We start from the raw sequence: 60,948 nt of genomic DNA, 5'->3' as shown, positions 1-60,948 counted from the left end.
GTTTATGTGCTTTACCAGCTGGCGGTAACCCTCGCTGTGGCTGAAATCACTCAATATCAACTGAATTCTGAGTGTGTAAATCCACTTTGACACCGTGTTCCAATAATAATTTCACAGAGCAATTCCCTGTACTGTATGAAGCCTCCTATGAATAAAAGGGGCTCATTCTACATAAAGAAAAATTAGTAAAACATCATGTTGACAGAAACACATCTATAAGTAAATGCTAATGAGATTATATTTTTATCTGTATTTCTAGCTTATAATACAATAAATCTTCATTATATGTCAGATCCCACAGTGGAATAATGTTTGTCTGTATCTTACTTTACTAGGAAGTGTCGATGTATATATGTGGCCTGTCAAGAAAACACATTCCCCTGGCAGTACACTCTTTTTGATGCATGTCATTTTATCAGTGCATATATGTTTATGGCTTTAGAAAGCATCTCCAGAAAGGTCTAGAAGTATTTTCATAGCAGCAGTTTGGAGGACTGCAGCTGATTTGAAACAGAGAAGGTCAGAGAAGCAAAAGGGATTCAAAAGCTACAAAAAGTGCTTTTACCTGTGTGTGATCAGTGATGACCCATCCATCAAATAACGAAAAATCCATTTAAAGAAACGTATGGATGCGTGGTAGGCTACATGCACAATTATAGATCAGTAAAATAAAAATATAAGCCGATGTCTTAACCCAGCCATAAAGGGAGAAAATTAACAAAAAGGGAAGCTTAGACGTATGATTTAAATGTTCCCGTGTTTAAAATGATCCCTTTCATTGTTTCTGCAGGCCTGGATCGAAAAGATCACTCACAATGCACAAAACAGTTTCCCCGGTGAAGTGCCCGTGAGCAAAAACACTCTTTGATAACACAAACTGTGTATACAAGCCTGCATTAGCGTGTAGGAGTGAAAGGGGCACATCATCCTGCACTGTGCCGAGCTCGCCACAGATCGCAGGTCCTCAGCTGTAGCCTACAGTGTGATGTAACAGGAAGTAGTGGGTTGCCTTCCAACGTCAACCTGACAGCCGTCTGAGCTGCGCTCATTGAGCGCCGGAGGTCTGCCGTGTCCAGTTCTCTGCGCTGAAGCCGAGGAGGAAAAGACGCTTTGGGGGACTGCTCTGAGAGTTTATTGCGGTTCCTGCCCCTGCGCTCCGGCTGGATTTTACTCTGTGGTAGGACGCGCTACAGTGGAGTGTGAATTGCGGTCTACGCACTGTGTCTCTTCCATGTTTTGTAGGCAATTTGAGCCGCAGTCACGTCGAATGCAATTAGCGCAGAGGTGACAGGGCATTCTGTTGCTTTATCTAGGGCATTTCAGTTGTATGTGCACTGAGGGAGCCGGGGAACATGCACTTATAGAATGGCTGAGCCCACTCTGAACGATGAGCATCCGTTTGAGCCGCATTGTCCCTCTGTCAGGAGCTGAATGTGAGAAATGTCGAGGTGTAGGAAGAAAATAAAGAAACGGCTTTGTTTGTGCGCTTTGGACACCGTTAGATCACCAAAGCGCGTTGTGCGTGATTATTTCTATCACATTTATATATTAGTTCCGTCTAATGAGACATTCGCGCTCATCCCTGTCCCGTTTTCAGGTGGTTTTAGGATCTTTTCACACGCACAGAAATGATAACACTGTTGGTAAATGAATTCAGAGGTCACATTTTAAGATGCATGCATGGACGATTTAGATTTGACATCTAATCAATACATCTACTAATGACTGATACCTCATAGGAAGGGATAAGACGCAGTCAGGCGTTTGTTTTGTTTTTTACATTAATTAAACGGAATAAGAAAAAGACTCAGCTCCATTCAGCACCGAGGCTTTGATGTAAGCGATGGCCACTGGTTGCTAAATCATCTGCATGGTTACATAAGGGGCAGATTTGGACATGTTGGAAGTTTGTGGGTTGGCCAGTGAAAGGGATCATGATGATGATGAATGATGGTTGTGATGATGGTGGTGTGTAGGAGGAGGATGTGATGACGATGGCCACAATTGGCGGACTATATTCTGCTGAGGAAAGATGCATTCGAGTGATTACAAGGGAGGTGACAGAGCAGAGGTAACTCCCAATCTGAAGCTGATTGGGTTTTTAACAGCAGAGTTTCTGGATATGTTTGAACTCCGTGGGTTTTGCAATGGCGAGGTGGAGTATTCTCAGATGACTTCTTGTGTTTATTAAATATTGTTTAGCCTAATTTAGCACTTTTGTTATGGTGATTGGGAAATAACAGCAGTTGAATTTATTCAAAAAGTTGAGCCAAAAGATTTTATGTGCCGATTTTATTTGCTGCTCTGCTTTTAAACGTGCAATTTCGTGTTTTGAACTCAAGTCTTAAGTATTTGAAATCTCCCCTACCAAAGAAAGAGGATGTTTGGAAAACTAAAAGAATTCAGTTAAATATTAAGTAAGTTGCTTTGGTCACTTCTGATCATTTAAAATGTGTTAAGTTTAAGATGCAGAAAAATTCATTTCAAAGCACATGTTTGGACCAAAGTTAACGTCTTCTTCTTCTTGGAATAAACACATTTTTAGATCTCATTTCAAGATGAACAGTGATTAATATTTCATAAAAGGGCTAACATAAACAACAGAAACAGACATTTCTAATTAAAAATGACTAAAAAGTGCTTTAACTTTGGATTATTTTGTACAAACCCAGCAAAAAGTGGATTTTTTTCAGGGCTTTTACTTTGAAGGAACCTCTTTTACTAGTTGCATGCCAGAAATCACTTTAACTAAAGTGTATTAACATTATATAACAGTTTTCAAGAAAAATCAGAGAAATATTTAGCAGAAATATAGCCGCACTAGTTATTTTCTGCTTTGCTGTCTCTGTGATGATCTCACAGATGTTCAGATTTGTCACGCACACCTCAAAAATAAAAACAGCCCATAACTCCAGTGCTCCACCCTGAATGTCACACCTAGTTAAATGTTCAAGTTTACATTATATGCACATGATTATTCTTAAGTATAGGAAAGGTAAAATAACATTGAGAAAGTGAGCCTAGTAAAACAGTGGATCTGCTTTCCTGTCCATGCATGTCGGCCGTCAAGACACTTTGGACAGTGAACGTATCGAAGCTGCCAGTTGGCAGGGCTGTCTGATGAGTCTTTGAGGCCATTTCGCTCTGACATCTTCCAGCGGCTCGGGCCTACACCAAATTCATGAGCTGATTGTGCAATGGGAGTGTCGTGCAGCTCATCACATTTAACCCATGCTGAGTGTTTACTGCCCACGTCTAGAAAGTAACTATTAAATGTGGGTGAGACAAAGATCTTGGCAGCAAAGCTCCCCAAACCTTTGCAGTCTTCATGATATAGCAGAGCTTCTCCTACAGCCATGGCATTTAGAAAGCTGTGCCAGTGGCAGCTCATTCGCAGTGTAGCCGATTTATATGGAGAACCGTGAAAAAGAGATTTCTTCAGGCCTTAGAAGAAGCTCTCATGTGGCCTTTTTGCAGTGATTATACGTGTGTTGAAATTGGAGCTTTTTGTGAAGAATTCATCCTGTAAACCCCAGGTGACCTTCTCCGGTGAGTGCAAAGGCCATCCGATTCACAGTCACAAGCGTAATGATGATTCTCGTAAAACGTCACCCCTCATAAATCACCAGGACACAGCTCCTGATCGATTCCTCTGTTATCTTCCTCATCCTGTTGGGCACACTGCAGACCTCTATAAAAACCTTCATGACCACAGGTTTCTTGCAGCACTTTTCACTGTCTGTCAGATGTATTCAAATTGATTCCCTATCATGTTTCAAACTGAGTCACCACCTTTATATATTATATATTTTCTTCCCTGCTCACTCAAGACTGAAGCTATCGTATTACACAAAAGCAAAGTGATGTACATATGCAGCACTCCCCTCAGCTTCTGGATTCAGTTTCAGGGATATGAAACGTTTTGAGGTAATTTTTCCACTCATACATTATGAAGGGTAAATGTATTTCTCGTCTCCAATTTAAATTAAGGTGCCTGATGGGACGTGTCGCAGCCTAATGTCGTCGGGAGCAGCTTCAGGATGGCTTTGTTGCTGTGTAGTGATTGGCATTTTGAACTGCAGCGCTTTGCAAAGGATAGAAGGAAAAGGCTGCACGGTTTCTAAGGGTCTTCCATGTTTGTGTGAGCTAAACCAACTGTAAGTGATACAAGCTTCTTGATTTAGTGTGTGAGAGGGGGCTTCTGGCATACACAGTAGAGGAAATGGTCCCTGGGAAGAGCTGCATGTTTGTCTTCCAAAGGTGAACCTGGAGTACTATCAGATGAGTATAGAGCGATTTTTTTTCTTTCGACATATAAACTCATAATAAATTCTTGGGGCTTTGATGGAAGATCATTAATAAATAATCTGTTACATTAAGTGCAGAGATTTCTTGTTTGAGAGAGCTTGTTTCCAACCATTTTACACTGCTTCACATTCCTCTTCCACCCTGCGTTTTCTGCAGCTCTGAGCAAATGTCTGCAGCAGCCATTTCTGTTGGATTTCCAATTAGCTAACTTACTCTAGCGTGAAAATACGACTATTATTGCTGTCAAGCCCAGGCTGCCGTAAGCTGTGCCAAAAATCTCTCCATATTATTGTAGTTAATTGGTTTTCAAGGTTAATAAAATGCTCAAATTGCTTGTTTCCCCATTGAAAAACACAATATGTTATTGTCTGTAGTCTGTGTAATGGTCATTATCACAATGTTGCTTTGGTTAAACATATAGGGAACTATAGCCACTGGGAAAAAAGCTCTGTTTGCTGTAAGGGATTGTTTGTGGATTGCAATACCATGAGTGGCCAGTAGGAAAGATTAGCAGGAAGGATGACTAGAAACCACTAAGGGTAATATTTAAGAATTCATTACATTACAAGATTACGGATATTAAAATGGTCAGCGATACTATTCTCTACAAAAGTCTTGAGCCACCTCTCATTTTTAAAATATTTTTTTTTCCAAAGAGTCAGACTTTTGTATTTTTTTTAAGTGATCTGGAGCAATGGTTGGCTCAAGACTTTTGCAGCCTATGGTCTAAATATACTAACTAGCCAATCTCAAAGCTAGATTTGGAGGTGTAGTACTGACATGATTCTCCTCCTTGTTATGGAACTAGGATTCAGAATGTATTATAGAGCCTCTTAGCAGCTCACATGCAATTATTAACACCTCAGGACAGCAAAATACCTTATAAAAGATTTAGCATGTGCACTGACAACCATAAAACTGCCCCAAATATTGCAAATGTGTCTGAGCTTTCTTTTTTGTGGCAATGAAAGGAAGTGCTGTAACATTTTAACTGTATTTTTTTGTCATTAACATTAGAAAAAAAAGGTAATCTGAGTACTCTAACATTTTATTTCGTAAAAAGTTACACCCAATACTACTAGTGACACAGTATCCATGTAACCATCAGACATGCATGACACTGATGCTCTGCGTAGCGTTGAAGCCAGACAGAGCCACAGACCGTATAATGCACTAGATTTCCTGCTAATGCTGCTTTACTGTCCAGCTTACAGACAGGATCTTGTCTTGCTCTGGATCCTTATCTTGCTGACCTCTCTAGTGACTAAGCAGACATCTACTGGGGAGGTCTGCATGCTAGTTACTCCTCAGCCTTACCAAACAAACACTGTCTGCCTTCAACCTCTTGTAGCGTGCAGTAATTCTTTTACTTTTTGATTATCTGTGGTTTGGATAGTTTGTCTTATTTTCTCTGATTAACACCTATTTTTTTCAACCCCTTTACAGGTAAAAGCTTTTTTACTGATCAAACAAGCGGTCCGTTATACATTTAAAATAACTTTGCACCATTTGTGACAGCAATAAGGGACAATGTCATGTAAAACTAACTGTAAATGACCATTAGTGATGACTTTCAACAGATTCAGATATTCTCCACAAAAACAAATATATTTATTGAAGCTCTCATGTGTGGGCTAAGCTCTTAAAATGTTTTTGTTACACAAACCCAAGCCACACGGAGAAACTTGAACCGCTTAGTAGTGACGTGAATAGCACTTTCAGAGGTCAAGTCTAGGGCCCACAGCAAGCATACAGAGGATATTCCTTGGCTTCCTTTGGGCTGTTAATTTTGAGCTCCAGTGTTATTTTTGTCGTGGCACTACCCACAGGGAACCACTCATACAGGTCCCTGAGCAGCCTGTGCTCACTGTTGACTGTTGTTAAATGCTAAAAGAGGTTTTCAGCCAGAGATTAAATAATGCATCACAGAACAACCTTACTGCTTTTCTGCATTCAGTGTGAGTGTGTGTGTGTGTGTGCGCGTGTGTGCGTGCGTGTGTGTGGAGTCTTATGTCCTACCTCTGGAATTCAAGAATTCATTTTCTTAATGGAGAATAAGAGTGTGATATGAAGCTTTGGAAATGGTTGGATGTATGTAATGAAATTGAACACAGGGGGGATTAAAGAATGGTGCTTGACTCGCTTGGAGAGAGATCCCAAAGGACATTTTTCTGGGTTTATAATATTTCAACAGCACGAAGAAAAACAGCCAGTAAGTGAGTGGAGGCTTCATTGATAAAATCCACAGAAATGAAGAAAGAAAGAAAGAAAGAAAGAAAGAAAAAGAAACTGGGAGAACACGTAAACACTGATTTAAAACTTAAAGGCAGTGTTTGGCCTGAAAATCCTCTGCTGGCTGCCATTTTAATGACCAAGAATCCCCACAACAGACAGTTATGGAAATAAATTTGGTGAAAAGCAGCAGCTTGTTAGGATGCAGAAATGTCACCCAGAAATGCGGGAACAATTCTGCTGAGGAAGCTTAAGCTATTGTATAAATCTGTCAAGCTGTCAGTGCATTTAAAGCACTTTACAAAGAAAGTCGAGTGACCTGTAAAAATGTGGCTCTATGCAGTGGAAAGAACGGGTGAAATTAACCACACATTCCCACCAGCCTGTGCTGTATGCACCAGGTTACACACTGGGCATGCTCAGGAGGTTATCCATGTGGTTGTATAGCTACTTCAAAACATTTACATTGCCACTGCAAGAGCAGCTATATGGATGCAGTGCAAGACGGAGCCTGGTTTATTTTTAACCAGAGTATTTTTACCTAGGTATTTGTACTATTTTTTCCTTTGCGCAGACCAGTGGCCTCTGGAACAGGATCCTTTTCCTATGCTAAGACCTTTAGTATGCAAAGGTAACTGAAGACAGCCTTGGTGTTTGTTATTTTTTGTTGTTGTCAAGATTAATGAGGACACGCTAATGAAACGAATTCACTTTCACATTCTGAGTAAAATCCAGTATTATCTCTTCAGCAATTCAACGCTTGTCTGTTGGCATGCTGCATCGTGTTCATCATTTTTTTTTTAAATCTCAGAGTTTTGGAAAGAAATGTGATTGTTTTTGTAGGCAGAACTGGATTAGAAGGATCAGTAGAACTGTAAGAAATATATGTAGATGGTTAGATTAGCTTAGTGAAGACAGGTTAAAACCGCTACAATGTAACATGGCTAAAAGATACTGCTATTTGAACAAATAAAGAAAACTGTGTTGCCAGAATAGATTGGGCAGTCCTTGGATTTGAGTCTTTAGGTTTCTGGAACTCTGTTGAAGTGATGGGACATCATTGTTTTCAGAAAGAAACATTTCATTTGATGTATTAATACTGCTGATTCTATGGATGGGGCAAACGTCATCCTCAATGAGACCACATATGTCATCTAAAGATGATACACAGTGATGCTGACCTCAAAAGGACAAGCAGATCCAAACCACACTAGCAAAAGGTCCTCCAGAGCAAGACGGTCACCATTTTTTTCCCCTTTTCTTTCATCACCTATCAGTAACCTCCCTAGAGCGTAACTCCAAAGATCACTAGCGGGTTACGCCATGTCTCATCTGTGTTTAAAAAAAAAAAAAAAAAAAAAATCCAGTATTTTATGTTGTCCACACAGAAAACATTTAATAGTTCTAAGTAGTAGTTGTAGTACAGTACTCAGCTGTATTTTTAAAGGGTTCAAAGAAGGCTACTGTGTTAAAGTACTGCAGAGTAGTACATGAGTTGCGACCCGGCTCAACACCCACAACATGATGTGGAGACTGATATCAGAGTTTTAAGAAACATTCCTTTTTGTTTCAAATTACTTGATAGGCTTGTCTAAAACACTAACAGCCCAGTGAGCATAAAGCCTCAGCCCTCCATACACCACACCTCATCAGATGTAGCCAATCAGCAATTAAACCCAGGAAACACCTGAGGATCTCACACAGGGGTCACAGTGGTGTGCTGTGACATTAACCTGGTTCTTCAATGCTTTGGTTTAATATTTTAGGTCTGTAACTAATGATAAAATGTCCTTGAGGTGGCAGTTGTGAATTGAATTGAGTCCTCTTGTGTTGACTCCTGCTTTCTCAGTCTTTAAGCCACTTTGTGATTTAAAAGGTTTGAAAATACAATGAATCAATTTTCAGTAAACCTTCACCTGTGTTTGAAATAATTAATTCATACTGAATCATTGACACACAAACAGCATTTTACTGATGTAATTTGCCCACAGTTGTTTTTTTTCTTTTAAGTCTTACAACAATAAATTTGGGGTGACAGGAGCTGATTACGGGGTAGGAACAAAGGGGAAAAGCTCAGCTGCTGCACACAGGCACTGAATACTTGGCATAATTAGAACTATGCCTCAAAACTCTGCTGGCAGGACTCTTTTAAAGCCAACACATACTTGACATTCAGAACAAAAAATGTCACACTTAACCTTTTGCTTTTCTTTTTGTTTGAGCGTAAAAGTGCATTTTTTGTGATGTACGTGTGTGTGCATTCTTTGTGTGACTATTAACATTTCTAAAATTAACTTTATCATCACCACAAAAGTTTATGTCACATGCCAACAATGTATTTTCAACTTGTTTCACTTCCCCTAACAGACAAAGAAACACCGACACTAAACAATACTTCATAATGATTCACCTATGCTCATCCAAATGTGGTCACGTACACTGAAAAACTGCAAACATCCAAGTCTGACAGAAAAATCCTGTAATCCTCTGGACTTTGCCAAGGGCATCCCTATTGCTCTGCAAAACTGCAGAAGTACTGGGTGTATCTATATGTGGCCATAACAAAATGATTGGGATGCATAACACATGGGCCCAGATGCACTGAGCAGCATGTCCACGGTTTAATCCCTGACCTCGGACCATTTGCTCTACGACATTCCCATAAATGCTTCCCTACATTTCCTGGCTCAGCTGTTGCTGTCAAAAGCATAACAATGCCACAATCTCCCCCAAAGTGATAGTGGTATAACAGAAGGACACATACTTTCAAATTCCTTGAACAGTCATAATTCCCCAAGATGCTTAGCTGCACATGCATTTCCCTATGCAGGCTCAGAGTCTTCACACTTCCCTAACTTGCTGTATAACATCTGGCATCATCCAACCGTATTTACCACCATAAGCCTGTCCTTTCTTAGTTGTGGAGATGAGTTTTAGAATCCACTCTTTTCAGCACCGCCGTCATAAATAGATCCACGTGCTTGCCTTAAGGACACTGGCATGCTTGTGAGGGTGTGAATGTAATGACATGAATGTTTTGGTATCTGAGTTGCTGTCTATTTCAAAACCACAAGATCCTGCCCTGTTAATGCAAAGAATATTGCATTGCTTTAGTCAGGGTGGGTGGAAGGAGATTTGCAGCGGTCTTTTCATGCAACAAAGAGGACTCCTCCTTCACATTAGTGTGGGAATGCTGTTGTTTTTCCAGACATCTGGTGATGCCCCTGGCAACTGGGAAGTCTGCTCTCATGTCCCAGGCTTGGTAAGATCAGTTGCTGTGAGGTTAAACTCCTATTCAGGCATGTTCACTCACATGGATAAAAGCTACACGTACAGCTGATCCTGTGGAAAACATCCAATAGCTAAATTTGGCCCTGTTGATCAGAAGGGAAGCTCTCAGAGGAACCGTGTTCTCACATCCTCGTGTTTTTGGGGTTTGTCACTCTTGTTTCCCGTATATGCGCGGTCAGCATCATTTAAAGGCATGCAGATTTTTCCTTCCTTAGAATTTCCTCTTTCACAGACCCTCCTCTGTCCTCTAAAATAATTATCAGTCTGCAATAATGCAGTAAAATGGTGTAAAACCAAGCAGGTAGGAACGCTTCCATTACACCTTGAACACATTAAGTCTTCCTTGTCAGAACGGCTCTGTTTAAATAATCCATTTTGTGTCGGAGGAAATGAAGATTGTGTACACTTTGCAGCCACAAACATAATAAAAGAGGGGTTATAAGTAATTGTCAGTCATAATGAGTAATTCTTATTGTATGTAATTGTATGCTAGTTGTTCGTTTGGAATGATGTACTGCACTTGAAATACTCATTTTCTCAACAAATGTGTACGCTGGCTTATGAAGGCACAGACCAAGGACATGTGCTGCTGTAATACAGACTATGATAATGAGTGTCTAGAGAGAGAGTGGATTGCTCTCACCAAAAGAATCATTTTTATTTCTGTACTTGCTACAACCTGTTTTCAGGTCATAAATAGAGAGTCCTTCATGTTTTTAAACAAAAGCCGTGCACTGAATTTCAAATCTAACTGCTAAAAAACACATATTGTACTGAACATCACAGTGGGAGCACATGGTGAGACTAAACGTGGTCTGTGTATAGGCACATTTTATACATTTTATGAAATGTTTCTTTTCAGTTCACGACACCATTTGTATACACTGTAGGTCCATGTTTTAAAGATTGTGGTCAGGCTTGAGCACCCTCTGAAAGTCACCTTCATCCCGAGCATTCAAGCCCCTCATGCAGACATCATCCACTGCAGCGGTCACCAACCTTTTTTGCGCCATGGACCGGTTTATGTCCGACAATATTTTCGTGGACCTGCCTTTAAGGTGTCGCGGATAAATACAACAAAATAAAACCAGTACTGGTACCAAAATAAGAAGATTTATTCATAACACATGGGAAAAGACCCAGGGAAACCGAGTTAATGATAAAAACGATAAAAAAATAATGATAAAAACCCTGAAAACCATACATTTCACACCCGAGCTTCAACTCTCGCGGCCTGGTACCAAACGACCGGTACTGGTCCGTGGCCCGGGGGGTTGGGGACTGCTGATCTACTGGACAGTTAACCTGCACCTAATGATCTAGTCCTACAATTAGCAATATGTTTCTATAGGCTATTGACTATTGAATCTATGCTTGAAACGTGTGTCCACACACCAAATCTTCCCTGTCTCTCAGTGTGTACTGACATGGTAAATGATGGCATGACTGATATGAAATTAGTTCCAGAAGGCACAACTCTGCTGTTTATCTTGTCTCATCTCTTGTTTACAGAGCAAGCATAGGACACTCAAGACCACTATACCCCAGTGACCAGATTTGTGTGTAGCTCTCAAAGGCCGATAACAGTGTTTTGCAAACATTGCAGTGTAACAGCACAGCATCATTATTATCATTATCATCATTTGTCTTTTCATTTTGCACTCTTTTGCTTATCTTTCAGCAGAGAGTAAAGCTGATCACTTTACATAATATTTTTGTGATGGATTATTCTTTTCTCTGATTCACTTACTATTGTTTAAAATATGGTCAGCTACTACTGCAAATATTGTTTGAAGAAGAATTGTTTCATAATTGCGTCTTTTTTAATCAAATTTGCCGTAGACAGAACAGGAATAAATCTTGGCGGCATCTTCTGCAAGCAGAGGTTTAATCGGCTCCCAGTACCTGCTTCCCGCTCCATTTAATCCCATATCCATGCTATAGATCGAGACAGTAATGCAGTTATTGGCCTTTACCAGCCTAAAGGTTCTCTGAATGCCAGTGAGTGGAACTTGATGGAACTTGATGGAACTTGGTGTGCAGGGCGCCAAACATCCTGTGAGTACAAAAGGATGTTTACAGTGCAGCATAACATCTCTGCAGGGACAGTGGGAGTTGATAAGTGCAGGCTGGGCTCTGGCACTGGGTGAGAAGACGGCAGATGTTATACATAGGCTGTTTTTTCTGGGTAACTTTCTGCTCGCAGATGTAGTAGGTGATGTCATCTCTTGTGTAAAGTGTACATGACTAACCACTTCAGTGAAACACTGAGGTACTACAGATAATAGTGGACCACCTACAGTTTGCACTGGTCTGTTGTTGGATAAAGTTGACCCAAACAGATCAATAATCAAGTGCTGTGCCTCTGTGGAGGCTGCTCTCCTGGTTTTGAGCTGCAATTAGCAGAAACATGTTTATGAAATAGTTGCAAAATCAAATGTCCAAAATTTTCCATTTTGTTTCTATCTACACGAATATGGAAAACAAAAAAGTATTCAGTCTTAGGATGAAGTAAAAGAGAGAAGTTTTCATTTTCTTAAGAACTCTAAAAACATTTTTTTCTTTAAAAAGACTTGTGGGAAGTCTGAGTGCTGTCCTGGACTGTGTCACGATAACGCCAGCCCGCTGCTACAGCTGTTGAGCTCTCATTACCTCCATAATAGCAGCATTAATAGGACATAGAGACATAGTAAAAGTTAAGTGCATGAATGTAAACACAGACAAACCACAAGGATTATGTAACAGAGAGTCATCAAGGGGATTATGTGACAGACGTGGCAGATAATCAGAGGGATCCTTTTTTCTCTGTAGCTAACAGCAGGGACACTACTGGTATTATTATACTAGTAGTATAATAACAGTTTTAGCTGCAAGGCTCTGTAGTTAAGTACACAGTTAAATGGATCGGGTTGTTTAATTAACCAAGAGTTCATTTTGTGTCTGTGTAAAACTGTGTGTGTATAAGCACAGAATTAGGGATGGGAATTAATAAGAAAATAGTGATTCCAATTCCATTATCAATATCACTTCATGGATTCAACTCAATTCCTTATGAATTCTCATTGGGTTCCAAAATATATATTTTGGCTCTGCTTTAAGAATCACCACCATTGCTAAACAGCATATCAAAGACATCACATTCACTCTAATTAATTGCACGCTGTTTGCATAATGTATTACATATGTTACACAGAACACTGTGTAACACACACAAAGTTGTGTTAGCAGCATAATGCAGTTGTTTTTGTCCTAGTCATGAATTTATTAATTTTATTTGGAAATGCAATAAAAAAAAATTTCCGCTGTCCAAAGTTGTTCCAGAAACCCCCACACAGGATTGAACCAGCTGAATGTGAAATAATGTCCACAAAGCAGGCTGTGATGGGAGCACAGTGAGAGCTGCACGTAGGCCTACACAGAACAGCTGTTCTGATCACACAGTATGTGGCACTGCTGGTGGATCATGCTCTGTTTTCTGTTTACTGCAGAAGTTCAGTAGCAGTGTTGCATTTTTCTCACAATTACTTATTAATGTGTTGGAGCACACATAATTAACATTTTCTCTCTCAGAATCATTTCAACAAGGAATGTCTATTTAAAGCATAATTTCTGACATCACTGAAATTTTTATGAAGTTTTGTCATAGCTTGGGATGACCACTTATTTAAAAAATTGTTAGAATTTATGGTTCACTGTTTAAGACTACTTTTAATAAAAAGGTATTTGTTATGTGTTATAGATTGAGAGTGAATATTAAATGTAAAATTTCCACCATGACATGCAGGAAAGTCACCACATGTACTGTTAGTTAAATGGTACAGTATTATCAGTTAAAATCAATAACGTGCATGTGTGCACACATGCGTGCACACATCCACACACACACACACGCACAGCCTGATGTCTATTCTGTGTTGTCTGAAATGATGCATCCTCGGTATCACTGCTAATGTATTTATAAAAAAAAAAAAAACTTGCCAAGAAACAGCTGGGGTTCTTGACAGAGTAGAGCTGTGTGTCTGTGTGTGTTTGTGCATTTTTGTGTGTTTGACTGTGTGCGTGTGTGACAGAGCAGCTGATCTTTTCCTGGCTGTTTCTAATTTGCACATCACCATAATGTTTTACAATCCCACTTTCAGTAAGTCCCTCCTCTGTCTCAGCTTAATGCTGTTTTAACTCTGAGCAGACTTGAGGAGCACTGAGCCAGCCAGTCCCTTTGGTGACTGAGCAGCGTGGGGACCTGTGTGGGAATAAAAGCTACTTTCACCTGCTCCTTATTCAGAAGGGTATCGCCACTGCGGGCTGCTCTGCATGTTTGATTTGGCAGTGTTTTTGCACTGGGATGCCCTTTCTGAGCCAACCCCAAAGGGATTTGTGTCTACCTCAAGCACTGAAGTAAGGCTCTTTTGCTTGTTAGGCAAATGTGAAAACCACTATGAGAATAAACAAGGTCAGTTTTCTCTTTGGAATACTGATTGATGGGTGTAGTGTACTGGCCAGTGAAATATCAATATGAAAGCAGGGGGGTCCCAGGGGGATTGTTCTATTCACACATCATCACAGCTGAGAATTTGTATCTTTTTTATTGTATTGATAAGCCATTGTATCGTACGGATCTTAATGATCTTCTAGAACCATATCACCCCATTAGAGCTCTTTGCTCTCACACTGCAGGCTTACTTGTTGTTCCTAGAGTATTTAAAAGTAGAATGGGAGGCAGAGCCTTCGGTTTTCAGGTCCTACTTCTGTGGAACCAGTTTCTAGTTTGGATTCAGGAGACTGACACTATCTCTACTTTTAAGATTAGGCTTAAAACTTTCTTTTTGGTAAAGCATATGGTTAAGGCTGGATCAGGTGACCATGAGTCCTCCCTTAGTTACGCTGCAATAGGTGTAGGCTGCTGGGGAATTCCCATGATGCATTGAGTATTTCTGCTTCAGTCACCTCCCTGAGCCTGGTTCTGCTAGAGGTTTCCTCCTGTTAAAAGGGAGTTTTTCCTTCCCACTGTCGCCAAAGCACTTACTCATATGGAGTTGTCTGATTGTTGGGGTTTTCTCTGTATTATTGTAGGGTCTTTACCTTACAATGCAAAGTGCCTTGAAGCCACTGTTGTTGTGATTTCATGCTATGTAAATAAAACTGAATTGAATTGAAACTAGTTTGGCATTCTTCTAAAGACTCAGTAACACAGGCCCAGAGACTGATTAGCAACCACCTGGTACCATAATTACCAGTTACAAGAGAAAAATAAATATTACTTGACCAAATGGCAAGTTGTTGCTGGCAGTCGCCGTGGAATCAATTGCTAAAGCCTTATTCACACAGGTCTAAAGACCAGTCAAAGACCCTGTAAACTGCTGCCCACTAGTGACTATTCCACAATTGGTTGGTGAGAGGTTGCTGGAGGTTGGACTGTCACTAGAGTGAAATTGGTTGCAAAGAGTTAAACAGTTTCAGTAAACCCCTCTTCTGCCTCCTTTTAACTGTGAGCAGACTTGAGGAGACGCTGCATCAGCATCTTCTGTGACTGAGCTGCAGATAGAGCTGTGAGAATGAAATGAGTCAAATCTCTCTCTAATGTACTGACTGATGTCTGTGCTGCTCCCCCCACTTTTCTTTAGTCTGTTCTGTGACTGTAAGGTTCAAGTAACTAAGCAGTGAATATTTCAGCTCTTCATCCAGATGCGATGCTCACAGGAGAGGCAGCTGATTGTATTGCTGAGTGTATAATTGGTAATTAAAATGTTTCCAAAAGAGAAACTTATAAATGGAATTAGTCTACAACTCATTATAGGTGTGTCCCACAAACGGAATGTGAGTCTGTGGGAAACACTGCTCTGGTTCACATAAAGCGACCCTGCACACCTGTTTCTGATACGTTTGAGAATTTAAAGTGCAGACAAGCAACTTTGGAGGGAGAATGGGGTAGGCGGGGTATGATTATGTCATGTGCTACAATAAAAGTTTAAACACAGGCCTGACTGTTCTGCATGCGATTGATCACAGAAAGTTAAAAACATTCATCTGTAATATATGCAGTGATGGTTGAGATAGTCTTCTAACTACATCACTAGATGCAAATAGAACATCGTCCCAGTTATCTGGAGCTGAGGTTTACTGCTTGGGATATTGTGGATTTGTTTGCTGGTTAAAGAGAAGAGCACCGGTTGGTCTGCAGCTTCACAAGCAGCTTGATTATCATTCTGCTAGTAAGCTTTAGATCAGTTTCATGTTCTAATTATCTTCCTGTGTATTAAAAAACCCCTAAAACACACACAACTTGGTTTTCCCTATATCCCCGCTCTAGTGTTGGTTTGGCTTTTTCATTCCATTTCAGCAAACTTAATCAGACTTCAGATGTTGCAAATAAAAGTGACCTACAGGTGACCTAGTTCCTTTAGGGTATGAAGGATGTTATTAAATTTCACTAACCTATTCCTGCATGCCATATCATTATCCTGGGGATCAGGTTCTCTCTCTGTCTCCCATTCTCAAGCTTGTTACCCACCTAAAGCCTCGCTGCCACAAGAACCTACTCTATTGATTTGAATTGTTAGCAGTGGTAACAACTTATCTCTGGTTATCTTGGTGCCAGTACAGCGTTTCTTCCTCATGCTGTGATATATTTGTACATTTGCATCACAGGTTTTAGACGTGTAACTCCAAGTCAAACATAAGCCGCTTAAACTATCTAAAGCTACCCGAGCATTAGTAAACCCACTGTTTTGCAAAGCAAATCTGTAGAACCTGAGGGATATGCTTCTATTTGAATTTTCTCTCATCTGCTATTCCACAGCCTTGTCATGAAATCCCAGTGGCCTGCAGCTTTGCTGCAAACAACCTTATGGGATTCTGCTTTGATGAGGTGCAACATTGCACCCACTAACTGATTTATAAGTGCTGTCAGAATTTATGATGGACTGCAAAGCAAAAGAAGTTTGGCTTACAAAACACACGCGGCAGTAGGAACAGGAGATTTTAAGCCTGTACTGTGCTTACAAGACTTTTACCACTTCCTTTGATTGATACGGCTTTGTTGGGTTGATTACAGCTGCTTATTTTTTCAGCTGTGCGTTCCCTTGAATACTATGCCAAAAAGCTACATCACAGGAGCCTGTAATTCCAAGCTGACCTAACATGGAGAGCGAGGGCATGTTATATTGCTGTTTATTGGGAGAACATACTGTACAGTGCTTTGCTGTAGTTAATCCTCGGTATTAAAACTGATTCGACCAAGTTCTTGTTACAACAAATTTATTCTGTGACCAAAAGAAACTTTGTATTTAATGATTCAGTAAATTTTCTAACTCAGCTGATGTGCCGAACTGGAAAAACAGAAACTTAATGAACATGTAACGAAGGTCAACTCACTCTTATCCACTTAGATTATTCAGTGTCATTCCAGTGTCATCTTATATATAAGAAGGGCCTTTTTTATGAGGACATTTTATTACATTTAATGATTATCTAATGTTAATGTTTAATTATTTGCTTTCCATTGCAGGTCTGCAGTTTGTAAATCATCGTCCAGCTCTGAAATGGCTGACAGGAAGCTGGATGGCTTTGGACAGATTTGGATGGTAGCGCTCATACTGCTGTGTAATCCAGCAGCGGTAGGTCAGCCAAAATGCACACAAGACACAGTTTAGTTCTTACTGATCTAAATTTCATAAATACAGCAACCACCTTTAATTCTACCTCAGAGAGTTATGTACTGCTAGGCCGTTTATGTTTGATGTTATCCTTTAAAGGACAAAAAATGCAGCTTCAGGTTGGTGTTTGGACACATCTGTGCACCAATACTTCGGCATAGATGTCATAGTTTCCATGCAGCGCAACTGACTTTAATGAATCACTAAGTATGACTCCCTTTTCCTGCATTTGGTAGTATGTGTTGACTGTTTTAGACTAATGCATCACCAGAGGGTTCGCAAGTACATAACCAAAGATGGCTCGGAGACATCTTTACTCATTTTAAACATAACCAACAGTACTTTTTGTACCCTCTCACTGAGCGAGAATTTATACACTCGTTTCTTTTACTTGGTTTCTGTTGCACTGTACCATAACATATCTCTCATTCTACTTTGTAAAGCTTAAAAAATGAGTGGATTTCTACTTTTTCTCACCTGTCTTGTAGTATATGGTGAAGGCAAGTCTGGCGATCAATGAAACCCAGCAGCAGGCTTCAACCAGTGTCTACAATGACATTACGGTCACCAGGAACAAGATAGTCACAGCCCAGTTTGAGTGCTATCAAAAGTTAATGAAAGAAAATACCCACAGCAGACAAGGTAAAGCTGTCTTGATTGAAATTGGTTAAGAGAACCCTACTTTCAAAATTCTATAAATCTATTCTTCAATTCTTAGTTTGCAATGTTCCAACTGTGAAGAGCAAAAAAGCTCTTAAAATGATGTCTGTGTTTTTAGAACCTGTGTGCAATCGCACGTGGGACGGCTGGCTTTGCTGGGATGACACCAAAGCAGGAGTTACATCCGAGCAGCACTGCCCGGACTACTTTCAGGATTTTGATCCATCAGGTGAGATCTGCAGCTTCTAGCAGCCAATTTTCTTCATCCACCTGCAGATTTACAGATGACAAGTTACTCTGATGATTATTCCTTGCTGTGGTTTTCAGGTCCTCATTCATAACTTTGAAGGCCTTTAGTAAAAAAACAAAAGCCCAAACCAAGATAACACTTATTATATCACCAAGGTTAAAGCTCTCCAGAACCACAAAAGATATTATGTAACAGATTTCGCAGGCTGAGGGGAGCTCTTCATGATTAATGAACTGTTCTTCATGTATAAATTTGCTTCACCTTTTAACTTGAATCTTTCTAAGTGAAAAAAGCAAAGACTATACCTCACACTCTGCTCACACACTGAATGTAAATACCAATTATAGCAAATGGCCATGAAGCAGAAAAGCTCTGTTCTCAGTATTAACACAGGAAGCAGCATTTGTAATTTTTAGTGTATTAAATGTGTATTAAATCACTGACTCCAGCTCCTTCTGTTAATGAGGCAGGGTTTTTGTGTGGGAGATTATTAACTTATGCGTGTATGGAGTGGTGTAAATACATCACTCTGTTTATTACAGTAAATTTGATTTAAGCTTCTGGGGACTTCTTAACCACATTCAGTCAACCGCAACCGTCAACAGGATGTGCAGGTTTATAATTAGATTTCATTCTTCTAATTGATGTTTTCATTAGCTCCATCCATATTGGTGTGTTTGTTTTTCATCTGCCTCTACATTCTACTGGAAAAATCTGAATAATAAATTTAAATTATTTTCCACTTTTTTTCTGCAGAGATGGTCACAAAGATTTGCACTGACAGTGGTCAATGGTTTCTGCATCCGGAGAGCAACAGGACATGGACCAACTACACCCGCTGCAATGAGCACACTGTAGAAGGCAGAATGGTAGGTTGAAAATGGCAGTAGGTAGGACTGAGTTTATATGTTAGATAATCCACAATATGAAAAGTATGGCTTTGATGGCCATGTGATGTGGTTGTGAGGGGCTCTGCACGCTCTGAACACCACAGCATGTCTGCTTGGTGACCAAATACAGGCTGGAATTTGTTCTGCTTTGGCCCAATTTTTCCCCCTTTTTTTTTTAAACCTTTGTGTATATTTTTTAAATTATTTCTGTAAATGTTGTCATTATAACTGGCTTAATAACTAATTTGTATTTAGATTTCTCTTTTTCTGTTACATTTAGACTTACAGACTCTTACTTTCTCCTTTCACATTCCACACACGCACATCTACGCTGAACATAGATGTTCACACAGTCATGCACCTTGATGAGTCAGTGGCACATCTCCAGCCAGTAAATGCAAAGAAATTACTAATTAACACCTACACGTTCTTTAGACTTTCTCATTTTCTCTTCACTCTCTCACTTATTTAGATCCACTCGTTATATAATATTTCATTGTCTTTCATTTTCCACACCGCTAGAATTACTGGAAAGTTGGTGAACCAAAAAAAGGTTGCTATTAAAATAAATGTTTGTTTTTTTTACCTTTTTACTTGAAGAAATTAGTTCAGTCATTGCTTTAACAGCTTCTCCATGGTTAAGACTGTGGTCTCAAGGTTTAAAATTGAATCCCAGCCTGGGAACACATCCTATGGGACCTCACCTGCTTATCTGAATTATAAAACTTTCTATTTGTAAAAATTCCAGTGTCTGGTTCTACCTTCCAGTTACATAAATGTGGTTTCTTCTTTAAAAGTTCCCTTAATGAGTTTTGTCCCTTTGCTTGGTGTGCATTGTTGCTCCTGTTGCAAATATGTACAGTACTGTGCAAAAGTCTTGAACCACCTCTCATTTCTTTATATTTTGCTAGGAAAATGAAAAATCGATGCAAAAATTTATTGAAACGTATGGAAACATATATGGCAATACAGCATACCAGACAAAAACAGAGTTTGTACAGTTCTAATGAGCTTGAAAGTCAACATTTGGTATGACCACTTTTATTCTTTAAACATAGCCTGAACTCTCTACGGCATCTTGAATTTCTTTAAGTAGTCTTTAGAAATCGTTCTCCTGGCATCTTGAAGGGCATTCAAAGCACTTCTTTGGATGTTGGCTGCCTTTTGTTCATTTCATTGTCGAGACTATCCCACATTGGTTCGTTAATGTTGAGGTCTGGGCTCTGATAACACTCCATTGTGTGTTTTTATACCTGTTGTGTGTTATCAGTCAGATGCTTTCTAAAATACATACAATGGTAAATCAAATTATGAAGTTACATTAATGTTTTCAAAGTTCCACCAATTTTGACAAGTTCAGACCACTGGCTGAAATATAGGCTCCACCATGTTTTACAGATGACTGTAGACACTCGTATTGAAAATAACTTGAACCAAAAATTATGCCACTGCCTTTCAGTCTAGTTCTTGTGTAATTTAGGAGACCTCAGCCCTTTCTCCCCATTTCCCTTCATTATGAATGGCTCCTTGATAGCCACACTTCCACTGAGACCATTTCTGATGAGGCTTCAGTAACAGCAGACAGATCAATTGAAGACCTGGATGCATCTCTCAGGTTCTGTGTCAGGACTTATGTTCCCTCAGATTTCTTAAGGACACACTGCACACATTGCTGAGATATGCCAAGTTTTCCTCTTTTAGTTTTCTTTGGGTATTTCCGTGTTCATGCAAAAACACTTTCTTTGCATAAGCAATACTGTTTTTGTTTTTTTGTTTTTAAAACTGTGTTTGACAGCCAATGTAAAGGTTCAAAATAAATCTTGAGTAAATCCAAGCTAAAGAGATGGGAATAATTTTTTTATTTGTTTTTTTTTGCCAACACGCTGTTAGTAACAAAGAAACTAAAGATAACATTTAATTTCTTCGCTAAAAACAATAATAATAATAACATTTGTCTAAAAATGGTCAGGTACAAGGACTGAAAATTGACTGACAAAATAGTGAAAAAAGCAGCCAGTCCAAGCAGTCCAAAGAAAAACTCTAAAACTCCTTCATGAAAGCCTTCAGAAGTATTTCTCAAAGCCTTTAAAAAATACATCAATATTGTGTTTTTCTTCTTGGACACAAGGAGAAACTATACTATAATTGTACTGTACTATAATTTCCTGTAGCTGGTTCATAAAAAAAACCCATCAGCTTGAAATTATAAATATTAAAAGACAAATGGAACATTTTCAAGAGCCTTTCAGTGCAAATGCTGAGATGTATGTTGATGCTTAGTCAAGTAGCCATTTGGAGAAAGATAATCAGATAACAGCCAGATAACCTAATTTCCATCTGTTGTTTCTTTTCAGACTGCAATGAACCTTTTCTACCTTGCCCTCATAGGACATGGGCTGTCTCTGACTTCCCTCCTCATCTCCCTAGCAATTTTTTTCCATTTCAAGTGAGTCAACTTCTGTTATATGAGCGACTTCCATAGACGGATGCCTCTCAGTCTGTGCATAACATAAAAGCGTTGTGGCATAACTTCAGTTTTCTGTTTTTCCAGGAGTTTGAGCTGTCAAAGGATCACCCTTCATAAGAACCTCTTCTTCTCTTTTGTTCTGAACTCTGTGATCACCATCATTTTGCTGAGTGCAGTGGCCAACAACCAGGAGCTCGTGCAGAGGAATCCAGTCAGTTTCTTATTATTTGTATTGATTTACTTGACTGTAGCCTCACAAATGTCTCTATTAGTTTAATGTGCACCATTACACCGGTCATTCTAGTTTAATATTAAACATAAATCAATTGCTATAAAACAGCAGCTGGTATCCACATTTATTATGTGTTTTCCTTCCTCAGACAAGCTGTAAAGTGTCCCAGTTTATTCACCTGTACCTGTTTGGCTGTAATTACTTCTGGATGCTGTGTGAGGGGATATATTTGCACACTCTCATCGTGGTGGCAGTGTTTGCTGAGAAGCAGCATCTGATGTGGTACTATCTCCTAGGATGGGGTAAGAAGAGGATATCAGTCAGCTAATCACTACATTTTTCTAACTGAAGGGTCTTTCTTTACCTAACTTGCTCACTTTGTTTTGCAGGCTTTCCTCTTATCCCAGCCACCATACATGCCGTCGCTCGGAGCTACTACTACAATGACAAGTGAGTTAACGGCACTGCTTTTGCAAGCAGTTCTCCTGTATAATATTTTTTTTAAGGAAACCCACAGATTGCTGTGATAGATTTGCTGTTATGTGATGCAACGTTACTGTTGTGTAAACCTTTTTCGTACTGCTCTCCTCTGCAGCTGCTGGATTAGCTCGAAAACATCACTGCTCTACATCATCCACGGCCCCATCTGTGCTGCTCTTTTGGTAAGAATGCTACTTCTTTTCTTTCCTAACCCCAATCAGTTTCAACAAGTAATTCACTATATATCTATTTACTAGAATAAACCAGCTGATTTGTTTCATGTTTCTCTTGCCACACTGTTTGTTGCGCAAAGAGTACAATAAGCTGCTTTTGTCCTCCTCTGAGTGGACTCTGTGGGGGGTCCTGTGAGCAGGACACAGTCTCAGAACATGCATAAATGTGTTTGTCTTGTGAAATCAATGCATCTTCCCCTTTGAGAATCCACCCACTGGTCCCCAAGCTTATGTTGTTTTCTAGGAATTCACCTAATCAGCACATTGGAGCATGCTTTAGAGAACGCTGGTCCCTTAGGACAGTCTGTACTAAATGTTCAGCCTCCAACATCCTTTAAAATGTTATGTGTAGGTTTCCTAACCTTACCGTGTATCAGAAGTAGACTCAGTGTCTTATAATACTGCAGGAAACTGAAGACTTTCTCGGCTTATTAGAAAAAGCAAACATTCCTCTTTGATTTTTTGTTAACACTTGTCTTGTTAGGATTGACGTGTTTAAAGAAATGATGCATAAAAGAAGCTTTGTAGTCTCTTAATAATTCAAATACAGTACTGTGCAAAAGTTTTGATTTCTTTATATTTTGCTTCCAAGGAGCTAGAAGTACTTGTAATATTTTAGAAGTGGTCTTAAGCAATAGTTCTCCGGGCTGAATGTCTTTCAACATTTTCAGTCCAGTCCTTGTACCAGACTATTTTCAGAGGAATCAGCATGATGTGCATTGTGCCCTTAAAAAATCTGAGGAAAATCCTCAAGAGGAGGACAAAAAAGAATAACCTACAGCAAGTAAACAGTGTCTAACAAGCATGTCACCAAGAAAGATTTTCACCTCTTACATGAAAGTGCCATACTGCTCTTTATGCTCTTATACTTGAGGTATTGCTTGTTTTCACATCCTATCAAAAGACTAGACTGTAATGCTGATTTATATATGACTTCCCCCTTTAGGTTAATTTGTTCTTTCTACTCAACATCGTGCGAGTTCTCATCACCAAACTGAAGGTGACCCATCAAGCAGAATCAAGTCTGTACATGAAAGCTGTGAGAGCCACGCTCATCCTGGTCCCTCTGCTTGGAATTCAGTACGTCCTGCTTCCCTACAAACCAGAGGGACGGGTCTCTTCGGAAATATATGACTACATCATGCACATACTCATGCATTACCAGGTGAGACAGTGGTTATTAATCAGTGTGAAGGTTTGAGGGGATTCTCGTCATTTCTACACATTCATATAGAGCATAGAAAGCCGACTGCCTGTGGCATCTACGGCAGTCTTTAACTGTTCTGTTTGTGTAGTTCTGTTGTCACTCTATCATACATATTTATTTTATTATGAAAACTGATTGCTTTGTCTCCTTCAGTGCTTGAGACATGTATTTTAATAAAATCATTTGTTAAATGGACATTAACCTCATTGTTTTCTAGCTTTTAACAAGAGTCAAACATTCTCATTAGCCAGAGAAAAGACTTTGTTTGTCTAGCCCAGGCAAGAACAGCAGGAAGTAAGGCACAAATTATCTGAGCTGAAAGAGACTGAAATCCGTTGGATGTTGATGAAGCGTTATCTGATCATCTTGAGCTGTCCCAGTGTGCGCAGTGCAGGGAAAATGTCTTGAGTAACAGCCTGAATCAGCTTTCAAAATGTATTCACTTTGACCTCTTAAGTTTCCCTGCTTCACAGCACTTTAGACCCTAAGATGTTGTCTACAAACAACTTTCCTGAGACCAATTAGCAAGCTGTATGTCATCTCTCTTTTAATGTGTTTCTTTTTTTCACTCCAGGGTCTGCTTGTGGCCACCATCTTCTGCTTTTTCAATGGAGAAGTAAGACGGGGTTGTGCCCTTTTATTATTATTATTTTTTTAGATATTTCAACACATGTACACACCCTATCCCACACTTGTGCTGACCTCATGGTTGAGAAGGGTCATGCGTTGACAGGGTCATTCCCCCGGTGCTACTCTTCCAATGTTGGGGAAACTAATTTGTAGTCATAACATTTCAATCTACCAGCTTGATTACACTGAATGAAATTACAGCAAAGATACCCTAGAGAATAATCTAGCATGTTAAATTAAAAACTCTTGGAATGGGCTGTCCAAAGTACACCTTTGTTCAAAGGTCTTACTTTTTTGTCAGACCAAAAAAAAGAAAATGCTGGTGATGCAAAAGTTTAGGAATGTTACCTTTCATTTTCTACAACCCAAGAAACTTCAGTCCAGGTCAGCGAATTACTAAAGTAGCTTACATCATCTTTGGGCATTTAGTAATAAGTGGTAAAAATAAATCAAAACCTATGATTCTGGATGCTTGCAAATGCATTGTTTCTACTTGCTTTCCCTGTGGTTACAACTGAAAAAAAAAAGAGCTTACGGTAGATTAAAGGAAGGTCAATTACAGCAGAGAAGCAATTTTTCAATAAACATTTTAAAATAAAATCACCTGAATCTATGCCCCAAGCTTGCTTGTGCTTATAGCTGTTGAGTAAAGACAAAAGTCGGACTACTTCTCCAGCATTGCTCTCCAAAGACTGAAAATTATGCTGCTAGCAAGCAGCCATGAGCTACATGCTGATTACTGTCAATTTTGCAGGCAATTGGTCTGCACAGAACTTGACTTGAAGTGAATGGTTTACAAGATCCACTAAGTAACTTCCCTTTGATATTTATCTTATGATTTTACTGCCATAGTGTGTCCTAACCTTGTGCTCATTATACGCTCAAAGAAAAAGTGGCATTGTTATTTCTGTACTCAGAAACACTGACTCAGTAAGGCACAATAGAACGACGCTTTAATCAAAACACGTTTTTCTCAAAGAGAGCTTCAGAGAGAATTTACAGTGAAAGATAAACAATGCTATGTGAAGAAATGGGTCATGCATGTTCCAGGTTTTGCTTTCAGGAGTGCCTCAACTCTTCATGAAATAGATACACCAGTGTGCTGGAACCATCACACAGCTGCTGCAGACTTGTTGCTGCACATCCATGATGTGACATGTCCTGCCACATCCAAGAGGTGCTCTGTTAGACATAGATTTGGTGAATGTGGAGGCCATTTCAGTACAGTGAACTCATGTTTACTTTGCTAGAAGCAGGCATTAGGAGACGGGTACACTGTGGCAATAGAGGGATGGGCATGGTCAGCAACAACAGTCTGGCTGTGAAATTAGCACCGAGGGGCCCAAAATGTGACAAGAAAGTATATCTCACTCCATATCTCAGACCACCACCAGCAGCCTGAATTGTTTGCATGCTTTCATGTTGTTTACACCAATTTCTGACCTTACCATCCAAATGCTGCAGCAGAAATTGATGCTATTCAATCTTTTCAATCTTCCATTGTCTGATTTTTGTGAGCCTGTGTGAAACATAGTTTCCTGTTCTTAGCTACCAGTACTGGTCGTCTGCTGCTGCACTCCATCTGCTTCAAGTTTCGGAGTATTGTGCGTTTAGAGATACTCTACTGCATCCCTTAGCTGTAATGAATGGCTATTTGAGTGACTGTTGCCATCAGCTGAAAGCAGTCTGGTCATTGTCCTCTGACATCTGAAGTCAACAAGGCTTTTTGTCCAAGAGAACTCCCGCTCAGTCGATATTTTCTCTTTTTGGACCATTCTCTGTAAACTCTAGAGATGGTTGTGTAGGTTGCAGCCCGTCTGGCACCAACAACCATGACCCTTCAGCAGATTGTCAGTCTGAATGCCTACATGCTGTTGCTGCTATATGTTTGACTAATAAGGCATTTTTACAAAATAGCAGTTGAATTGATGTCCCTAATAAAGTGTCTCTGTGTCACAAGAATCTAATGAAGAACTAGAAAACAGATACACCCCTCCCCTGGTTCTCTGTGTATATATATGCCCTACTAACCTACAAGCTGTTTGTTCTCATTTTCGTGCCCTCTCTTCCTCCCTCTTTTTCAATTCTTTAACCTCTCATTAGTGCATTGAGATCTGCCAGGCCCAAGTCCCTCTAAGGCAGTGGTTCTTAACCTTGTTGGAGGTATATGAAACTGGTGGAGGTACCGAACCCCACCAGTTTCATATGCGCATTCACTGAACCCCTCTTTAGTGAAAAATAAAATGTGATTTTTTTCAAAGTCAAGACATAGATATGTTTTTCACTGGTGCACAAAATGAGCCATGCATGTCACGGCGGAGGCTCTGCCGAATCGCTTAGACCGACTCACCGAACCCCTAGGGTTCAATCGAACCCAGGTTAAGAACCACTGCTCTAAGGCCTTGGCCAAACCCCAACCTCAGTACATGCTTACTGCATCTGCCATTGTCTACTAGAAACATTGTCTAAATAGTCTCAAGTAGTGAATTACCATTCAAAAAATGAAGACATCAATATTATGCTGTGGTTAGCATAACAACACACTATTTTAGAGTTAGGTAGACTCCCAAATTGCCCTCGAATTTATTACAGTTGTGCAAAAAATTTCCATGATGCCCTGCCGTTGTTCGTCGAGCAAAAACTAAAGCATCTAAAGCCCTTGTGTTACTTGGTACTTCTAGCTTTAAGCTAGGCTAGCCATGTCTCTGCTGTTTGTTGGTTGCTTACCAACAATCCTCCTGAGACTCTATCACGTCCCAAAGGATGAAGTCATTTTAAGATCACATTTAAAATTGTGGGAAATAAACAGATGTGCTTTCTCTCATAGATTAAGGTGATAAGAGGCATATCCCACTGCGCAAAGTGACGTCTTTTAGAAGTCATTTTTGGACGTATAATTTTGGTCCGCTGAAGGGGTTGTTTTGTAACAACAAGCGACGTCTTTTGTCTACATCCATTATACTTGTGTTGATGTCCATATGACTTCCATGTATGGAATATTTATAGTACAAACAAATAAGTTAATTAATTAAAATAAATAAAACAGTTAAAGCAAAACTGGACCATTAAAAATAACAAGCAAAACAAAAAAAAGATAACAAACAATAAATCATGTTTATTTGTAAGTAATCCATATATTTATATGTATCATGTTGATAACAACAATTTTGATATTTGTAAATAAAAAAATATTAAATTTATTAATCATGTAAATTTCCTGCACCTATCATAGACATCCACATGACCTCCAAAAATATTACCCAGTCTAAAGTTCAAATGTTGAACATCATATTAACGTCCAGGTTGGGTCATGGTTAGACGCCAAAACTGTGGACCTTATTTGGACATCGCATAGATGTCCAGAATCGGTCATGGACCAATGGACCCAATATAGACATTATCTGAACGTCTATCCGACGTCCATTGTTTAGTGGTGTTATCATGTCTGTGAGTCATTTTAAAGGTTTCATATCAGCACAGATAAAAGAAGAAATGCAGTTCTTTGCAGGGGAATATTTTCCTATTTTCTTTCCCGAGTATCAGAAAATGTGAAAATGCTTATCAATTTTTATTTCTACTACTGCTTCAACTTTTCAAGTTTTGGATAATATACAATCATCATCTTCATATTTAAGAAATTCATCAATGAATTTCTTATACCGCTTAATCAATTAATTGTCTTTGAGTCAACTATTTCACTGACTATGTGATAATCAGTTGTTTCATGCTTACACAATTGGAGCTAGAAAGCTTTTAGCCTATATAAACATTAAGACAAAAACTTCACCTTAACTTTGGCTCTGTCTAAAGCACAGCTGTCGAACTCCAGTCCTCGAGGTCCGGTGTCCTGACATCTTTACATGTGTCCATGCTGCAACACACCTGAATAAAATTTAGTAGTTCCTTACCTCTATACAACTTGACTGTAGGCTGATGTGGCAATTCAGCCATCTGATTTGTGTTATAGCAGCTTAAGAGTGAATGAACACTGTGCAATAAAAGTAGTTTTAGAATTATTATTTTTTTAAACTTACACTTTTATTAAAATATACTTGAGTAGGGTTGGGGGTTGCCACCTTGGCATACAGTCAAGTCTTGCTAATGACCTACAAATTTTATTCAGGTGTGTTGCAGCAGGGACACTGCTGTAAAAGTTTCAGGATACCGGCCCTTGAAGGTTAAAAGAATTCTGTTAATTGTTGTTTGCCAATGTTGTCCTAAAATTTTACAAAAGTGTAATTGTCAGAAAGTCACCCTAGACTTTTCACAGATGTGCATGGAGAAGCTGGTGCCAAAAAATAAACCAAAAACCGAAGCAAAAAAAAAAAAAAAAAACATCTAAATATTTATTTTTGTATTTTGTTCTGCCATCTTATGCAAAATTACTTTGGGCTTATCACTTGAACTCTCAGGCTTTATATCACCTTCGTAAGCTTTCCTGTCAGCTAATATCTGATATATGATCTCTCTGGTCAGGTCCAAGCTGTTCTGAGGCGGCACTGGAACCAGTATCACATCCAGTTTGGCAGCAGCATGGGAAACCACTCGGATGCCCTGCGCTCAGCTTCCTACACAGCTTCCTCCATCACTGAGGTACAGGGCTGCTACAGCATCGACGGTCACTCGGAACACATGAACGGCAAAGGCTGCCACGACACAGATGCCTCCATACTCAAGTCAGACAGCCCCTTCGCCTGACACAAACAGTGCTCTCAGACTCTGTCCATCCCACCATCACCCTTAAAATCTGCCACATGCTTGGAGCTCGCCATCCGGGAAAACTGGCCACTTCCCATAGATACATAGAGGAAAACGAGTGAGGGGAAAAAAGGATTGTCCATCCGGGTTGTCATGCATCTGAAGGAAATTATGACTTCTTATCCACACCAACACAGGTCCTTTAACTGTACTGTACGGTGAGCTTGATACAGCTACTCCTGCGCTGTGCTTTGTCTACAATTTGCATCTGAACTGCTTTACTTGGACTACGATGCTTTCAGATCTTTCAGCCTGACTAAATCATTTTTAAATCAATAATTACTGACTGCTTGATTATCCTCCCAGGTTCGTGTTGTGCACAAAAGGCCTTTGGTTACACTGTAAATTCTTTTGACACGGTTAGTGCCAAATCAAGAAATCTTGCCTGCCTCATTTATTTTTTCATTATCAATAATGAATCAGATAGGACGTCTAACATGTGCATATTGAAGTATTAAACATATCTGTATCTTTCACATGTTAAACTTAATTTATCAACATATTCCTGTTTATTAAATGAAAATAGATTAAATCTCATACAGTATTTATGAAAGATTTATATGTTACATGTTTGTTTTTTATTTTCAAAATTAAATACTGATATAACTTGCCAGCAGCACAGAAACTTTTCTTTGTTTCAGTGTTTGTTCATGTGTGTGCAGTTCATGCAGGCGATTTTGGTTCGCACCACTAGCTCCCGCTCTTCATTTCTAGTCATGCTGATGTTTGCACCTGCTCAAGTGATCCTTACTAAGTGTGCATCAGTTAGGCCACATGGTTGCAATGTTTACAGAATATTATCAAAGAGAAGCCACATTTGAATGTTGACAGCCAATGGTGCGTTTCATTTGAACTTGGAATTTTCCCAACCAAAAGTTTGTTTTTTGTTTTTTAACTGGAACACCTCCCTCAAATCTGACTTCCAATTCGGAAGGTTGGAGAATTCCCACCAACAACGATTTTACAATCCAGTATAGCAGTGCATGTAATCTGTAAAGCTTATATTGCTGAATAAGCCATATTCAGAGCATTGACCACATTTTGTGTGTGAACATGCGGCAGTGGTGTTTTTCAGCTTATAAAATAAGCAAAGCGCTATATTGCTAGTCATGCATGAATGGCTCTACCTTGCGAAGGAGCAGAACGCCGCTAGGACGCACTCGGCTTGGGAGTGACATCCCACCCCACTCTGATGTGCAGCTTCCGAGGCAAATGAAATGCAGCATTTGTTTAAAGACTTGGCTCCCTTAAGCACACATCACATTTACTTTTACTGTTGTCTTTATCCTTACCCCTCTTAAAGCATTTAAAAATAATTAAGATGTCAACAGTACTCAGTTTTCAGACTGAATACAGGAAGTTAATTGGATGACATGCTGCTTTTTCCAGTACCGTAGTAGGAAAAAAATTAAATCAAATTGAAGAAGACCAGAATTATTAATGTTCGCATGAAAGAGGAGAAAGATTTAATTCCTCTTGTGTAATGAACAAAGACATGTTTCTGTTTCTTTATAGTGCAACCGTTAGAAATTACAGTAGATTCACTTCCATCTTCTTTGAAGCCAGTACACATTATTCTTTTCTACCTAAACTGAATCTGTAACTTAATGTTAGCAAGTGTACTATCTGTACTAAAAAGCTTACCGATTTGTAAGAAACTCAATTTATTTGAGAACTTCAGGCCGCTAAATCCCGATATAGGTGGGATTACTTTTGTATTTTGTCCCCGTCTTTTTACAGGATAGTCATGCTACGAAACAATATCTTAAGGCCAGTAGGAACGTTTGAGTTCAGTGATCATATAATCAGTTTGCACATAAAAAATGGAAAGTGCAATAGAACCAGGCAAAATCGTGATGCAAATGAAGCAAGCAACATTAATGTCCACTAACATGTCCTGCTACGCTGAAGAAATTAAAAATGGCAAAAGAGAAGAAGCATTAGATCTGTGTGAAGTGTCAAGGAATAACGTTCCTTATTTTCATGCATGAGCAAATTATACAAATCTCCAAAACTTCCACTGCCTGTTTGTTTTAGGTCTGACTGGTGCTTTCTCAGTTACTTTGATATGAATCCTACCTGGGGCAAAAACCTTCTTACCTCAGTGAACCAAATCTTTATAATGATTAGTGGATAAAAATGCATGCATTAATTTAGCCTACTCTTATTCCCAGGGTTGAAATACTGATGTTTTGTCAAAGCCACTGGAGTCTCCAATACTTACAAGGTTGTGGTACTACAACACACCTAGTTTAAGGGATCTCTTGTCCCCAAATTGTCACATATCGACACTTGTAGAGGAGCTCTTGGTGTTGTATTTAAACACACTGGTTTAGAGCAATTTTTATACATACAGGGTTATGAATTTACAAACCATGGTCCCTTCCTATGCCTGGTAGTTTTACTATTTACTACTATTATTTCTGATATTTCTGTATGGGACGCCAGTGGCATCTGATAGAATGTCGATATTTTGTGACCAGGGATGAAAACACACAATTTACTCTTCTTTTTGTGATTTATTTAAAGGCTAAAAGTATTTTATTCCCCGAGAGTGAGGTATAAAGAAGACATTAAGGGTTAAGGTATATGATTTTATTTTTTGGAAAGAGCCCTCTGCTTTAGCACAGTTCTAATGCTAGTCTGCACACAGCCTTATTAAGAAGTATACATGATAATCTTGTCACATTTTACACCACAAAACACTAAAAATTGTAAAAATGTGTACTGATAAAATAGTTTGAAAGCATTTAGTTCATTTTTAAATGTGTGTCCTTAGTGCTCATTCACATCACAGAACCTTCTTTGAACTTTTGTTTCTTTTTTTTATTTGTCTTTTTTCTCTTCACTGTAAATCATTTTAACACATTTTCCATAATGCTGGGAACACACGTCACTATCAGTCAATGTAAATATTTTGTAAATCTAACATTTCTGCAGAGGACAAGTGTGAGTGTGCGTATGCATGATTTATATATACAGTATAAATGAGTATAGTATACTCATGAAAGCATTCAACCACTGTCTGTGTTTGTTTGGTTTTTTTTGTTTGTTTTTAATGGAGGGAAAAAGGATGAATATAATAAGTCTTTCATAAGATTCATTTGTGAAAAATTTCATGGATATCTGAAATAACCACCAATGAAAAGGTCAATACATTTACATTGCTGGCTATTCATTTATGTATGATAACTGTTGTATGTTTCCATTGTCAGTCTTTAACACAGCTGTGACTTAAAGCACTTATTTCTACACTAAACAATGAATTGGCATATTTTTAAGAAACATTATTAGTAAGTGGTTAATGTTTGAGGCAAAACCAATCAGTTTGCCTCATATGTTCTCAGTATTCATTCTGTATTGATTCTATGTGAGATCAGGCTTTAATATCCGACATACAGTTTGTAGTTTTATCATATCAGATCTGCAGGACAGTTTCTTCATTTAAACATAAACTATACAATCTGCATGTATGGTTGACGCTGTACTGCTTTGCAGCACGTGATTCATGTACAATGGGAAAGCTATAAAGTATCCATAAATAGTCATTTATTGTGTAGTAATGCCTCATAATCATTGATGAAAGTAATTTCAGATTTGTGGAAACGCCATAGGCTTTTGGTAAATGTAGTAAATCTTGTGTATCATTTAAGTTGTGTATTTATGTGTGAAATGTTTTCATATGACTCTCCAAAGGATTTGTGATGTCCCCGATGACACTTGGTAAAATGTTGTAAAGTATGACAAAAGTATTGAGGACTATGTCTGTAGGTTTTGTTTATACTGTACTGTATCTAACTTTGGTAGTCTTGACACATTGACTTCACACTGCTGTTTGAATGTAACTGGTTTTGTTTTATTCTCTGGATGTGAAGAACGTATATACACATATATTTACGTACAATGTCTCTTTTTTTTTTTTATTTCACTGAATTAGATATCGCTATCTTGTGTGTATCTACATACACAATATACTATATTAGTATACAATGCAATGTCTTTGCAATAGTTAAATTGCTGTCCTGCAGCAACTGCGTCAGAATTTGTGAAGGAATTTCTATTTAAAATCGTTGAGGTTCTGGCTGGACTCTGAATGTAAACAGTGAATTTCTGTGAGATGGCAACAGATATGACAAACTAAGCAGACTGACTTCATGCACTGAAGTTGCTTCGAAGATAGCAACTGACTGCAAGTGGTCGCAGACTAGTCCCTGTCTCTCAAAGGCAACAGTAACAATAATTATGGTTGTGCCACAGTCTCTAACCACCGGTTTCCTTAATTTGACTGTATGATTAGCAAAAGATACCCAAGCTAAAGACCTGCATCAAACTGCAGTACAATGCCCATAAAAAGTCCTGTTCAGTTTGCTAAACTCTTGCCTGCATCATTCTACAGCCATTCAAGCAAATCTATTCAGCAGTAAATGCTTCGGTGTAACATTTCATATCATTCTCACTTGTCCCATCTACTATATACTTGATTTATGAGTTTTGTGTTGAAGTGAAACATCCCAAAAGAACACAGTGTATCTGAATTGTGTAGTTGTTTTGACACATCTGGGACTCTGTAGTGGGGGTTGTTGTAATGAGAAACATCTGCTATGTTGCCAAAGAGTCCCCACTGAAACCGTCAAAGCGAACAAACAAGCTTCATTTTTTTTATGTTGTTCCGTTCCCAAATCCCTTAAGCGTTGGGTAATTTCTGAAGAGTCTATTAAAAAAATCATGTGATAATGGGAGATTATGACTAACACCATATTAATACAAATTACTTAATTTAACCTAGTTTATGAGCAACATATTAACAGGTGACTAAGTGCACAAAACTTGAAAGTGTTGCAAAGTACAGAAAGACCATGAGGTGCAATAATATATTTTTTTATTAACATTGCACAGACGAGTTGAATTTTATAGAGTGAAAAATGATTCATGGTCCCGCACTTTGATAGTTTGATACGTTTTTCACAAATCTATAACCTGTCATGTCTTATGCATTTAGAACTGTCTTAATTCTTCATGGCACAGACTGAACAAAGCGTAGGATTCCTCACAGATTTTGGTCCATGGCTGCTGGTTGATGGTCAATCCAGCTGGAAGCTTATATTCAGTGTTACTGCAAAGTTGAAAGAATCATTGTCTGTAGTTTGGTATTGTGCATGGTAATGGTATGTGGGTATTTGCACTTAAAAAGGTCTGTAGTGTGTTGCAGAGCTTTTGAATGTGATAGCTTTTGGGATGGGGTGTAATTGTTCTGGCCCTGATGCTGCAGAGCCTTGTGGGGGTAAACAGTGCATCAGCAAGGTGGGAAGAGGTCTGCATGATACGGCAATCCTCTTCCTCCAACTACTGATGAAGATGTCCTCAGTCAATGGGAGGATGCTGATGATTATGAAATTTTGTGCAGATAATTCCCCACTGCAGACTTCCTGTGTGGAGCAGAGCACAGTGACATATGATTTAAGGATACTCTCCACTGCTCACCTGTATAAAGACGTGTGGACTGCGGTACCATCAGTATTATGACAGTAGCATGGGTTGCTCTGATCTGTTTAAACGCTGACTAGGAAAACTGAGTAATACATACTTTAAAATATGAAAATATGAGTTTTTTAACAGATATTTTACCTTGATTATGTATTGCAAACATCAGCCATCCATAACCTTAGCATGTTTTTATGTGTATAAGCTCCATTGACAAACCATGTCTCAGTGAATTTACTCTTTAATTTGGAATTAATGTTCATGCAAATCGAGACAATGTAGGGCTTAACACTGAATACAACCCTAATGCTACTAATGCTGTTCTTGAATGGTATAATGTTCATAAATATTTCAAATAAGCAAGGTCTTAATGGAATATTTAGCGGTATAATATTATTTATGAGACTATGAGAGATTATATTGATGCTACTGAGAGTGTGCACTTTAGCAGCGCACTATACTTTTAAGCATTAAATTCTGCTAAACAAAGATGTCTACTCAAATGAGTACAAAACTGTACAACACTATAAAGGTAAAGAAAATCCAGCCTTCTACAGTATGCATCCTGCTTTGTCCAATTAAGATTCCCGGCACCACACATTTACTGCCCCACTGCTTACAACAGCCCGAGCTGACATATGGAATTTCTTATGACCCTTATCTGGCTCAGCATGTGGCAAGACAGGTTCGCTCAAAGCCACGACATGCCACCTGAGCAAAAGTTTTAAAAATATAATTTTCCCTCAGTGGTGAAGAATTGTTAAGAAACACAATTCCTGTAGTTATATGTCAGCAGACATTTCATGTCTTTTTCTTTGCTGCTTCTGGCTTGTATCCCTCTTACATGACCTGAATAAGTAACTATGTACACTACTGGCTGAAAAAAAAGGGGGAGAGACTGCTTTAGGTTCCTGTCACCTGCACTTAGCCTCAAAAGCTGTGGTACAGCTGTACACTCCACACAGTGCACAACAGGGAGTTGTGTTTTTTTATTTTCTTTTTGACATTGTGTACTTTCTTCTACACCTTCACCCAAATGAGCTATATTTCATATAAATGGCTCAAAGCATAAATAACAAAAATAAAAATAAAATTAGGGAACAAGTCTGTTAAACTTCAGGGGATGTCAATCTGTCCAGTTAGGCAGCATTAGTCATTGTGAATCAATTTGACATCCTTTGGTGCAAAAGAAACAGGTACCAACATGTCTGTCCACTGGAGAGGAAACGACAAGATCAAAAGAAATGGTTTTGCAGTTGGTAGCCTGCTCACTCCTTATCCTGACTAATTTTTTCCTATTTTTACTTTCTACTAATGTGTGAGACAAATACTAGCATGAGATGGTACCTGCAGCCCATTGAGATGGCACTGGTACTGCAGTTCCTCTAAAATGATACATCTATACATGCTGTAGAGGAGATAAACCAGGGCCACGGATGAGCATCAACCCGGCAAACAGGACTTGCATCTGTTCCTTTGTGTTTCAGAACAAACTGTCAGAATCTGCCTCCATCAGGGTGACATGAGGTCCTTCCTTGGGACCTGTGTTCAAAGCTCAGCACAGTGCAGCGTGATTTGCTTTTCCCAGAGAACATTAAAACTGGCAGGTCCACTGCTGGCACCTCATTTACTGATGAGAGAAGGTTCCCACTGAGCACACGTAACAGATGTCAAGAAGTTTGTAGGCACAAACTTGTTATTGCACAAACGTGTTATTTCAGATGGACTTTCCATCGTTTCTGCCTCCATAGTTTCTGGACTTTCCATCGTTTAAGATCACTGTATAGCTGTCTAGCCCAGTGATTCCCTACTAGAGAAAGACCCCAGCCACGGAAGATTAGCTAAATGAATAAGTTTAACTAGAGTAGCTAGCTAACAGTTTGCTGAAAATAACAGTACATGGATAAAGATGTGATTAAATAATTAAAATAGCTTTCTAAAAATATGATTAAGAATTAAAATTATAAGTAAATTATATGGAGAACCAAATTTAATTGCAAACAACAATTTGAGTTATTTTTTTATTGAATAGCAACAGTTGCTAGATAAACAGTTTTGCAGATCATTTTGGTTAAATGATCACCAAGCAATATTTGTTTATGTAGACACGCCGTAACTGTGTGAGCTAGTCCAACCGGAATAGTATGGGAGGGGAGATATGTTCTTCCGGTGTACAGCCATTATGTTTATCGTGTGCTGGAGTACGCATTAAAGTTTACAGCGGAATAACATCCAGAGTGATCATCGCACCACACGAGAATGCTGCAAGTTTGGGTAGCAGTTCATTGTTACCTAACAGAATAAGTATGATGCCAACAGCTCAAACAGAAATATTAGCTACACATAATGGACAAACAGATATGTGTAATGAAATGAATGGCTGTTAAATGGAGTAAATTCTGAAATCAGTGGATGAATGTAAATAGTCCAGATTCAGTCTGTAACAAGCTTAATAGGATATAGCTGAACAACAAATGATGTTGTTAGCAATGGGTTGTTTTTAATCAGATGTGCTCTCACTGCTCCTTTAGATTAAAAAACTAGACATTACTGGTGTTCTTGGCAACTTTTGCCGGTTGCTGCTCCAATAACCTCTCTTTTCACAAGACAGCTTTTGCTAGCGGAAAGATCCACTGTATGCTACCTACCTACTCAGCACCAACATCATACATAACTGTCACCGCTCCACCAAAATGACACTGTCACGCTTTTGGTTTAAACTGAACTGAAACCATAAAATGAGTGAGAATTTCATTTTGAAACAGCCGGTGCCTCATTACACCAAAATGTACTTCAGCTTTGCATAGCAAGAATGGCAACAACATGAGCTTCCCATTAAGGAAAACCAGTTACCCTCTTCATTCATTTCACCACAACAATACAGTCCACACCCCGAAACTGCACAACACTGAAAAAGCTGCAAAGGATGTGGAGGGGCGCCGATGTGTGCGCTCGTCACTATCTAATCGCCCCCCAACATGCACCCCTTCATGACAGCAGAGGAAATGGGAACAACAGGAGGTCTTTGGCTTAATGGAAACATTTACCCTGACTGATACTGATAGCTGCTGTATACACACAGCAGAAGAGACACTGGAAAGAGGCCAAGGAAGTTTGTTTACGTTAGGGGGAACTCACAATTTAATATTTGCAGGTCACACAGGCGAGATTTTAAAGAATGTAGGCTGAGTGTAGGGTGAGTCTGTGTCATAGAAGCACGGATAACTCCCACACCTACCATATATCAACACGATCTGCATTGTTCCTCAAATATTTATGCAGGGAGATTCATCAATGTCAAAGAAAGGACAATTTTTTAATAAGAACACTTTCGTTTGATTTATTCTTTTAGGAATGCAGATAAAAATAAAGAAGAGAAACAAAGACAAACTATATTAGTTTTGTTTTGTGGATTCACCTTTAATCCATCCATCGCTTTTGTAATTTTCCATGCATCTGTATATTCATGCATTCCTCTAGGACAGGGGTGGGCAATCTCAGTCCACGAGGGCCGGTGTCCCTGCAGGTTTTAGATCTCACCTTGGGTCAACACACCTGAATCACATGATTAGCTCGTTACCAGGCCTCTGGAGAACTTCAGGACATGTTGAGGAGCTAATTTAGCCATTTAAATCAGCTGTGTTGGTTCGAGGACACATCTAAAACCTGCAGGGACACCGGCCCTCGTGGACTGAGATTGCCCACCCCTGCTCTAGGAGGAGTCATTTGACTCACTTATCCTGGGCAGGAGGATCATGGCGGCAACAGATCAGAGACGCAGCCTAAACGTCCTTTTCTTCAGCTTCCCTCTGGGGCTTTCACAGGGATCCCATATAGCCAAATGAATCAGAACGTTTTATGTCTGACCTTGTGACCATATATTTTTAGCAATCGTGGGAAACTAATGCCTTTTGATATATGATGGAATAGATGCATGGAGTTTTTAACCCCAAGAGACCGTTTCCTATATAAAGACTGAAATGGTCATCAGTACAGTAGCAGCATTTAAAACAGTTACTCGGTTTGTCAATCTTGGCACTACATTTCATCAGTATAGCATTTAATATGCCTCAAAGATGGTCTGAGTGAGGCAATTAAAGGCTTAGCTGCACTTCGGACTCGTGGATTGAGCAGTTCAGTAACATGCCAACATGCAAATTTTAGCTGCTTTACATTCTTGCTAATTGATTCTAAACCATTTCTTTTAGCCATGTTAGTCATGTGGGTGATTGGTCACTTTGTTGAAGACTAAAATGTGAATAGATTTGCATTAAACAGGTTCAGGTAGACTTGTTTCCTACATTTGTATTAGACACTTGTGCAAAACTGAGATGGTAGGCACGGTGAGTATTGTGTTTGACAGCATTTTAGCATTCCAGCATTTTATTATGATGGCATGGGCATGCTACATTAGCTTGAAGCTATTGTGATCAAATATTCTGTCTAGTTCTATTCAGTCTGCGGTTCATTTTAAGTTCACGTTGGGAAATATTCATCCTACTGTATTTAATAAATGAGTTTATCCCCCTGTGGCTAGTCAAATTGGTTTTAATAGGACACTATCTGGGAAATCTGACTTATTACTTTAGCACTATAATATACCAGGAAATTGAGCCTGACTCTGTCTGACCCCCCACCCCCTTCCTTCATGCACTCCTCCCTTGTGCTGTGATTATCTCCCCAGGCTTCTCTTTATATCCTGCAGCTTACATGTTGGGGCTACTTTGCTTCACGGTATAGACAGGTGCAGATATCTGAGAATCTTGGGGTTGCTTCTCTCTCTGGCCATGTGTGACATGAGGGGTTCAACAAGCCTCCACATTCCTTGGGAAACACTCAAAGGGGGTGCTTTGGTGTGCAAGGACACCGTGACATTGTGATGCTATCAGGGGAGGAAATGTTTGAGAGACATAATTAATGTCAGTGAGTTAGAGTTTGTGAGAGGAGTTAAATATCAACTGAGAAATAACTATATTGTATAATAGTTGGTGCCACCACACATCTATTGATTTATCTTTAGAGTCAGCTATTTCAGGTTTCAACATTCAAAAAATTGTTGCCGTTTCATTTATATTAAATTCAAATTAAGTTGAGGTGAAAACTGGCAATGAACTTGCACAAATTAAAGTGTCAGAAGCACAAGAAACAAACAAAGAAATGCTACAGTACTACAGTACAGTGATGGGATGAAACAGCAGAGCTAGAGCTTAACAAATAATATACTAATAAATTAAATTAATTAATATAATGTACCAGCAGAGCAAATTGTATTATTGCATTTGTATGCATGCTGTTTTATTCAAATTTGTACCGTTGCAGACAAAATATTGTGTTGCAACTACATAGAAATGTCAGAGGTTAATTTGACCCAAAAACAGAAAGTATCTCGATTATTTGTGGATAAGCGTGTTCAACTCAGCGTACACACTTTTTGTTTAGGAGAAGTTTCTGTCAGCAACTTTCAGCCATATTAGCTGATGCTCTGTCTGTGAGTCTAAATCCAGCGTGTAGAGCTTCCAGGAAGTCCTAATGCACATCAGCCAGAAAGACGCTTGGCAGCTGACGATGGGAAGCGTAATGACAGGTGTATCGTAACAGTGGCATGGACACTGCAGAAAGTGAGAATGGAAGGATAAGCTGTGACAGAGTTTTTGCGCGTGGGAAATTAGAGCCGTGTGTCTTTCTATGTGAGCATTGTTGGCGTGTGTTACAGAATATTTTCGTCTTGAACGAATGCAGTTCTGTATGCACATATTACCAAACATCCATACTCAAAAGTACTGTAATTCTGTCTTCAATTCAGTCCTGAAAAAATGCACGCTTTGCAGATTTGCAGTTCATGCCAGTCTTGCATTTGTGCCCATAGCAACAAAAATACACTCAGAGTGTACTGTAATGATCACACTTCCTCTGCCCTTGGATTTGACACCAGAGGTTTATGGATTTAACTCCTTGCTAAATCTGTCGCATGGAACCCGGAACAGATCAGCAGTCCAGCTGACACTAACACCATTGGGACTTGTTCCAGTTGGTCCTCCAGTGGAAGATCTTCTGCAGATCTCTTTTGTTTGTTTGATGCAAAAACAAGATCACATTTACAAACTGAAATAATCCAAGATCTTAAACTGGTGATATGCAAATTATTGTTAAAGGTTAGAAGTTGTGTTAAATACGAATAAATGCTGTTAAACACAGCCCACACTTGTTGGTTAGGTGGCCTATTGCATTCAAATGTGATGTGATCAATAAGATGGATTTTCTTTAAATCTTCCGACTTATCATAGTCCCACCAGCTCATTCTCATTTCCAGAGTGTCATTCTGTTAAAGCTGCTCAAGGTGTACTGAAGGTGTCTCTCTGCCCTGATGAGTTGGAACTCCTAAGTCTTCATTTGCCATGGAAGAGAGCTAAAGTATAGGGGTTTAACCTAAACCAAGATCTTTTCCTAAACCTAATGAAGTCAATAAAAGGTATCCAGCGAGTGAGAGCGAAGTCCAAAATGCAAAAAGTACCAGTGACATGTGAACCAGGGTCTCGTGCTGCACAAAGCTGCAATTTAGCAAGCGCACAATTCTAAAATATATGAATGTGTAAGCACAAAGACTTTTTTCTCCCTCTTTGTCCATTGTTTCCACCTCCCTGTTTCAGTTCCTTGGCTGGCACACTTGATCTCAATAAAACACTCAACAAGCTGCAGTATATATTACCCAGTCCTGCAACTCACTCCACTCTGCATTGCTCTGTTGAACTTTCTGTTAGCGATGTCAAGGCCATCTTCTCTTACTGATTAATGATTTCTAGTTTTAACTTTGCTCTCCTTCTATGATCAGCAGACCTTGTTTTTTCCCTGTTGTCAGCTTCCCCACACCATGCCAAATCTGCACCCCCCCCCCCCCCCCCCCTTTATATTGTGTCAAATGTCTTTTCATCAAAAATACCAGCCAAATACCTGAAATGTAGAAATTAGCAGACGTTAATGTGGTAATGCACAAACATTAAATATCTATGATAATGGTATTTACTTAACAATCAGGTAGTTTGTTGCTCTTGTGTGAAGACAAAACAAAGTTTGTCAAAGCAAAGTCATTTACCAAGCCATGCTGGAATGTTCAACAATTAACACAATTCCTCTCAGTTAAGCTGAGAAAAGGGGAAGAGGTGGCTTGTTTGTGGAGCCGATTGTTCGGGACATCTGCTAACAAGACAGACTGCAGAATGGTAGCTCTTCTACCACACGAGGAAATGTCTGTCCAGTCTGGTCACTACAGAGAGCCCACAAGGCTTCCGGCAATTGTGCAGGAGAAAAAAAACATTGCCTTTTAGGACATATATTTTCTTATCTTGCAGACATGAAGATAATTACGTTTCTCCAACAAACTTATGTTGAGTGATGTTTGGTGGGGAGAAAACACACCAAGGAAACGAAACCATAATCACACTTATCTTAACCTCAAGTTCATTTCCTGCTAAATTCATTTTCTTGCTTATGGTAAGCAGGTCTTCTGCACTGTATGAGTTGTAAAATGGCCTTTTTATAATTATAACCATTTTAATATATGTTTAAAATGTTTTAATATAATTTTCTTTTTGTAATTAATTACTGTAACCATGGCTTACTGCTTTTGTAGATGATACATACTTTATTGAGTTCATTAATAATTACCAAACAAATATAAGACTATGTAAGACTAAATTAATTAGCTTTGGCAATCATAACAGATTTAAAACTGAAACATATGATAAATGTTGACGGGATAAATTACATCATATCAAACATACCCAAAACTTCAGATCTATTTTATATGAAATTGTAGAAATCTATACAAAAAATCTTCAGTAAATTACAATAAATCATTAAAAAATCAATATTAATTAGACTTTAAATACATCAAGATATTTTTAAACAATACAGGAACAAGATGCTTCTAAATGTGTGTGTCCATCAACAGCACTGCGCAGTGTCAGAGTTAGCAAGACCTCATTCAGGAATTAAATTGTTGTTGTGGTGATTTGACACGTTGGTACTAAACTGCTGTGTGTGCACTTTAGTAAGGGACACGGGTTGTGTTCAATTATGAACAATCAATAAATGCAAGATCAGATTGTTGTTGCGCTCCAGTCTGCATGGAGGCAGGAGAATGCATTGGGCATTTACTTGATCTCTAATGGCTGGCTAATGGGACCTGGAGAAATTGTTTTATGCATCTCGCATTCTCTTATTGCCTTATTCTAAATGTAATTTACTGTAATCATAAATATGGGGGTAACAGGATTATTTTACTCAAATTTCTTCTGTAATACAAAAATCCAAATGAAAGGAAATTCAGTGATAAGCTTCATTTTATTAGTGTGTAATTTTCTTTTGTTAAATTAAAGCACGGAGGCTTCAGGATTTTTATATCCTGTCTACAAAGTTTCTGATAATAATTTGCACGTGCCAGAAATAATCAAAGATTACAGAGAATTCAAGTGGATTTTCAATTTCACAGGAGCCGACAGTGGATTTAACTACAGAGGGGATTTCAGTGCCTGCAGAGGTTCTTTATCTGGCTCCCGGCAAGAGCACAAGAAATCAACCAGCACTGGTGGCATACTGCAAAGAAGAATAGACAGCATACCACAGTAAGTAAGCAAAATTCCAAACAGCACTGGCACGGCATTAGAGATCACCTTACCCAGCAGCAGACTGTGCAGTTGGTTCTGCATGACCCAGTTTAAGGACAGGTCATCTAAATACACTAGGGTAGGGTGATGAACTGCTGTTGGAATGGCAAGCTGTATTTCACATGGAGACATTCATAATGTCGCTCTTTTGCAGAGGTGTTATTGCCTCAGTGATAAAATAAAAATCATAACAAAACTGCAGTTCTTTCTTTTTGCGAGCTGTTCAGGGTTCATCCACACATGCATTTCTTTTTAAATTTAGATTTAAAAAGCCGTGTGTATGTTTATCCCATACATACAGTTGTATGTTTATCCCATACATCTACACTACTACATTTTAATACTCCTGTCGGTCTCCCATTTTTGCTGCGAGTATTCGAGGATTGTGTTGTAATCTGGATGGAGAGGAAACAGAGACTTTAAAATTTGTCATGCAGTCATGATGTTCTTCATGTCATTAGGTCTCGCTAGTCCCCAAACGACACCAAAACATTAAGGCTAGGCTCATATCCCTACTGAGATTTTATCTATCCTGTCGGATGCTCTCTTCTTATTGCTGGCTTCCCCTGGTGCTGGATAATTGTCCCAGTAATATGTATTTGCTTTCTGTCTACTCCCAGTCTGTTTTCTAACACCATTTCCTCCTAATGTTGCTGTTACCACTCCAAGCAGGCAAATCTCTGGTTTCCCTCTTGTTATTGCTTTTCTTCTTCTGTATTTTCTACAAGAATCCAGCACTCTGCTGCAGGTACGCCTGAATGGTCATGCATGTGAGGTGTATATAAATGCTTATTAATAAAGACAGGAATTATTTCTGGAATAGTGCGTAAATACTCGTCTGAACAAAGACTGTTTTTTTTTTTAAAATCACCAAATTAGATAAAAGCCCTCGTTTGAATGAAGTGTGTCACACCTCTCTGCAGCTCCTACTAGACTTCTAGTGGCAGCGCAAGAGTCTCCAGTGGTGCAATTGTCCACACTTGACAAGGTGCAGATAAAGGCATGTCTAGGTTCATTGGGAGGGCGACCACATCGTATTAGACTTCATCGAGCTCTCTTGGCAGCTGTTGCTGGCATTTTATCAGGCAGGATAAAAGCCTGTTACAGTTGTGAGAGGTAAACATGAGGCTGAGGTGATTTTTATGTTATTAAAACTAAACGTAGTTTGAGGTTTTAAAAAGCAGACTGCAGAAATTATTTCATATTCTGACCGAATTTAATGTTGAAATATGTTCACATGTTGAAATACATGTTTAACATTGTAAAGGTGCAGTCTGAAAATGTTAACTCTGCGCTTCTATATATCTTCTGTTAAAAGTCACCTAAATTAGGACTACCTGGTATCATAGGTCAGTAAGTAAACAGCGTCTTGTCTGTTTGTTCCACGCAGCATTTATAGCTTGAGTTACTATAGCTGTGATAGATTAGAGATTTAAAGATAGATAGATAGATTTAAAGATTGGTTGGATTCCAGATTTCTCTGTTGATGAAAATTCAAGGTGGGTAACGATGACTAAGAGGACCACGCTGAATAAAATTAATCACTTCTCCCTTCCTGTTTTTAAGAGTCCAAACTGACATACATTTATATGCCGTGGTTCACTAGATAAAATGGAAGTTTCTTATCTCAGAATTTAAAGTTAGACTCAAGTCCTTGTTTTTGGGTAAAAGACCCTGGGAAGAAAAGGAAATATAACCCCCCCCCTCCTTCCTACTTAATGTTCTTTCCAGCCCCTTTAACCTTTCATGGGAATCCGCTAGTGCTGAGAACTACTGGTGGAAATACAAAATCCACAAATCCCAAATGTAGCTGTTGCCTTGTGGATAATAATTCATTTTATGGTTAAATTATTGTTGCTCCCTGAAAATGGAGGTGAAATAGTGACAAAAGCATTTTGATAACATGGTTTGATTGTTTTAGAATTAGAATGTCATATTTACACTTATAATCTCGGAAAGGCATCGAGTTCTGGTGATTTGTCTGTTTGCTTGTGCTTAAAAAAAAAATGCTCCAGATTTCCTTCTGATTAATCTCCTGCACATCCACAGATAAGACTTTCCTATAAACACAGGATGGATTGTTTACCAAACGTCTTGTCATTCCTGTACCCATAACAGGATGTAATTAAAGAAATTATATTTAATGTTGATGCCATTATATAACTGCTGCCGGGATTTTGCATCAGATGCCTGCCAATAATGAAATAAATGAACAAATACCTTATAAATAACAGAGGTTAACAAGGCGTATTTGTGGACATTTGCACTAGTCACAAGCACAGATTCAGAATGAATTGTACGCGCTGAATCTGGTTGATTGATCAGATTATCGAGGTTGAAGCGTGCGTGTGCAGCTGGTCAAATCAAATTAACACTCAGCAATGTTAAGCTCTTATTCCTGCAATCTGATTTAAACAAGCAGATTAAATCTTGTCTCTTTTGTTTCAGAGTCCATGACTTGGATGTTACGTGGATGTTTGATCTTCACTGTGCACAATGATATTTGTGCTTGAAAAGAAAAGTCTGTTTCCACATCACTCATTTTGCCAGATGCGATCCGGTGTTTTGATTAACTCAAGTACCTAAAGTCAACTGCTACAACTGAAAAGTAAATTTGGTCAAATCCACCGAATTTCTCTGTGTCATGTGAGGCAATGTGTCATTTTAACCCTTAATTGCAAGGGTTGGTGGTTTGGTGGAGACATCTCCAACATTTCCTCAACTGTTCCTCATAATCCTTGTGATGCATTTACAGTGTTGTAATGCTCTCTAAACCACAGACAAGAAAAGCAGGAAGAAGCAACAATATGCAGGTCTCGCACTGCTGACAACGAACCACAAACAGTGGAGCCATACCAAGTGGTAAATTAAAACAAATCAATCATAACCAACGTCAAAGGTAACGAGGTGTCTCTGCGGCTGCTTCAGATTAGGGAGGATGGGTCATTGCTGGAAATCTTTCACTTTCTGACCTGCTATATAAACTTATATTTTAAAAAGAATACAGTGTGTGCTCGCCCTTGGGTTCAGCTAAATATTTGAATTTGTGCTAGTACACTTAGTCTGGAAGATTTAACAGAGAATGGGCTGCACTCTGAAGAAATAATGTATATTTACAAAGGAAAGTTTTCTTAAAGCTCGAGTTTATGGAAAAATATTAGACTCAAACTGTTATTTAAAACAGAGTGTACTTCTAGGTCCTAAAACATGTCATCGAGGGATATTTTAACAAGTTTAAAGTATAGCACAAATAGATGACATCCTGTTAGTTAGCAGCCAAATCTAACACATTATAAGCTTGTATGGAGAGTTATTTATTTAGAGATTACTTTCTTACAAGTCACTGCCAGAATAGCTTTTATCCCTGAGTGATCTTTCTTCTCTGGGACATCAGTTTATATCAGGACGAAGCTTCATTATATAACACATTTATCAAGATCTGTGACTGAAAGAAATAAATACATCTACGGCTGATTATTTAGTAGAAGACTGTTCTGTTCTAAACATCGAGTTATTGCTTCCTTTTTATGTTTGCCTAGATATGAAAAGATGAATTCGAAAAAAAAAAAATTCTGCATCTAAAAGGTATATTATAATAGAATAAACCCGAAGTAAAGTCCACTTTGTTGTTTCAGGGCTGCTGAATGTTAGGTAAGGATGTAATGATGTAATGATGGCATTAAAAAAGAATTTTAAAAAACTGTAGCGTTCATAGACAAAAACTCTGTATCTGAGTATCTGACGCAGTGTTCTCGTCTCGTCCAGATAGTTCCAGCACTGCAGCATGAATGACTCATCATAACAATGACTAACATGACCTGCGAGCACACTTCAAGTGACAGTCAACTCAGGGATAGAATATAATTTGCTCTCAAAATGATGCATTTTTTAAAAAAGAGAGAGAGAGCGAGAGAGATACAATTCTGCCCACCCACGATTTCAAGTACTCACACACAGGTTTTAATGGGTTTCTAGAATAGTCCAGCCACCCCTACTCACTGCTCATACACACCAAATGCCTATGTGCAGAAAGAGAGTCTGACCACTTCATTTTGCTTTTTGATTGAGTAATCCAAGAGCTGTAGCTGGTAAATAAAAAAAATCAAGTCCGGATTGATTTTTGAATTTTTTAACAGGAGGACGTGCATTTTTCATGCACGACTGCCACAGGGGACTGGGACAACGACCCCCGAGCGTATGAAAAGAGGGTAATTTGCTACTCCTCAAAGTGTTATCAACACAATCTCAAGCTCTGGATCTTAGATGATATTTGTTACTGATCTGTAATAACACCCAGTCAGAATGAAGCAGCTTTGATCTAAGCATAACTACTGGCATACTAAGAAAGAGACTAATGAAAGAGATATAGCACACATATATGCATATATGCATGTATGCAAATAACTTCCGGTAAACAGACAGAGGCAAAGTCAAAAGAGGCAGATGGTAAGTGGTTTGATAAGATGCATGTGGGAGGGTGTGGTTTATTGTCACAAAGCAGTACTAAGTAGGTGAACAACAGGATGCTGTGTTGCTCCTACAACATGTTGTTGAAGCAAAAGAGGGAGTGTTTAGCCACTACATGCAACATAATCAGAATCAGAGCATGGAGTGGATGTATGTGATATGGTGCAGGACATGTATGAGGACAGTGATACATTCAAAGTGGGGGTCAGGTTACATCATACATCAGCTCTGAGCCCCTTCTTGTTTGCAGTGGTGATGGACAGGCTGGACTCTCCGTGCAGATGGAATAGAGAAGATGCAAGACAGGTGAGGAGTGGCACGAGTGTAGGCAGGGTGGGGTGGAGAGATTAGATGAGTGTCAGGGGGGATTTTTGATAGGATTGCAGCAACAGGGAAAAGGAAGGTTTACAAAATGGTAGTGATGTACTGTATCATCACTGGAGACAGTGGCTCTGACAAAAAGACAGGAGGAAAAACTGGAGGTGGCAGAGCAGAACCTTGGGTTGAGCAGTTTGAAGACAGCAAGGCAAGGCTGAGATGGTTTGAACATGTTTAAAGGAGGGATAGCGGATATATTGGACAATGTTTGGCAGAAGTAGGGCCAGTCACCTACTAATGTTTGCTCCAGCGTGCATGCCACATATCCTTTCACAAAATACCAACTCAAGTTACTCTCTGATGCGTCCATCAGATGTTAGATAGAAAGCACTTGCAGAGGAAAAGCATAGAAAAAAGTGCTTTATGAATGTGAATGAGGTGAACGAGGCAAGTACAAAAAGCTCAGATTAGAGAAGCACTATATAAGAACCATGCTGAAGACCGAGCTGTCAGGCATGTAGGGGTTTGGTGTGACAGAAGTAGATAGAAGCGATAGGGGAAGATGGAGGTGAATTGTGGCAACCCCTGAATCCACCAGCTGAAAGAAAATTCAACAAAGTAAAATATAATCAATCAAATCACCAAAACATAGGGCTGGCCACTAAGGGTCAAAGCTCTGAAACACTGATTTGATTATGGCTCTTCAAACTGAGCCTTAGTTTATCAGCAGAAAAAACATGTGCTGTGCTTGTAGTTTTTTGTTTTTTGTTTTGCCTGTCCCGTTTGGCTCTTTTGCCATCAGAATTATTGTCTAAAGGTGAAGAAAGATGCCCAACGGATTTACTTTACCAAATGGACCATCCCAGCCTTGCCGTAATGGTCTATTTGATTGACCTTTTATTGTTTATTTTATTTTATTTTCACTTTGCTAAATACGGGACAGACTTGACTGGGGAAAAGAAAGGGGAGAAAGAAAGAGGGAAAGAAAAACAGTGGGGAAGAGGAAAGGTGATAAAGGGCAAACAACAAAAACCGACAAAATAAGCAGACAAAAAATACATATATCAATCACCTGGATCACCTGTTGAGAAAGAAAAAAGAGAAAACAAGCAGAAGAAAAAAAAAGAGCAACATAATAAACAACATCACAATGATCTATGGGAATATAACAGTAAATACTAAATATTAAACATTATTGTGCAGCACGTAAGATCGACAGCGCACAGTGTGCTTTGAGGTAGGAGCCAAAAAGGGTGTAGTTTGTGTGTGTGAGCACCCGTGTGTACACCTGTGAGCATGAGCGCGCTTGTATTTAAAAGGTTCCTTCATGTAATGATCTGCTAGAGGGTGTGGGGGGCCACTGCCCTGTCCTCCAGGGCGTGAAGCAGGTATGGAGGAGATCAAAACTCCAGACATCCAGAGGCCCCCAGAACACAAGAGACCAAGGAAGACCAACAGAGGGGCAGCCGCGCCACTATCCCAGAAAGAGCTGAGGAGAGCCCCAGATGAGGGGTCACTCAGCAGCCGCAGAGCAGAAGCCAGGGGGGGTTGCAGTGACGTGCCCGTGAGCTCCGCCGGCAGTCAGCTGTGGCAAAGTGACCGAGCCCCAGGCCGAGAGGCCGAGTGCACCCCATTCCCGAAGTGGCCCGAGGGAGCCCCAGGCTCCAGGCCCCGACAAGCAGCCACCAGGAGTGAGCCGGTGTGTACCTGGACGCACATCCCCGGACACAAAGAACCACCAATGCACCGATGTCTGAGGGCGTCTGCCACTGGCAGGGGAAGTGGTGGGGGGAGATAGGCCTCCATACCTTGGAGGGCCTGAGATGTGCTTGTAGTTAACTGATGAGGAAAAACTAAAATCTGAGGTGGACTAATACTCCTTTCCCAGGCCGAGTATTTTCTTTTAAAAGGTAGAGTCCTGGGAAGTTTGTGAATCACTCATTGTGGCTGCAACTTGTTACCAGATGTTGCAGCCACAATGACATACATCCCATAGCTGTGATTAACGTACTGCATTGAACCATAAATTGCCCAGATGTGCATAAGTTTCAGAATAACAGCTGTCCAAATATTGTGCATCATGTTCACTGCCCTAAAAGAAACGAGATAAAGGTCTGTTTCAAGCTGTAATCTCTCTGGATCTCCTTTATCACTGCAGAGTTGCTTAGATAAGTAAAGGTTAGCAGCTAAAGGAAAGTCACAGCAGCATTCTGGACTTAAGAATGCTCTTAAATTCAAACTCTAGAGCATAACTTCTTTTTTGATTCATTTATGTAATCACGCCATATTAAAGCAAAGTTAAATTAGGCTAAAAGAGCTTAATTTAAACAGAGATATGCGCGCCACCTGGCTAATTATTCCAGTAAATCCAAATAACTGGCCTCCTTTCAAGGCCTCCTTCTGAAATAAATTACTAGAATTTTTGTGTATTCCCTTGTTTAATTATAATCATTACCTTACCAATATTCTCTTTGTTTTGCAAAGTATAATACAATGTAATAAAAGCAATCAGGACAACAGGATAAAGGCAAACCAAAATTGTAGAAGTATGTCAAGAACAAACAAAGTATCAATCTGAAACTTAGCAAGTAAAAGATATCAGATCATTCAGCCCGAGGTCCTCATGCATGCTGTTTGAAACTGACTAGGTTTAAAGGCAAAGGCCAAACAATTCGTCTTTAATCTCCAGCCAAAAAAATGCTAACCGAAAAACAACTGCTGGTCAACCTGAGGCTACAGTCAGGCTCATCTAGAGTTTAAACAGCTGCCTCTTTGGATTACACTGCTTATTTATTTGAAACGTGAAAAGGGAGTGCTGCTATTCATATCAGGCCGAGGGCTTCAGGGAGCTGAACGGCTGCTCTGCACCACATAGCCACCAGGGAACCCTTGAACAGGCTTCACACATTGTCATAATGCTCAGTGCCACCGGCTCCTGTTCTTAGAACTTTAACATCTGCTAAGCAAGAAAAAATGCTGCTTGTAATTTAATTTGTTTCAATAGAAAGGGAAATTTTAATCTTTAATCCATGTGGCTTCACTATATCACAAAATCATTAAGTATAACTTAAAATGTTTCCATTCCATGACAGTCCATGTTTTAATACCGATGCATCTGTAAGCGACACTGATTAGATTGACTTTTAGTGAAGTGACAGTCTGGACAGACGCTAACATGCTCCTTAAAGTGAGAGATAATGGAAGAATGGCTGATAATTGTATGAGGGTTCAAAAACACCAGCAACCTTTTTATGTTTCAGGTTGATATCCAGCAAACAAACAAAAAAGTGACAGATAAATTGGTCAAATTGGAAATCTATTTCTTGACGTGTAAACTGGAGAAGCTAGTGCTAAGGACCAACTGCTTTTTCTCCAGGCCTACAGGCAGTCCAAGGAATGCCTGAAACTGTAGGAAGGAAATAATAATGAGGTGACGGGAACATAAATCAGATAAACAAAATAAACACAGGCTGTATATCTATATTTTTATACTTTTTGTTTGTTTTGGGGGTTCTTTTAGGGCTAGAAGTTTAAGGGCATTGAACTCTAAAAATTTGCAGCATCTTAATTTTTTTCATGACAGATAAATTATGGTAGAGAATGGAAATGAACTCATACTTCTGTACAGTTTCTTAGTTGAATATATCTGTTTGGCATGTATATTTGTCCTAATGTTAAGATTTGTGGTTAAATGGGTTGGTTTAGGGGGTACTAACTTTGTGTGTGTGTGTGTGTGTGTGTAAGAACAATGGCTTTGCTTGCTTTGCTGATTTTCCTTGAATGGCTCAAGTTTTCAGTTTGCCTTATCTTCTCATCTCGTCCTAAGGACATCAGCTGCCCTTGGCAGCACAGATGGGGCATTCATCTAAACACAGACCTAATACAATAGGGCTGTTTATAAATTTTTTTCTGTTACACTAAGAATTACAGTGAGTTTCATTTTATTTGTTGGAGTCTGTTTCCTGCTTGTGCGATTTGCTGATATTGTGACAACTTGATGTGTAAGCCACGTTTCATGTGAGGGATTTTCAGAGTATGGTGTAATAATTGTTTGACCGAAGTTTTCTGCCATTTTATTTATATTTTTACATGAGTCATATATTACTTATAATCCAGTGACTCCCCTTTCTAGCGTGTGTTTTGGATTTAGTCTGTGTTCTGTTCAGCAAATCATTTTAAGAACTCTTTTCTATGTATTGAATGTTTCTCTGTCTTCAAAGTCACAGCTGGAATGTTTCAACTTTTAGTTGCACCATAAATCTTTTATATTCTGAGATTCAATCAGCAGCAGATGTAAAAGCAAGTGAATAAAAGGCATCAAGGGCAACAATTGCTGGAATAGTGTTCTATTAGGACCACAGATATAATAGCAGATTGCATTCTCAGATTTCCTTTAGAATTGCTTTTGCTCTCTCACAGCACTGAGTGATTTTAAGCCTCCAAGGTCAACAAGTGGAGGAAGTCAAAGTGCTATGAACGTCATCACATCTGAATAATGATATGGGTGAGTCCAAAATGGAAAATAAAGAGGCAATTAAATAAAATACTAATACACTGTGGCTGTGAAAGGTATGGTGAGTGAAGATAAGAACATTTGTGTGTTCTCAAGGTGTTTGAAAGGACAAGGTGGAGCTAAGATAAACAAATACACACACAAAGACGTGTAATTCATACAAGTGTAAAGTCTGTGTTTAAAAAATAAATACCATTATGGTGGGGTCATTGTGAAATACAGGCCCTGAATTCCATCCATGCAATTTTAATAGATGTTTTCTGTGGCTACTATAGTATCACACGCAGCTGACGGAGTGAAGGTTCTATGTCTGTCATTTCGTAGAAGACAGGTGCAGCAGATACAGATATGCTCATGAGCACTGTGCCAACTGTGTGATATTATTTTTTCTTGCTCTTACAATATGTACAGACTTAAAACTCTAATTTTTAAATAGCATTTGTTTATTACATGACACTTGGTCATATTGACATCAGGGTGGTTTATCTTTTTTTTGTACTTGAGTGGCAAAAAAAAAAGTGAAGTCTGAATGTTTGCAGTTTTAAGTTTTATTTTTCCGTTAAAAGGACTGTACGTGTCTCGTTTGGAAATGTTGCCTGTAATATATTTTATGTTAAAGCTTTTGAAAATAATAAGGCAAAATGTTGCTGGAGCTTTAAATTCTTTATACTTAAATGTCCGAATCAAATAAGCTTTGAAACAATATTTTAAATAATAATACAGCATCTGGGATAAAAGGTAGAATTTGTATGACAAAAAAAAATATATCTTTTACAATATATAAATATAATAAACCACCAAACTGTCAATAAATTTCTAAATTGCTCTGATTGTTTTTTGAAGTGCTTGATTCTCCAGGACTCTGTAAGCCTTATATGGTAAACATGACCATTGGACTTCTGTCTGTTTGAATGGTGCTCTCTGTTTTTGTATTAGCCATCCACAACAGGACGCTATACAAAGTATCATTAAAGTGTTCTTTGGCTGTTTAGGAGCACTTTTGCATTTTCTAAAAATATGCCAGAACAGACGTGATGTCCATGCAGATCAGCACTCACATTCAACAAAATGTCATATCTTCCATTCAACCCCTCTCAGGGGCTTTGCACATCATCTACTCCAGAGATTAACTGCATCCCAAAGTGCTCTTTGAGTGGCAGTGGAGTGTCATGTGAAACAAGATACATTGAACTAAGCCAACCCAGTATTGTAATGGGGATGCACTATGTGGAGACTTCCGGCATGTGTTGAAAAGCAAGTTCCTGTGCTCTTGTTTTAGACCTGGAGCGATGCAGAACGTCTGCTTCACCCTTTGGTAGAAGCATAGCTTTCGTGAACTTATTTGGTGGGGGGAGGGGGGGGGGGGGGTTTCCTAGCATTGCCATAATGTTAATGCCTTTTTCCTGCAAAAACAGTCATGTTTATGTGATGATTAATGTCTATAATTACTGTGGGTAAAGCAAATGGGATTTGGTAGTGCAACTCAGGGTTGAGAGGTCTGCGGTTTTCCCACAAAATTGAGCTGCTGTTGAAGGGTAGCCAAAGAGTAAGTTAACTGGTAGATCGGAAGAAACCTCTAGTCAAAACTTTTTTAAAGTTAAATTCAGGATTTTAAAAGAAAATTATTTATTTATACTAAAATCCTACCAGAAGCACAAAAGTTTGTGTCTGGTAAATTTAAATAAATAAATAAGTAAATAAGAAAGGTAAATAAGAGAGGTATAACAGTGAGTTATGAATGGAGGAACGTATGGATTGACCATCCAAAAGCATTGGATTATTGGTGGCTTCATTTTTCAGCACAACAATGATCCCAAACACACTCCATCTGAATAGAAAAACGCACAGGGGAATGATATCATTCATGGACTGGCCTCCCCAGCATTACTTCTTGGTAGAATAGGAACAAAAGACAGAAGAGCTTTGATTGTCCTTCAAGAAACATGGAAAACTATTCCAGAACACAAAGAAATTAGAATAAAGCTGCTCAGAGAGTTCAGGCTGTGCTGAACTCACTGTAGCAAATGCCAATTACTGAACCTTTGTAGAATTCTACAAACTCTGTCTTTGACTTATGTGCTGTATTTTTATGTATGCTTGCAGATATTTTCATTTCCCTAACAAAATATAAAGAAATAAACAGTGACCCAAGACCTTTCATTTGCATAAAACTGCAAAATGCTCATTGTATGATTTTCACTTATATTGTAGCACTCTCCAGTCAGGTATTTCTATTACTGCCCAGCATTCTAAACAGTCTTAATACTCCCTTTAGCCCATCACTCAGGCACTTTACCCCGTCAAAGTGTCGACTTGCTGTCACTGGCTGTGAAAGCAAATGAAAATCAGTTACAAGTCTGTCTGAACCAAGATAAAGGCTGACTTGATTATCTTCTTCACAAGTGCCTGTAGTTGATTTTGTTTATTCGTTGTTATTCAGATGGAAATCTGAAAGGAGGGTTCTTATAATTATCTTGTTAATCATACAATGCACCAGTCTGGAAATGTCATTGTATTGTAGGAAAAAGATGAAAAAAAAAACAAAAAAAACAGTAGATTTGACAGCACTTTATTGAACTGTTTAGTATTTGTGCATGTGTTGCATCTCTATTTGTGTAAATACATCTGCAATAATAGCTTTCCATTTATGTTGTTACAACTTTGTCAGAATCGGAAAAAATAGCTACACTTTTAAAATTTACTCTGCAATTTTAAGAAAGCAATGATGTAGCAGAGGACTGAGCTAAAGAACTGAATGAAACAGTACTTGATATAGGGGGCTTAAACATATACATTTGCTTGTTATTATATTTATTTTTATTTTACTATATATTTTACTATATGTGTTACTTATATTTATTTTACTATATTTGTTTTATAGTAGCCTCCCATGCCTGTACAGAAATGTATGTATTGCAAAAAAAAAATAAAAATCTGCATTCTCTATGGGCCACTTTTGCTTTTTTGCTTCTTCTTAAAACAAACAAACAAACAAAAAAAAAAACATTCTGCACATAGTTATCAATAAGTCATGTTTTTTAAACTTTTAATCTGGAACTTCATTCAATGCAGCTCAAGGTTCTGCACTCTGTTCATGTAATATAACAAGAGACCGTTCTCATTCAAAGCAACAAATGTTTTGTTGACTGAAAATCAAAGAAAGATTTTATCCGCTCAAGACAGAATTTTTCTTTATTGTTTCATTTCGGGGAAAGCGGCTTGTTTTTCATCCAGTTAAAGAGGTCGGTGCGAGTTACACTGCACAGATGTGGGAAATTAATTTTGCCACAGCTCTTAAATGTTCAGGCAACTTATGTGTTCATGTGGAAAAAAACAAGAGAAGATGCAGAAAACCATTCTGACAGGAAAAGGAACTGCATATCTTGTGCAGTGGTGATTTTTCTTGTTTAGGAATTACCACTTCACAGGACAGGAAGGAACGTCCCTTGAGAATAGCATTGCATAACTAGTTAGCAGTGTTTCCAGACAGACTTTAAGATGAGTGCTTTTTCTGGGCATATGGAGCCACTTTATACACCTTTCTATTGCTCCGAATGTCATAAGCTTATTGGTGAGCAGTTAAACACCACAGACTGTTTATGATATTTCTGATTTAGAGTGGCACATTTTTTGTCATAGCAAAGGATTCAGGTTGAAGCACAGACATTTTTAAAGGCATTTGCTTAGTCTTTGGATAAAAGCAGACAGTCACACAAACAAACACAGGGACATGTACATCCATTTAGTGTGGCTTATGCTCTTGTGGTTCACGGGGGAAACAAATCAAATGGTTTTGGGATCAACCCTGATCAAAAACATGAAAATGGTTAAAATACAGTATGACTCATACCCATCCTACCCCTTTGCTTCTCTAGCTGTCTGTCAGGGGACTTTGTTTTGATTGTTTTGATAATTAGAATTTGGATTCCCCTCAGCTGTTAATGCAACCTTTCTGTTGGAGCCATCAGTGCTTGTTTAGTGGTAATAGTGGCTGAATTAAAAGCTGATGCCTGCAGCATAAGTGTTTGTCTCCTGAGTAATAAAGACTGTCTGGCAATAGTTATGCAACATATGGTATTTTCTGTGGTTAAGATGTATTCCCTTGTGCATCTCAACTTTGCAGCTAGTACACTTTAGGTCTGTACATAACTAGAAAGTGCTTGATGATTATATAGCAGTATAGAAATTGCTGCCTTTTATTATGGCCTTCAAAAGTTACATAACAATTTGATGGCACTGTTTAATGACAATTTTATCTCCACATGAAGCAAAAAGAGAAAACATTTGCAGAACTTTCCAAAATAATAATCATCATCATCTGCAAATAAACAAACAGAAGAACATGGCACAGGAAAGATTGCTTAAAGGCTTCTGACTGGTATAAATGTTTAGATACATTATCTTACTCATTTCTTTTCTTTTCTGTTTGAGAGCAGTTGCCCTTAATATGATCATTTTTGGTGGAGATCAAGTAAATGTTAATTATTAATGCATTTTCAGGTTCACACCACAAAACATATATTTATATATAAAAACAGGTCTCCAGTGAAAAGAGACAAGCACTACCTCTTAGGAAAAATGAGCTAATGATAACATGTCACGATCTCCACAGCACCACCAATCAGAATAAGCAAATCAGATCATGTGATATCCAAACAGATCTAGTTCCATGTATCAGGGTCCTTTTAGAAAGATGTCTTAATGTTGTTTGCTAACTTCATGCACTGCTTTTTATCGTGACTAATTTGACATGACAGTTGTTCTCTCTCTTTGCAGCTATTTACTTTTGCTAGTTGTGGAATAGCCTTTGTTTATTCCTTATTCTGTTATTGTTATCAATGAAGTGTTTTGTCATTGTTGTTGCTTCTGCTGTGTATTTATCGCTGATCATCTTGTTCGTTGTTTTGTTTTGTTTCCATTTACTGATTTCATCAGTTTCTGTTTGCATCTTTAGACATTTTGCAACTGTTTTCTGTCGTCCAAAAGAAATTGTTAAAAACCAGTTGCCTGACTTATTTTTGAAAACATTCAGTGAGCATTGAATGTCCCATTTCACTGTAATTGAAGTGAACTTACAGAGTAAGAGCAAAGACATTAAAAAAGTCAAATCCTGTTGAAACAATTTTTTTTATACAGTGCTAAAGTAACAATTGCCAATTTTGTAGAATTGTGGATCATTTACAGCATAATTCACAGAAACCTGGTTTCTAGTATCCTGTGTTCAACTGATTTAAAGATGCAAGCTTTGTGGACTGCTTTGTACTTTTGTATTTTACTGTATTTCAATGGTTTTATGTCCTTCGTACACTCTGTGCAGAAAGCCACACTTCCACTGTGCTGAGCTGTGCCGAACTGACTGCCACCTCTGACCTCAGAGCCGAGAATCCCCCAGCTGTTTGTACTTGGCTAATCTCCGCTCTAGCAGTGACCCCTCGCTGCCCTGAATGTGTAATTTATGATGCTTGTCAATATTGTATTATGAAGAGTTCCAGCTATTCTTCCAGCTGTTACTGAGCTGCTGAAACAGTGATTGATTATTTTAGTCAAGAGATCTCCTTGCTGCACAGTTTACACAGTTGTAACACTGTATAAACTGTGCAGCAACTGTGCAGAAAATTAGGGAATATTAGGAGATTGTTAATCTAATAATCTAATAGTGCTTTAATATTTGGTTTCTTTTTAAATGGGGAAATGAGACGGGGTGAAATCTGTCTCACTGGACCACACGTGCAATGCTATTTATCCTGTAAGCTATGATATTATTATATTTAGATGACATGAGTCGTCAGAAATAGAGGACAGTTTTCCGAGAAGAGCAGAGTTCAGAGTTTTAGGAAATATCTTACGGGAAATGTCTTTCTCGTGCACTGTAATTATATCAGTGTTCTGCTGTAAAGAACTGCAAGCCAGTATGTGTAGAAACAAGCTGGAGACCAACAGGTGCATCCACTCGGTCTCAAAACACACATGTAAATGGAAATATTTTGGAACAACAAAAGGAAGTTCTAAAATATAACTTTTCAGTCCCGGCGGGAAACATTAGGCAGATGGATGCTTGGCCGGGTTTGTCTTAATTTAGGAAACATGTTTTCTTTCTGCTACATGTGCTTAAACCTTTTTTCTTAATAATTTTATGATGAATACTTATTCTGCATCAAAGAAAATGCTGATTGAGCACAAAAAGGTGAAAATTTGTCATTCCACCACATTACAATTTTGAAATATTTTTGATAGTGAATTTTTGAATTGCTAAGACACACCAGAAAGTGTTCATGACTTTACTGAATAGGTGGTGTTAAAAGCCTGTTGCTAAAGAAGCATCTGGCAGTCTACCAGAACTGCTGCTGAGACTGCTAAAACATTACCAAGGAAAGAATATGTTATCAATATTGAAACAGGATTTCCAACTTTCACACATTTTCCGTGAGGCCCTCAGATCAAGCCTCTATGGCATGCTCTAAATCCGAACAAACAAATCTAATGCCAAGATATCATAAATCCATTCCTTGTTGGCCATATATTTGTCACTTTCCTTAGTAGCGTGGCATGTCTTTAAAAATCTAAACATCATCAAGTCATTATTGTGATATTAGAGTGCAATTTATGATGGCTACCTGAAGCCACTATTTTTGCTTTTTATGAGAGTCGCTGGTGAAAACTGGCTACACTGATCACCAGAATATGGGATATACATGATTCTCTGAGAGTTTTTTTCAGTTCATTTAGCACTAATTCATCACATAATTCACTTCAAGCTGCTTAATACTGTAAGGTAAAGACACTGTAGTAATAGAAAGAAACCCCAGCAACCACATATCCCTCTATGAGCAAGTCTTTGGTGACAGTAGTGACAGCAAAACACTCAACAAACTAGCTAGTACAGTCAATCCTTCTATATAATAGTTTTGCATGAAAACCAGAAAACAGTCATTTTTTACAATTAACCATATTAGGATGACATGTATGGTTACTGGAAGCTTATCCCAGCATAGTACTGTATGTGTGTAGACTGAAAACCTGTGGTTGCTTTTGCTCAGAATAAAACAAAAAAAAATTCATTCATTAATTTTGAAATAAATGTGTTGTACTTTTAAGGGCACTTGTTATATTATGAAGTGGATTAATCTTGTGCTATTCCCTTATTCTAGCATATCTACCTTTTAGTATTTGTAGGTAAACAGAATTAATTTCAGATAAAATACATTGAATTTCAATTTAATTACTACATTTTTAGTTGCAGGCTGCATTATAAAGTGTACCAAATAAGGAAATATGTGTTTATTTGAGACCTGATTTCATTATTTTTCGGTCTAGATGTGGGTTATTTTCTGGAGGTATTTTTTAATCTGATGGGATTCATAGTTGTCTTATTTCTTTTGAATAGTGTCCTTGTTTCTGATGAAAGTTGGAGTTGTTTTGATTTCTTAATCATTTTCAGGTGTTTTTGATTTTGTTTCATTGTGAATCTATGATCTGGTTTGTTGTTGGTAATTCACTTTTTGTACTCTTATTAAGCCATATAGTTCTGTATATAAAGTCTATTATTTGTGGTTTCCTTTAATGGTATAGTTACTAATAGCATAGTTAATTCCTGTGGTTTGTGCTTAGTTTTGCTTCCTCCCCCACTTCATTGCCTTGATTGCCCACACCTGTGTCTAGTTTTCCCCAGCTGTCTCCACTTTCCTAATAATCCCCATGTTTATGAATAACCCTGCCCTCCCCTCAGCCTTTGTTAGTCTTCTGTTAAGTGCCACCATGTGTTATTCCCCTGTGCTTGCCTGTGCTAAATTTGAATTTGTTCTCCTTGTTATTGGAATTAGTTTAGATTCTGTTTCTAAGAACTGTGAACCAAGCAAAATAAAGACTGCTTTTCTGTTTAATCAGTCTGCATCCAAAATTTGGATTGGACTCTTTAACCTGTAATCCATGAACATGTTAATGCATCTAAACGTCCATCTGAGTTTCTTCTGATTGGCTGCCCCTCTCAAACATAGTTTGAATTGCAGTGGGCGGAGCTTCTGTGTTTAAAGGCAGAACTGTGCACCTGAAATGACAATCTCAAGTTTATCTTAAGATTGTCAGAGAGAGCTCACTGTATGTTTAGAGTTCTTTGAAGCCTAAGCTTTTGTCTCACAGGGATTGCTATTACCCAATCTCTGGCCACTATTTAAAACTTTGACACCCATTATTGTAAAAGCGCGCATATATATATATAT

At 38.7% G+C, this 60,948-nt stretch overlaps 1 protein-coding gene across 2 annotated transcripts; it reads left to right on the top strand.

The window, feature by feature from the left end:
- The first annotated feature begins 1,031 nt into the window (after positions 1–1,031).
- calcrla (calcitonin receptor-like a) lies at positions 1,032–33,188 on the top strand. 2 transcript variants are annotated; one of them, XM_063496803.1, is made up of 13 exons: positions 1,032–1,177; positions 17,336–17,444; positions 17,972–18,125; positions 18,262–18,372; positions 19,150–19,262; positions 21,638–21,729; positions 21,835–21,961; positions 22,131–22,284; positions 22,372–22,432; positions 22,578–22,644; positions 23,642–23,860; positions 24,477–24,518; positions 29,009–33,188. In XM_063496803.1, exons 2-13 carry the CDS (start codon positions 17,370–17,372, stop codon positions 29,228–29,230), a joined length of 1,437 nt encoding a protein of 478 aa, XP_063352873.1. In that variant the 5' UTR covers positions 1,032–1,177; positions 17,336–17,369; the 3' UTR covers positions 29,231–33,188. The 2 variants fall into 2 exon arrangements, with proteins under 2 accessions (XP_063352873.1, XP_063352872.1); XM_063496802.1 differs by lacking the exon at positions 1,032–1,177 and adding an exon at positions 2,069–2,155.
- Positions 33,189–60,948: the final 27,760 nt, after the last annotated feature.

The sequence above is a fragment of the Pelmatolapia mariae genome, linkage group LG16_19 (assembly GCF_036321145.2).
Source record: "Pelmatolapia mariae isolate MD_Pm_ZW linkage group LG16_19, Pm_UMD_F_2, whole genome shotgun sequence".
Classification (NCBI taxonomy): domain Eukaryota; kingdom Metazoa; phylum Chordata; class Actinopteri; order Cichliformes; family Cichlidae; genus Pelmatolapia; species Pelmatolapia mariae.
Note: the sequence above shows the minus strand (reverse complement) of the source record. Positions and strands in the feature narration are given on the sequence as shown.

Excerpts from the sequence above, each read along its gene's own strand:
- calcrla (XM_063496802.1), top strand. Across the intron at positions 21,730-21,834 it reads GCAATTTTTTTCCATTTCAA|GAGTTTGAGCTGTCAAAGGA; the intron begins GTGAGTCAACTT and ends CTGTTTTTCCAG. Across the intron at positions 22,285-22,371 it reads GTACTATCTCCTAGGATGGG|GCTTTCCTCTTATCCCAGCC; the intron begins GTAAGAAGAGGA and ends TTTGTTTTGCAG.